At 47.4% G+C, this 71,643-nt stretch overlaps 3 protein-coding genes across 3 annotated transcripts; 1 reads left to right on the top strand and 2 right to left on the bottom strand.

Annotated features, from left to right (window-relative positions):
* Positions 1-19,321: 19,321 nt before the first annotated feature.
* On the bottom strand, positions 19,322-30,198 carry exoc5 (exocyst complex component 5). The gene is made up of 18 exons (XM_084481797.1): positions 30,015-30,198; positions 29,596-29,690; positions 27,977-28,124; positions 27,678-27,872; positions 25,174-25,238; positions 24,874-24,902; positions 24,658-24,767; positions 24,444-24,488; positions 24,179-24,319; positions 23,960-24,042; positions 23,556-23,765; positions 22,554-22,701; positions 21,933-22,041; positions 21,627-21,747; positions 21,018-21,104; positions 20,798-20,906; positions 20,304-20,519; positions 19,322-19,911 (listed from the first exon to the last, which is right to left on the bottom strand). Exons 1-18 carry the CDS (start codon positions 30,039-30,041, stop codon positions 19,723-19,725), a joined length of 2,127 nt encoding a protein of 708 aa, XP_084337923.1. The 5' UTR covers positions 30,042-30,198; the 3' UTR covers positions 19,322-19,722.
* Positions 30,199-30,278: 80 nt separating this feature from the next.
* Positions 30,279-35,316, top strand: ap5m1 (adaptor related protein complex 5 subunit mu 1). The gene is made up of 8 exons (XM_084482231.1): positions 30,279-30,473; positions 30,567-31,224; positions 31,352-31,579; positions 31,676-31,821; positions 32,150-32,235; positions 32,337-32,449; positions 32,818-32,914; positions 33,004-35,316. The coding sequence occupies exons 1-8, from the start codon at positions 30,406-30,408 to the stop codon at positions 33,084-33,086; spliced, it is 1,479 nt and encodes a 492-aa protein (XP_084338357.1). The 5' UTR covers positions 30,279-30,405; the 3' UTR covers positions 33,087-35,316.
* Positions 35,317-39,654: 4,338 nt separating this feature from the next.
* Positions 39,655-56,705, bottom strand: slc35f4 (solute carrier family 35 member F4; the record flags this gene model as incomplete). The annotated part of the gene is made up of 7 exons (XM_084482026.1): positions 39,655-39,899; positions 40,825-40,914; positions 41,326-41,518; positions 41,751-41,876; positions 41,984-42,203; positions 43,693-43,993; positions 56,471-56,705. The coding sequence occupies 7 exons, from the start codon at positions 56,703-56,705 to the stop codon at positions 39,655-39,657; spliced, it is 1,410 nt and encodes a 469-aa protein (XP_084338152.1).
* Between the last annotated feature and the right edge of the window lie 14,938 nt (positions 56,706-71,643).

Here is a 71,643-nt window from a genome sequence, read left to right as displayed (position 1 = left end):
ATTTGTAATTGGCCGTTGGTGATGTAATGCGCTTCATAATAAGCCCATTAAACACGTTCTGTGCGCTGATGGTAAAAGGCAGAGGCACAACGTGGACACCTCCGCTATTTATAACGCCCAAATCCTCATGCATATTCACACACCGGGGGGGGGGGGGGGGGGAGAGAGAGAGAGAGCGCGAGAAGCGGGAGCAGACAGACGCACTGACAAATAAGAGCCTGGATCTCATTTCTTTTGGAGCCTAAGCTATTCCAGCAAGCTGGGGGCCTCCTGCCCCCCCCCCCTCTCCCCTTTTCACCCCCCACTCTACCCCCCTTGCTCTCCCTCGCTCTCCCCCCTCTCCCCTTCTCACCCCCCACTCTCCCCCCTCCTCTCCCCTCCTCTCCCCTCCTCTCCTCTCATCTCTCCCCTATTCTCCTCCTCTCCCCCCCTCTCCCCCCTCTCCCCTCCCTGCACGCTGGGGCCCATCGCCTCATCCATTCTCCAGGCCTGGCTGCTCTCGGTCAACATGATACAGAAGAGTGCAAGAATGTGTGTGTGTGTGTGTGTGTGTATGTGTGTGTGTGTGTGTGTGTGTGTGTGTGGGGGGGGGGGGGGGGGGGTTATGCGTGCAGTTACTCTATATTACTATGACACCAATATACATGTGGTATGTGGTGTGGGTGTGTGCGTGTGTTTGTGATTGTGTTTGTGTGTGATTATGTGTGTGTGCATTTGTGTTTGTGTGTGTTTGTGTGTGTATGTGTGTGTGTATGCTTGTGATTGTGTGTCTGAGTGTGTGTGTGTGTGTGTGTGTGTGTGTGTGTGCGCGCTTGTGTGTCTGTGTGTGTGGTGTTGTTCAAGTGTGTATGTATGTCAGAGATAGAAAGAGGCAAGAGAAAGAGAAATAAAAGATGAAAGGAATAGGAAGAGAGAGCGAGGGAGAGAGAGAGAGAGAGCAAGAGCATTGACAATTCAAGCCAGAAATAAATGCTCTGTGGATCCCAGGATCTGTTGTATGTGCACTTGCTGCCGGTCTCATTCTGCACACCTTTTCAATGCACCGCTCTATAGGTGTCCTGATGGAGCAGCCTCACCTGGTGACGGCTGGTGCATCACTATCACACCGTAGAGCTATAGAGGCATTCTCTGTATCCACACGAGCCCACCTCCTCGCCCGGCGCTTACCTCCAGCACTATTAGAGTTACCTCACTTATGCGATGCAAATTGGTTGTCAGCACGGCTTATAATCTCTGCATAGCGTGGTGCTTTGTGGTCTCTAAGCGGTTATAGTGTTGCCCTGCTACAGTTGATGTCCCTGCTGCTGGGGGGGAGAGGGTCTGAACTGACCACGCTCACACACACATGCATGCACGCACGCACACATGCACACAGACACACACACACACACACACACACACACACACACACACACACACACACACACATACACACACACACACACACACACACACACACACACACACACACACACACACACACCACACACACTGTTGTCACATGAGCAGCACCCCCCCCCCCACCCACACACACACCCCCATTCACCGCACCCCTCTACCCTTTTAATCCTCCTTAATTTAAGTGCAAAGAAATCCGCATGCATCCTCTTTTGCAGAAAGCACACTGCCTCCATTTTCCTCCCTAAAGTAAAAAACACAGCTTAAGTGCTAAGCTTTATTGATCTTACACGTTGATAGTGCTATTAAAACATTGCACACTTGTAGATTACATCAGGGGCCACCGTACAAACTGTTGTTCATAAAACATGTTTTTGGCATCTGTCTCTAGTGTCAGCCTGCCGCTACAGATGCATTTTGCAGCCTGATGAGTGTTTACATGTATGCACCAAAAACAACTGGGAGAGAGAGAGAGAGAGAGAGAGAGAGAGAGAGAGAGTCAAGGACCAGTGTGATCCATGTCCTAGTAGGGCTTTTGAACATGTCCATACTGTGGGTGGGCAGACAGACAGACAGACACTGGGAGAGTGGACAGGCTGCCTGACCACCCGGTAGCAGTGTCTCTCCACCCTGAGCGGCTGGAGGTATTAGTTCAGCACCAGCTCTTTGCATCGCCCACAGTGACAAACCCACCGGCTGCAGCCGTATCTACTTTGATCATTCAGTAATTGGCTGTGACCACATGAAACATATTGGCTTCCATTAGCATTTTATTTTATTGTTGATCCTTTTTTTCTTTCTTTTTTTACAGTTTGCATCAAAGTGGTTGAAAGTTATGTGTATATGTGTGTGTATGCGGGTGTTTTTTTTTATTAAGTTAGTTTAGATTTCTTTCCCTTTATCTTGGTAACTACACAACAAATACACCCTCCCCCCAACACCGCCCCCCCCCTCCCCAAAATAAATGGTGGATACTTCAGTGTGGAACAAAAAGCTTGATATAAATACACTCACACAAGCACAAACTCAACCAATGCAACTAAGCCACTACAAAAGCCAACGCCATTTCAAAAGAGTTTTTACACACAAACACGAGCAGCCAAAGGTAACGAACAAGAGAGAGAAAATCCCCCGTCTACAATGCCCCAGTCTCATTGTTTGCTCTTCTGAATGTAGTGTCTTAGATCTCATTGGCATCTTCTTCTGACAGCCTTGCATGCACCCCCCTGTGTGTGCTTGTGTGTGTGTGTGTGTGTGTGTGTGTGTGTGTGTGTGTGTGTGTGTGTGTGTGTGTGTGTGTGTGTTTGTGTCTGTACGTGTATGTGTGTGTGTGTGTGTGTGTGTGTGTGTGTGTGTGTGTGTGTGTGTGTGTGTGTGTGTGTGTGTTAGTTTACATCTGTGTGTGTGTGTGTGTGTGTGTGTGTGTGTGTGTGTGTGTTTGTGTGTGTGTGGTAGTGTGTGTCTGTGTGTCTGTGTGTGTGTGTGTGTGTGTGTGTGTGTATGTGTGTGTCTGCGTGCAAGCTTTTTGTATTTTCATTGTGGATGGTTGTTTACTGGCTGCAGCTTGTGTGTTATTGCGCTGCCGTTCTTTCCTCAAAAACACCTACTCATTTGAGGAGCGATTCACCACCGCCTAATTCATATTCCTGAGGGATTAGAAGAGACATCTAATTTGGCGATATTTCCGTCATGCACACTTTGGATGTTGTGGGCCTATTCACAACGCGCTCCCCGACCCATCCCCCAGCCGCCATTTGCCAGAAGCAGAGAAAACACAGAAAAACAAACCTCACTGCACACGCCGTGAACGTATACCGCTAACTCCGGTCCCTGGCTCCCGGATCGCCCCCTGGAGATTTCTCCTCCAGCAGGGGAGTGGACTGGACTGAGGTACAAGGATGAATAGTATACCGCATAGTACACCATATAGTACTATATAGTACTCCATATAGTACTACATATAGTACACCATATAATACTATATAGTACTACATATAGTACACCATATAGTACTCTGTATAGTACACCGTATAGTACACCATATAGTACACCATAAAGTACTCCATATAGTACTCCATATAGTACAACAGATAGTACTATATAGTACTCCATATAATACACCACATAGTACTCCATATAGTACTCCATAGATTACTATATAGTACTCCATATATTACTATATAGTACTCCATATAGTACTCCATATAGAACTTCATATAGTACTTCATATAGAACTTCATATTGAACTTCATATAGTACACCATATTGCCATGAGCAGATTAGGCTTCAAAACACAATTAGGAAGTTTACAAAAAGAAAAAGCAAACTGCTGTATACTTGAATATTTCCAAAAATGGATCACAATGGAATGTGATCCATTTTTCCCCATTTCCGTTGCGTTCCCACACAACATTGTGCATTGTTGGATCGAGATAAGACTAAAATAAAAGCTGGTCAAAAAAGTCCTGGACACGTCCCAAGAGCGGGAATCAAACAGCGCTGACTCAAGTTGCCATTGTCCCAGCATTAAGTCTGGAACCTCTCAGAGCACAGCAGCACCAAAGGCTACATCTTCTCTTCTTCTCTCCTCACACTGCCAAGAGCGATCCGTTCAGATGCTATCAGAGGAAAATCAGTCCAAGGCAGCAGAATTGGGACTGTGACAAAAAAGAACAGACAAACTACTATAGGACAGTTATTGTGTTTGTATACATCCTACTAAATAAAACCACATAAAGGTGATAAAACTCCTAATAATCAATGCAACTGATTATTGGGAGTTTAATGATGACAACAGCATCACAACGTATAAGTCTTATTCCTAGGCCCCTCCTCCATCATCTCTATTCTCCTTCTCTTTTTCATACTAGTTCTTGAAGGCCCCCATCCTGGTCCCTCCAGTCCACAGACCGTAGGGGCCCCGGTCCACATGCCATGCAGCAGTGCACCGTCCCGGCTCCTGGAGGGGGGGGGGGCGGCACCGCTGACGTGACAGTGATGGATGGCTGTGAGCCGGGTCCCAATAAGGCCCTCTGAGTGGTCTTTCTAAATTAAATCCTCCAGAAGTCTGGCAGTACGCTGTGCCTCTCTCCCCTGGCTGCCCCGCGCCTGTCCCCGCAGGCTCGCCGCCTTCCAGCCCCGCCACACTTTGCTCTCTCCAAGCAAAGGTTGTTTTTTTTTTCTTCCTCTTTTTTTCCCTTCTTAATTAATTCAACAGAAAAGTAATTACACCTTTTTTGCTTTTTCGCCGACAGGGCTGGTCTGCCCCGGCCCTTACGTGGCACAAAGAACAAGGTGGAGGTAGGAGGGAGGGGGGCGCGGAATTAAGAACACTCTGTGCCAAATGACTGTCGGAAGCAAAACAATATTAGCCCCGTGAGGCGGTGGGCCGGGGCGAGTAATAAAGGACTAACACGACCGGCCGGAGAGCGGAGTCCGGCGCTCTGCGGTGGCGCTGCAGGCTGCATTGTTTGGAATGGAGGTGAAGTCTGCGGAGGGTGGAAGGGCCCCAGTCTCAGAGCCTCAGTTTGCTGAGTGGTGGAAAGCCTCAGGGGGGGCAGCGGTGTTTGACACAGAGGGGCAATAATGTACTTGGCAACATGTCTGCTTGTCGTTCAGCCTGTGATGGCAGAAACTAGGAAAATTTTCCTGGCGTGGACGTCGAAAGGACTGCTGAGCACTGTTTGTGTTGTTTGAGACCACGGTACAACAGGTTTGGGCTGGTGTACATGTGAATACAATGACCGCTGTTGAAGTAATGTCCACAGGTCTGCTTGTTCCTGGCTATCTACTTCCCTATGAACCTACGAGTGTCTGTGCTTTAACAGTTATGCTGCCAAATCAGTTAGTAAGTCAAACAGTAAGGCCAAGCTTCCTGGAACAAATATGTTAATGTATTTAACATAATCATGATGAGTGATTATGGAATACCCTGTCAACCATTATCAGTTCAAATGTCTGAATCATTTGAGAAAACTAGCTTCAGTGGAGGAACTACCTTCATATAATTCCAATTCAAGTTAATCAATCAATAGTACACGCATGTCTGTACCACTGGCTCATTTCAGTTTGACTGCATTGTCCTCAAAATCTGAGCACCCCTCATGAGATGTGAACCCTCAAGCCAGCGGACCTGATCTCAAGTGAAGACCTCGTCCGGGGAGGGGAGGGACGCCGGTCTGCGGACATTTTGACGGTGTGTCAAGTAAAGAGAAGAGTTGCTTAAGCTTGTGTCTTTGAACTGTGGTGTCGGGTCAGACAGCCAAGGCAGATATTTGCACAGCAAATATTTTAATCCCCAACTAATCACTTGGTGGGTCTGGTGGGTGGAGGTCCGTGGGGACATGAGGGGTGGGAGCGACGGTGGTGTGGGTGGTGAGGCGTCGGGAGGGAGGGGGGAGGTGGGTGGTCCGTAGACGTTGGTGGGCTGACACATTCTTTCTGTCAGCGACGCCCTGTGTTGCATTTTTGACGGGGGGATTGTGGGGGGAGTCAGAGAGGATGACCTCCAGGGCTGAACCACTGGGTGCCAGGAGCCCAACCCTTCACTGTCCCCGCCCCACTCCCCCCCACCTAAGGATAGGGGGGCACGTGGGTATCCTGATGCGTGTGGCACCCACAGCTAGGCTAACGTTGGTACCGCTAAGAACCTCCACAGACCCCCGCGGCTCCACACGGGCGGGCTTCAGAGTTCAGAGCTCACGAAAAACACGTGATTCAATGCGCCCTAACTGTGGTGTGGTACAACACAGACCCCAGTTAAGATTAAGATGATAAAGTTATTTACTCCAGTAAGGTAAAATCACATTGTCAGCCTAGCATGAGAGCATGATTACCTCAGTCGTATTTTACGGTTCATCTTGTATTAAGTCAAATAGATGACTAAGGCAGATAGTGTTTATGTAAAGTCCATATTTCAAAAAAGTGAACTTCACTGTTGTTTGTTTCACGTCCAATCTCAACCAGTTCATGTATGTCCGTGGGTCTTGTTGTATTTGTCTGTCCCTGAATCCTTGTAAATTTGTGAAACATAATCTATGGCTTAATACTGAGCCAAGAATGCTTGAAATGCCCTCAATGGTTCCATCCATTTTATTCACTGTAACAGCGTCTACTTCGACTGACATCAGTAGGCCTATGCATCTGCATGCGTAGCGAAGCCCTCTAAGAAATGCAGTTCAATACGATGATGCCATCACAACACCCTATTACAGTGATACAGTGACACACATTCCTCCCCCTGGACGAGCAACCTCGGCAGGACAAATGAGGAGCAGAAGGCCTCTCAGTGGGACAGAGCATCACGGTTTCCATGGCGTGAACCTGGCCCGATAACAACAATGCAATTAAATGGTCGAAGGCTTAACAACGAATAGATACTTTTTATTTGGTTTAATTGATTCTGGCCATCGACTCTAGAGGTGAGTTGTATATTAGCAGGATGAGCTTACTATGAAATTAAATGTTGAGTATTATTGAGATGTTTCTGTCAGCCGGACAGAAAGACACTTTGACACTTGAACCTTTAACTTAATTACAGGACAGCTTTTGTCACCAAGGATCAGTGGAAGAACAACAGATCAGCCTCAGAAACATCAGTGTAAACAACAAACTGCTCTTCTCAAAGAAGTCAGGTACTGGTTCTGAACACAACACACTTCTCCGCAGCTGGTGTTCATTTGCAGTCCTCTTCAAAAGCAGCTTCTCCTACTACAATGAGCTGGCTTAGGCAGCTAAACACAATGAACTCTGGGAAAGCGAGTTCTGTCTGGTCGCCAGTGGGAATGCTATGTTGTCATCCTCCACCACCTGTCCCCTTATCATTTCACAGTACCTCCTCTGAACCTCTCACACATTCACCATGGTCTCGCAGTGAGCATCGCACGCCATGGCAACCTTCTGTTTGCACTGCAACACTGGTGAAACCATCGCTGTTTGCTGACTCTTGGCGTTTGCTTATTTCCAGAATATTCTTAATCATAGCGGGGAGAGACACAGTGCCAGTGGAGTGAGTGAGCCGAGAGAGACGTGTCAAAACATCTCCAACCGTAAAGGACCAGACAGCAAGTGTGATAGGCTAATTAGTCAGAGGCGATGCCTCAATGGAGGGTACGGGAAGAGCAGGAGAGATAGGGAATGTGTGTGTGTGAGAGAGAGTGAGATAGAGATAGAGAGAGGGAAAGAGGGTGAGATAGAGAGAGAGTGAGAGAGAGAGACAGAGAGAGAGAGAGAGAGAGAGAGAGAGAGAGAGATAGGGAAAGAGGGTGAGATAGAGAGAGAGAGAGAGACAGAGAGAGAGAGAGAGAGAGAGAGAGAGAGAGAGAGAGAGAGGGGGGGGGGGAGGGAGTGAGGGAGAGAAATAGGAACTAGGGAACAGAAAATAGGAAATAAAAAAAGGAGAGAAAGAAAATGGAGCCCTCTCCGTTTTCACCATTCAACGATGTGCCTTCTATTCCGGAAGCATTTCGCCAGATCACAACCCACTAACTGATAGAGAAATAAATTAAGGAAAAGCTGCTCAAATAGATATGATTCTAAAGGAGATTTAAGGAGTGGAACCGATTGTGCATGTCTGATTCCCTGCGCTTTCCGAGTCCTCCGCCCGAGGGCTTGGCTTTCAAAGCTGAGATACTTGTGTGCAGAGAAAACACTCCATTAACAAACTTCAGCTCTCCCCCGAGCCCCCCACAGCACACCCCCCTGCTCCGGCACCACCACCCCAACAGCCCTCGCCCAGAAAGAACCTTTTTACGTCAAAACTTCAGGTATGTTCTCCCCAGCGTTTGTCTTCCCTGGACAACGCTCCCTCATCCCATTCTGAACATCGCATGTCATCACTCACTCAGTGACAGCGGTGATGGATGGGGGGCTGTCCAGAGACAGCAGGTTTGTAGTCTCGACGCTGACTTAAGTTAAGCAAGTGGAATCCCCCGAGAACCAGAGATGCCAAGAAATGATGAGAGCCTGGGAAAGTATTTTCTTGTTCTGCAATTGGTCTGTACCAATTTGAATAGATAGATGGATGGATGGATGGATGGATGGACAAAAGAAAGATGTGAGTAAGAGTTTATAGGCTTCCCTTCTGTAGCTGCCCGGGGTTCTCCATCCACACAGAGCGAGGGGGGTTATAAAGGGGTTAACATGGCCAGGGGCGCTACACTCCCAGTCAGGGGAGCCTGGAGCCCAGGGCGGGCAGTAGCTTGGGTCTCTGAGTCCCAGGATTAGAGTCATGGGACTGGGCAGAGGGAGGGCCATTACCCCTGAGTGATAAGCTGAACCCAGTGACTCCCGCTCCAATCAGATGGACAGCAAGAAAAATGACTAACTAATAGAGAGAGTGTGAGCGAGTGAGCGAGAGCGCGCGCGTGAGCGAGAGAGACAAAGAGAGAGAGAGAGAGGAAGGTGTATGTGTGCGAGCACAAATGAGAGAACGAGCGAGGCAGTGGCTCAATAGGGATGGAAGTCGGAGGGGGATAGGATGGAGAGTGTGGAGTGAGGGAAGATGCATTCTTTACGGACTATAGGAGGTTCCTCATCTCTTTGACATGGCGTGTCAATAGCCTCTGAGAGGCTCCTGCTGCTGAGTGCGCTGCCGCTAATAGAGGTGGTTTTCTGGTTGAGCGAGCTGAACGGGCCACCGTGACTCTGACCCTGGGAGTCTGTGAGGAGCAACGGGGATATGAGCAACCACACAGCCCCTCATAATAAAAAGAAAAACACCTGGTACTGTATACCTGGTACCCCCCCCCCCCCCACCACCCCCCCTTACTGTCCCCGTCCTGTTGACCCTTCACCTTTCACTTGTCACCTGGAAGTGGAGGCAGGCGAGTTATTATTCATAAGAATACATCCCTTTCTCGCATGGGTGGGTGGGCGAGGAGCTAGGTGCGCGGGGATAATTGAACGGCGTGTAGGCATGGAACCCGGAGATAAGTGAAAGAGTCAGTGTGTGTGTGTGTGTGTGTGAGTGTGTGTGTGTGTGTGTGTGTGTGTGAGTGTGTGTGTGAGTGTGTGTGTGTGTGTGTGTGTGTGTGTGTGTGTATGTGTGTGCGTGCCGGGGCCCCATTTTATTAGATGGGGGGGGGGGGGGGGGGGAAGAAAAGGAAGAAAGAAGGAGGAGAGGAAGGTTGAGGTGGTGAAGTGAAGGAGAGGCTGGCTCTGAGAGAGTGAGATAGACGGCACCGGAGCGAAGGGACCCGGCGCAGGAGAGAGATATGGATGGCAGGCACCAATTACCAAGCTGAGGCTCAATGTGCACACAGCCAAATCTGTGTCTGTGTGTGTGTGTGTGTGTGTGTGTGTGTGTGTGTGTGTGTGTGTGTGTGTGTGTGTGTGTGCGTGCGTGCGTGCGTGCGTGCATGTGTGTGCATGTGTGTGCGTGTGTGTGTGTGTGTGTGTGTGTGTGTGTGTGTGTGTGTGTGTGTGAGTTTGTGTGTGTGTGTGTGTGTGTATGTAAGAGAGAGAGAGAGAGAGTGAGAGAGAGACAGACAGGGAGAGAGTGAGTGAGGGGGATGTGGCAGAGGGAGGATTGAGATCTTTGCCTGCCTGGGCCCCTGCTGACTCTCATACAGGCAGATCACAGGCTCATCATGTCAGCTCTGTTTGTGGAAATCCTCCCTCATCAAATGACAAATTTGCTACACGTTTACCTTTATCAGATCTGGGGAGAGAGGGGAGCGAGGCCGCTGCGCCGAGACATGAGAGGGAGAGGGGAGAGGAAGGGAGGGAGGGAGGAGGGGATGGCAGAGGGTGCGAGAGTGGCTCTGCTACCGTCGAGGGGCCAATTACCCGCTCCTCCGAGAGCAGCGTTACCACCGCCGCACCGCTGTCCCTGGCCTTTCATTCTTCCTCCTCCTCCTCGCCTCCACGTGGAAACATCTGCGGGTGAATAAGCAATGAGCCTGTCAAAGAGAACACATCCACGTCCCCTGGATGGAGCTAATATTTACAGACGGCCAAACCTGTCTCTCATGTTTCTAGTGTCATGCGTACAGCTGAAACAAGGCCCCCTCCCCTCCTCATCACCACCCACACCCTTACCTTGTTTTGCTGAACCTATCCCACCTTCTCCCCTCACCAACACCATTCCTGAGATGTCTGGTCCCAGGTACTTTGCTGCCCAGCCACGCTCCTGGCTCATCGTCCCTTTGTGGCCTTGTTTCCCTGATGGAGGCTCCATGAAATGCTCCTTTCTGCTCATTGGTTTGCTGTGTCTCCTAGAAAACCGTTCCTCTTCAATACTGAGCAGAGGTTTATCTTTTAATTCAGACGGGCTTATTACATTATTTCATGCCTTCAACCTGTATTTGAACCGATCTTAATTCCCTATCATACAGTAAATTCATATTCAATTTATTCCTGGGGTTTGGAGGACTATTTACATTAGGTTGAGGAGAAGTTGAATCCGAAGATCCATAAAGGTAAGGGGGGGATTTGGTAACGTCTGGAAGTCTGGAAGAAAAGACCCAGAGAAGACAGAGAGAGAAAGAGAGACATAGACAGAGACAGAGACAGAGACGAGAGAGAGACGAGAGAGAGAGAGAGAGAGAAAGAGAGAGAGAGACAGAGACAGAGACAGAGACAGAGACGGAGAGAGAGAGAGACGGAGAGAGACGGAGAGAGAGACAGAGACGGAGAGAGACGGAGAGAGAGACAGAGACGGAGAGAGATGAGACAGAGACAGAGACAGAGACAGAGACAGAGATGGAGAGAGACGAGAGCGAGCGAGAGAGAGAGAGAGAGAGAGATAGAGGGAGAGAGGGATAGAAATAGAGAGACAGAAAGAGACAGAGCTAGATAGAGAGAGAGTTTGTAACAAGTATCATAACCTTGGTTTATGAAATGAAGTGAAACTCTCGCCTCCTCCTTCCTTTCTATAATTTGGTTGTGGAGATTTTGGGAATGTAATCAACACTTCATGAATGAGGAACTGAATAAAAGATGAAAGAAATGACGCGAGGCAGAGAGAGAGAGAGGGAGACGAAGAGAGGGCAGGAGAGCGAGGGAGGAATAGAGGGAGAGAGGGGAAGAGAAGAAAGAGGAAGAGAGAGAGGACGAGAGCTTTTTTGACAGGAGACAGTGCTCTCTGTCTCTGCTGACTGATAAAGATTAAAGAGAGGCAGAGATTATAGTGGAGCAGAGATTGACTGCAAGAGAAGAGTGGGAGAGGGTAGAGAGAGAGAGAGAGCGAAAGAGAGAGAGAGAGAGAGAGAGAGAGAGAGAGAGAGAGAGAGAGAGAGAGAGAGAGAGAGAGGGAGTAAGACTGGCAGGGGGTGACAATGTAAAAACGTAAGATAGCAAAATATAGAGAAAGAAAGAGGCATGAGAGAGGGAGAGAGAGAGAGAGAGAGAGAGAGAGAGAGAGAGAAAGAGTGGGAGAGAGAGCGAGCATTTGCATAATGTCCTCCACCACAGTCAGTCCCTGAGGCTAACCATGCTGGATAACAGAAGACCAATACTCTTAATTCAATCTCTTTATTTTTCTAATACTTGGGAAATTAATAATTCAGCCCCAATCCACCCCCAAAACTCTCTCTCCCTCTCTCTCCGTCTCTCTATCTCTCTCTCTCTCTCTCTCTCTCTTTTTCTCACTCTCTCGCCCATGAACCACCATGAGCGCTGAGCTGAGCCTCCTAAGTTTGTAACTTTAACCCAAGAAATTGATGTGAGCAGGCCTTCAGGCAGACCAGCTAATGAATGGATAGAGAAAGAAAGAAGAAAGTTAAAAGATGGTCTTTTATAAAGTAATTTAAGAAAATCCTGTTAGCTGGATCAAGTACAAGAGTATAATTTCTCAAAATGAAAAAAAAAATAGGAGCTTCATTGCCTCTCTCGCTCTACACTTAATAACAAAATTAGGGAAGTAAAGAGATAAAGAGTGGGAATCAATTAGGGCAGGCCTGGTAAACACCACTAATTGCAGAGGGGGTGGGACAACCCATGGAGGTGGGACAATGATGGTGCGTGTGTGTGTGTGTGTGTGTGTGTGTGTGTGTGTGTGTGTGTGTGTGTGTGTGTGTGTGTGTGTGTGTGTGGATGCTAAAGTACACACCACCCACACCCATAGGCTGGCTAATCCCACTACTCCCAGTGACGTGTCAGGGCAGGTCTAGGTTGAGACTGATTCCTTCCCTGGAAGGAAGGAGGGAAGCAAGGAAGTGAGAAGGAGGAAGGGAAGAAGTGTGGATGGTTGGTTCATGGGGGCAAGGACTTGGGTACTATGGATGGTTTTCCCATAGCAACCATGGTCACATGACTGTCTCTATTATCATGGAGGCCTTATTTATTCAAAACAGACCATCCTGTATATATAAAATCAAACATCATCTTTGCAAAGAGATCGGAGCACCGTTTGGGCGTTCTCTCTCCTGGCTCTGTCCACCATCCTGGGTGTGGAGACCCATCAGGCCGGCTGCCTGTTAACCAGGCGCTAAGCACACTGCAGATAAGAGCAGATTATCAGGCTGTTAATGTTCCAGTGGAGGGAGGCGGTGTCTGGGTGCAGTCACTCAGGGACGGAACCGGGTGTGGTGCTTACTTAGAGAGACGACACCTCACCATTGTAAGTACTCGGTTCCGTTGATGACTTAGCCTGGGGGGATTCGGCCCAAGATACACACAGCATGACAGCATTTCTGTCTGAAAAGGATATAGATATATGTATGGAATGAAGTATGATGATGTGTGAGTAAATGGCGGCAGTATCGGTGGTTTGGATGTCTGTGTTTAAAGAAGGTAATTGTGTGATGTAGCATCACACCTTGCGATGAGGCTATGATGTCATCCCACTCCTTTTTTTTCCCCATGCATACATTTTTTCCACTAATAAATATGTGCAAATAAATTCTTCAATAAAAAAAAGTATTATAAAAGTCAAACGTTTATTATTCCTACACTCAAATAGTTGTATAATTCAATGTTCAATGGGAATTCTCATCGCCCCAATGTTCCTAACGAATAATAATTAACTGTAATCTTCTATCTATAAATTAGCGGGTAAAATAAATAAATAATAATATTCTAATTTAATTCGATTTTTTTTTACATCTCTACTTCCTCCTCCGCCGTGACCCGCACCGACCTTTCATTCCAGCGTGCATCACTTCCTCCCCGCAGCCCCGGCAGACGTAAACAAGGAAGCAGGGTCTCGCAGGACGCAGCAAACACTGAGCATTATATTTGATTCACAGTCCCCTGGGCCTAATGACGGGGATATAATTGTACGTATTTGTATTTGTTTCTTTTTTACTCTGGTGCGCTCTGGGTAACGTTTAATACATTCTAGAGATTATGCTGTAACTCCCAAACTCCCATGATTATAATTAAGCCCGACTTGGTTATAAAATTTGCAAATACCAATTTAGTTTTGCAACGTGTGAGGGAGCGTCTTTCCCTCCGCAACCTCCCTCGCTTCCGTCTCCCTACATGTCGACATATTCTAATGTTCTGCTGTGTTTACTACTCATCTCTGCAGTGCTAGAATGCAATTATTTATATGTGTGTGTATATATATATATATATATGTGTGTGTATATATACATATATAGCCTACATATATATGTATATATATGTGTGTGTATATATATATATAGCCTACATATATATGTATATATATATATGTGTGTGTGTATATATATATATATATATATATATAACACAAAAATATATATATATATATATTAATATTATTTTTTTGTGTGTGTACACACACACACACACACACACACACACACACACACACACACACACACACACACACACACACACACACACACACACACACACACACACACACACCTGTTCGTGCTACCCATGGCAGGTGTTTTGGCCTACTAGTGTGTGTGTGTGTGTGTGTGTGTGTGTGTGTACACACACACACACACACACACACACACACACACACACACACACACACACACACACACACACACACACACACACACACACACACACACACACACACACACACGTGGAAGGCGACATGAAGACTGTCATAAAAAAAAACATCCGTTCTTCTCCTGCTCCTTATTCTCTATCTTGCACTCGCTCTCTTCGCTTTCCCCCCGTCGCTGTCTTTCTGTATCACTTACAAAGGCAGCCGTTTCTTCCAAAATGAGGCCACGCATGGAAGGTATGCAAATGAAATCATTGCTCGTGGATTAGAATGGGACACCATATACCCTAAATCATGATTGTCAATCATGGCTGGGGATTAAGGGATATGGGCTCACAGACCTAAAAGAGCAACATTTCCCCCCCTCAGGCAGATCCCCACTGCGAGGAGCCGTGAGGAAGAGCGGTGCTCCGCGAAGGGAGGCAGAGCAACTCTGGAGCACTAGTGCCCCCTAGCTGCGCGCCATGACTACTGCATGCTGGCACCATCCAACGCCAGGCCAGACAATCCCCGTCTGATGCGAAAATAGAGGCTGGCAACACTCAAGCTCTTTTCATTTAGATCCAGTGCGCCCCGAGGCAATAGCTTGATTAGACAAACGCACACGCTTTGCTGCTGCTGTGTTTCATCTTCAGTGGAGGGGAGAGAAGGCCGTACTTCTCCCCTCCTGACAAGCGTAGCGGGGCTTGGTTCAACATCACTGGTTTGGGAGGACCATCGCGGAGCCTGCAGTTGTAACAGATGTTTGTTTGCCCAGTGAGCGCATGTGTTTAGCACTGTAGTTCAACCGTTTAACCTGTTTCAATCTGCTGCCCCTCCCCTGTTGTTTAGCTGCTCCCTCCTTACCTTGCACCCTCGAAAGGGTGATTAAAAACGTCTGCTGTAGTGTATTCAATGTCTGTAGGGTGTATGATACCAATTTCCATGGAGTACCACCAAGTGTAAACACTACAAGTGTATGTGTGTGTGTGTGTGTGTGTGTGTGTGTGTGTGTGTGTGTGTGTCTGTCTGTTTGCGTGCATACACTATTCCTCATCTGGGGGACGGTTTGTTTACTAAAACATGTGATCCTTAAAAAACCCACCGATGCTCATCCATGCAAAGCGACGCTGATACCTTTTTGCTCCTTGTGAGAGAGAGCGAGCGAGAGTGGGCCCCTCACACAGAGATGTGTTTAGTGGATGCTATGTGCAGACCATGGAGCCCTCTGCTAGAGTGCCAGTCTGTTCCCGCGGAGCAGTCAAACACGCGAGCCGAGCCAAGAGCAAGCGAGCGAGCGAGCGAGGCAGGCAGGCGCAGGCACGGCGGGCGCGGCGCCAGCAGCCGGCATCAGAAAACGTTCCCACAATGGGTGGAGTATTAAGAGAGAGGGAGAGAGTTTCTTTTTTCTATGGGCGAGGCGGAGGGATGGGGTGCAGGAACAAAGAGGCAGGCATTGATTCAGCAGCATCAAACGCGGGCCTGGTTGTGGGTGATTATAGGGAAAGCTCAGTTTTAGCCCCAGCGAAATGGCAAAGGCAAAGCCAGCCCTGGTGTCGGAGAGACAGCGAGCAGAGTATTAGTGGAGGAGAGAAAGGAGCTGGCACGGCTCAAAGCCGGCACACCGGTGCAGTTCCGGGATGCCCGGGGACGAAAGGTGGGCCGGGCACTTTTGCCGGGGCCAGGCCCAGGCGTGGTGTGGGCAAGAGGTCAAGGCCAGGCCGACATCTGTACGCCATTAGGAAGCCTGGTGGTGTGTTTCCTAGCCCATTAGCCTCTTCTCTCCCGTAGAGCCGTGACCCCGAGAACAGCTCAGACAGAAGATCGCGATGGAGAGTTCTGCTCTGTTTATGGATCCGTAGAGTGTGGCGCTCACCCTTAGAGTGAAAACATGATAATCAGCGTTATGCGAGTGGCTCATCATGATCAAAACACATCTGTCTGCATCGCAGCCAGTACGCCTTCATCTTCCTGTCTGCACCATCGTGTGTGTGTGTGTGTGTATGAGATATTATCTCTATTTGAATGAGGAGAGGGGAACCTGTTTAGGTCTACACACACACAACACGAGAGCCTTCCTCCTGATGTGGGGCGAAACACGGGCCGGCAGTGGCCCAAAGAGCAAGTGCTAATCATTATGCATCATTAGGTGAAGATTTAGCTTAAACGTGTTTAGCTGGAATTAAGCAAAGCTGTTGTTGACATGGATTGACTGCTGTAATGCTTTATTGTCAGGGCTCCAGAGGCAGAGGGAGGGACGGCTACCAGGCGGATGGATGCGCCGAGAGCCGGGATTTGTGGTCACGTTCGAGGACCGCCGCTGTGCGTAGAGTGAACAGACAGGAAGTAGAGGCTGGGTAATATGGTTCAGGACAAACAGGAAGTAGAGGCTGGGTACTCTGGCAGAGGACAGACAGGAAGTAGAGGCTGGGTACCCTGGCAGAGGATAAACAGGAAATAGAGGCTGGGTACTCTGGCAGAGGACAGACAGGAAGTAGAGGCTGGCTAATGAAGTTGAGTGGTTATTCAAGGCGATGGATACCAGATATGTGTTGATGCGTATCCTAGTTAAAATATCTTACCCTAACCTGAGTGTAAAAACATAAGGGGGAGGCAAAGTGTAGGCTACATCTTATTAAAAGGTAAGGTTACAAATCAAATGCTTACCATGGTGTTACCATGGTGATACAAAGTAATATATTCACAGCCTCTTAAAACATGGTGACGCAATCTGGGACTTTTGGCTGAAAATATGATGTCACTTTAAGCAGTTATGCAACAATTTGGATAGCCTGCTGTTCTTAATCCATATTTTAGGATAGCGGTTAATCTTTCCTGAACACATCACACCATCTAAGAAAGGAATTTCCTAACTTAGTATGAAGGAGTTTGAACATACATTTCATGTAATTTGTTTTTTTTATTATTCAGGAATCATTATTGTCTACCTTAATGTCATCTTCTAGCTGAACTATATGAACAGACATTAAGAGTTGGAATAGTTTTACACCTCAGAAGTCATTCGACCATTACTTCTAGTTTGGTTCTCCTGTCCGCAGACCCAGGATTGTTGAAGCCTCAGGGCCGGCTCTAGACATTTTGGTGCCCTAGGCGAGATTAGGATTTGGTGCCCCCCACCCCCAGGGGCATAGGTAGTATTAACAGTTATCAGGAGCCCAGTCCCAATGGGTGTCCAACCTATGTGCTTTTTAAAACAAGTCAAGTAACTTTCAAAACAAAAGTTCAACGGTACAAAAAAAGTTTCAGGACCCTTTTGGTTCTTGAAGGTTTGAGGTTATGTATCACAGATAGATATCATTACGTTTTAAACTTACATTATGGTTTAATGGAAACAAACATCAGCAGGAATTGAACCCGGTCATGAGATTACAATGTATACTGAGTATTTCTTTGTCTTTACTTGTTTTTTGTCTTACTTTCATTTGTTACCTCAAGAAAGAAATGAGGATGGGCGCACAGCAAATTTTAATTTTAATTCTTTATTTATAAATATTTTCCTTTGAGGGTGACCAGCGCCCACCAGAAGGGCCCCAGGCCACAGCCTTCAGCGGCCCTGATGTGTATGTTAACGTCTGCGCATCTTACGCGTATGAATATGTGCTCCAACTGACGAGCAAGAGAGGACAGTCTTATCCAGCGCTCCAGTGTTGACAGTATTACTAATCCCCTCCACCTGCTCAAACACCCTCCCCACCCCCCCTGAAAGACCAGCATCCTCCCCCTTTTCCATCTGCCTCAGCTGGGAATCCCTGGGGCCAGCCTGCGCCTCCACCAGTTATCACTGCCCTCCCCCTCCCAGACCCATTCCCAGTATAATCGCCACGGAAAAACAAATAGTTTTTCAAATGTTTGGAACAGGCGCACTGTTTGCGTCGGAGCCTAACACAATAATTCTTACAAGCTATACAGTTGTGATTAGGCACGGAGCGAATTGAATTTTTTTTTTCCAACGTGGCATTTGATCATATTAATATTAGCCTAATTAATTATGTTGTTTGACTTTGCACAGTGCCGTGTGTACCTTCCACACAACAGCAGCCAGCCGCAGCTGGAACTGAGCTGTGAGCCTGTGCGCCTCTATCTTTGTGGCCGTCCCCAGCCCGTGACTAGCGCACACATTTCATCAAGTCACACGCATCTAATCCCCCCGCGCATCCTCCATGTTCCGCTCACTTCCTGAAGTCAAAGAAAGAACTTTACTCTCGGGGGCCACAATCCCTATGAATACTTGATTACTCCCCCCCCCCCGAAAAAGACGACTTTTATAATCTTCGCCTTTTTTTCCTGTGACATTTGCCATGGGTCAAAATTTCAATTTACTGCTCCTGGTTTTCGGCAACATACATTAACAAGCGAGACAATGACGAATCACCGAGATCGTTTGTTTTGTTTAATAAGTCATTGATTAAAAGGTAAGCAGCAGTATACTGGGAACAGCTTAGCCTAGCTAAACAATTTCAGGGATCAGGCGGGATGATGCACAAGACTGTTGACATTGACCCCCCCGGTAAGCCCTGTGTGAAGAAGTCCACTTAACATGGTGTTCCCCTCATCAGCGCAGGGCGACCTCGGCGCTGTGCCCTGACCCAGAATCCTCGCTGATCCCGTCCATACCCGGCGCAGCGCTGCTGGACAAGCAGGTGTTGATCTGCGCAATTACATTGACACGTACCCCCCCGCCCCCCCCCCTTTGTTGACCCCGTGACCCCTGAGGTCCCATGCTGAGGTGGGTTCCACCCGGTTCTCCCAGGAGGTTCCCACAGACCTGCCCAGCACCCTCCACCCCAGCCAAAATCACACTTCTCTCTGATGACCTCCTGACCTGTGTCTCTGCGAGGGGGATCAGGGGTCAAGGTTTAGGGAGGGCGGTCATGTGTCTCTCGTGTGCTTTGGGGTGGAGGGGGCAGGTGTGTGTGTGTGTGTGTGTGTGTGTGTGTGTGTGTGTGTGTGTGTGTGTGTGTGTGTGTGTGTGTGTGTGTGTGTGTGTGTGTGTGTGTGTGTGTGTGTGTGTGTGTGTGTGTGTTCTTTCTTCACAAGGTGCTGGTGGTTCCCAGTGCAGCACTCTGCTGGAGTCTAGCCTTCCCTTTTGTACGAGAGCAGCCACACGGTCCTTTAAGTGAGTGCAGCCACAGAACTATATTTGGCACAATTATAACAAAACAAAATTGCCACAGTTTTGTTTAGAATTGAATTAGTATCTAAAAACAAAGGAAAGCTCAGTCAAATGACAGTTGAAACGTATTCAGGGTGGCGGGAGAGGCTGAAATGCACATATCCCAGATCCAAGAGGTGAAGGTCTTGAATGCCGGTCTGAAGGTAGGGGCGAGGGGGGAGGGGGCTGGCGTGTGGAAGAAGGAGAGGGGGGAGTGGGAGGGGGTGGGGCTTAATGCGATTGACGGAAGTCTCGGTGGCGACGCGCTGGAGCTCGGCCACTAGCTAAAGTGGCGGCCCAGGCGCGAGGGCCGGTAGTCCACCCGGAGCTGAACGAAGGCGTGCAGGAGGTTCCGGTCCAGGTTGGTCAGCTGCTCGCCGGAGCACACCTGCTTCAGGTTGTCGGGGGCGACCACCAGCAGGTTGCACAGGGCGTGGAGTGTGTCGAAGAGCTGCAGCACCAGGGGCACCTGCGGGACGGCCCGGGAGGAGAGGGGAACAGGGTTTACTGTCTCGTGACTGGGATGTGTTCGACCAGCGTTATCAAGGCCCTTCTTTTGTAACGTAATGCCGTTTTTGTAGATACTCCCTTTCTAGATGATTTTTAATTATCGACCCTCTTTCAATTCTTCTCCCCTTTATCTATTGATTACTATATTTTTTTAACTTCATAACTTCTAGCTACAGTCAAATTAGAGACAGGACAAATAAAGAAATAAAAACTCCACATGAGAAACAGCTTACACGTGATTTAGCGTTGAAGTCGAGTAAACCGCACACTGACACAAGTCTGATTTTCTTTTTCCCTGCTCCGATGCCAACCACCTCCACCTCCTCTACTATCACCAACACCTCCACTCACCCTGAAGTCCTTGGCGCAGCGCCGGTACTCGGCCACGTCGCAGATGGCCAGCATGCCCCCCATGGAGCTGTAGCCGTACTGCTGCAGGTGCTCGTGGATGAGGCGGTGGAAGCGCACGCCCAGCTCCATCAGCACCGTGTCCACGTTCTTGCCGTCCATCGACTTGCGCACGCGGTCCACCTGCCGGCTCACGTACGCACACACCTTGGAGCACGCCTGGTGGTGCGCGGGAAGGAATGATGGCATGTGAGGGAAATTACCTGATCAGCTGGTACATTGTCAATAGATCGAAATATATAATCAATATTTCTTGATTATTGGAGGAAAATTACTGAATGTAGACTGACAATGACAATGGTTATATTTCAGAAAGCATCTCTGAAATAAACTGTATTTCAGAAGTGAAAACCTTTAGTCTGAGCGAAGCCAAAAACGGACTGGAACAAACCTAACTAGCCTGAGATTGATCAGCCAACGCGTTTAAGTTCTCTTACAGTGGTGTACTGGATCATGACGTTGTTTTCGTCCTCCGGCCTGAAGTCTGTCTTCTTCTGCTCCGTGGCCAGGATGTGCTTCATCTGGCCCCCCATGCAGTTCAGCGTCCTGGGGAGAAGTGGGAACAATAAAGGGTTGATGCGGGAAACTGAGTGAATGAACGGACAACTGAAGGCTGTTTGTAGTTTGCTCAGGTCTCGGTGAAGCGTACACACTGACCTGTCGATTCCTGTGTCCAGTTTGACTTCCATTTGTTCTATCACCTCTTTCTTCTTATGCAGACATTCTGTCAGCTTAGGAGAAGAGCTGGAGACACACATGTTAAAATAGATTTAGAAAACATTCCATGGACAATGTCCAAGTTAATTGCTAATAATGGCAGAAATAGGAAATTCCAAGTGAATATGGAATTGGTCCGATACAGATTAGAGCAACGACTAACAATTATTTTCCTATTGATTGATTGATTAATGTGCCTGGATGCATGGTTGTAGTGCTGCTGTATTATGACATTTTGCAAAGCAAACAAAAGTACATTTTGCCATTTTAAAGTATTCCCATGCTTTTGAATCTCTGGGTCTGGGGGAATCTTTACATGCAACCTGTTTGGTAGCAGACTGCTGCAGCTGCAATGTCTTTTGGAAATCTGAGGGTGTTGACAGGAGCCAAAAGCGAATGACGTGAAAGCAGCAATTACATAGTGAAATTGAAGTAACACATTTGTATAACAGAAATACAATTAAAAATATTGACGTTGACGCATTATCCGCGATGACGAGGATTCATCTTGGCAGCCCTAATGTGGATCCAACGCGGTCCACTACTGACCTGATGAGAGGCATGAGGTGGTCGTTGAACTGCTTGTCAAACAGGTGGAAGATGGTGTTTGCCTGCTGCACCACGTCCAGGAAGTACAGGTTGGCATTCTTGGCATCGGCTGAGGGGATCGCTGTGAGGGTTGGAGAGATCATCAGTAACAGCAGATCCCCATCACTGGGATACACATCCAAGCATTCAGTCCCAATCAGGACCGGTGGAATCAGGTTCCGATGTTCACATATTTATCAGATTTTGTCAGAGCCAGAAATAGTGAATGGCGTCGTGCTTCTTGGGGCAGAGAGGAGCTGGACTCACCCGACAGGCCGATCTCCAGAGCGTAGTCGATGTGATCCACACATAGGTGCTCCACCAGCAGCAGGAAGATGGAGAAGGCGTTCTTAGGCAGGTCAGAGGGATCTGACAGCTAGGACACAGAAACAGCACATTCATACAATTCATTCATTGAAATGAGATGCTCTTATCCTAGCTATCTTTGTTGTTTACGGGGAATGGGTTAACCTAGCGATTGTGACAATCGCTAGGTTGATTCTTCTGACAAATGTACTTATTGTGAGTCGCTTTGTATAAAAGCGTAAATGCAGTTGTCGACATTAGGGATCAACCTATATGAAATTTTTAGGGCCGATGCCGATAGTTTTTTTTTTTTTTCATCAGCCTTAGCCGATGACCGATACTGCTTTTGCTCCCTCAAATTACATCATAAAAATGACACGATGATAAAAAATGTTACAAGTCTCAATTTAAAAAAGGAACATTTATTGAACTGTCTGTAAATCATGCCGGGGAAAAAAAAAAATCGCCATCGACCGACACACGTAAAATACACAAATATCGGCCGATATTTCGGTCGATCACTAGTCGACATCTCGACTCAAGCTTCCTTTGCGGCTGAACATGGTGGCGGTGTCCCCTCACCCGGTTGCACCGCTCGAAGGCATGCCGCGTCTCCTGCAGCAGGTTGACCACCACCTCCTGGGAGAGGAAAGTCTCCCCGTGGGTGTCGATGCTAGGGCCCAGGGGCAGGTTGGTGCGCTGCCGGATCCGCTCCTTCAGCTCCTGGATGCTGCAGAGAGAGAGGAGCCACAAACACACAACGTAAGGCTTGTGCGTCGGGACATCACATTGCGCAACCGCTGCCACTTTGGAAGCATAGCTTGGATTGGGTTGCTAGTTATTGTGTTGGTGGTTATGTTTTTCGGTCATTTTTTAGTTATCAATCGTTGTCATTATTGGAAGACATTGTTTTGTTTGAAACATGTCATGCGAGACCTGGATAAACAACGTTTATTACATTAGCTTAGGTTAGTGTATATTTACGTTGATTTAGGATTTACAGTACTACGACACTCTTGAGTCCTCTCAAAATGTGAGTATGAGTACTGCCAACAAAAAATCCCATGATGCATTCTGATGCACAAGCCAAATTAAAAATCAGTGCAGCTTGAAGCGCAGGCTCCATAGCCAAGGTTTGGCTCCTGTGCACCTGGTCAGCCCGCGCCAGCAAGAGATATCAGCGGCGACCCAGCCTCTGAGCAAGGTCTTCGGAGCCAGGTCGTCGGCCAAGCTCAAGCCCCCCTTCACACCCCCCTCCCCCACCCGCTAGTAGGCCTGAGCACCTGCTGTCCTACGGGGCTGACTTCTAGACATAAACCTGTCACCCCTCATGGGCAGGGCAGGAGCCTAACACTTTGCTCTTGGAAGCTTCTTCACATCCCATAATATTAATCCTTCACTGAGAGTGAAAATGTCCCTCCTCACAAATGGATGAGTTTGGTGTTTATTCTTTAGTGCTACTCATGAATATAAGCTGTTAGTCATTAGCCTTTAGCAGTTAGCGGTGTCTTCCATCAGTCATTGTTCTACTCTTACTAACAGTGATCTTTTTGTGTCTGATCACAGGGGGCACCGGGGCCTGACCTGCCGCTGCCGATGGGCCGTTTCTGGTGGTTCTTGGAATCGTAGTAGCGCTGGAGGATCATGGCGCTGCGGTTGCGGAGGTAGTCCTTCTCCATGTCGATGTAGCTCTCCAGGTAGCAGGAGAAGATGTTTTTGATCAGCTTGGACAGGAACGTGTGCTTGTCTGAGCCCAGGTTGAACTCAGTCAGCTTGGCTGCCAATGCAGTTGTTCTGCAAGTACAAATACAGACGGTTGAGATCTGGCTAAGGTTTGGTTAAGAAGGAGGGAACCTAGTTTTAAATCTACTACCTAGCTTAACTTAATACTACAGCCTCTTAAAAGGTACTTCACAAGCACTTGACCATTAACACAAGGCTAGTTGGTGGAACACCCAGGAAGTGCTCAGGGTTCAAAGGTCAACTACCTGCTGTAAAGGTCATAGAGGTTCTTCAGGTACTGCTCCGCGTCCGAGTGTCTGGTCCCGTCCAGCTTCTCCTTCACGTGGGCCTGGAGACACAAACAAAACAACCACAACTGTCAGAGGACCACAAAACGAGTTTGGAGATGGCCAGCGGGGGGCCGAAGGATTAGGATTTGCTGGATGACAGGCAGGTGGAAGCGGAGGCACCAATGCACCACCTACCTGTAATTTGTTCTCAAAGATGTTCTGGATGAGTTTGGCCATGACGGCCTCCGGGCTGCTGAACACCTCCCCGACCTGCTTGTTGACTCTCTGGCAGAGGGTCCCAGTGTCCTCAAACACATCGTTCCTCAGGTAGGCTCCCTGGGGCGGAACACATGATGACTGGGCTTAGTGACCAGGCCCTGTGGACCGTGCTGGTGTAGCCAGTGTGAAACGCTGAGAGCTTGTCTGTCTGTCTGTCTGTGTGTATATAAGACCCACTCACCTCCTGGCATTGCTTGATGTACACGTCCACGCAGTGTGCATATCCCTTTTCACGAGAAAGTGACAAAACATTCCATGTTAAATAGAGTCGTCAATGTTTTAAATAGAGTCAATTTTGTTTGGACGAATTCTGCCAAAGCAAAGGGAGACTTTTGGGACCAATACTGTCACTGAAGTCATGGAGAGACTCGTGTGTTCTAAAAACTGTGGTTCACCTTGAAATGTAGCAGGACCGCTGCCACCTCACGCATGCGTCCGATCTCCCCCCTCCTCTGAGCCGCCGTGAACTCCTGGATCAACTGGCGCTCCAGGTCATGGTATTTACCTGGAACACACACACACACTTTACAGCCAACTGTGTGTGCCAATTTCTATGGAATATTTAATGTCTATCATATGAGCGGAAATCAACTAAGTCTGAGGTCACTCACTTGCGATCTTTGCCTTGACATCTGCAAATCTGTTGGAGGCGGAACATATAAATGTAATAATAATATACTCTGGAAAATCATGAATGAATATCAGCATCAAATGTCACCTATATTGGCCTCAGACAAAAGTTTCTTAATTATTCAATGTGTGTTTGTCTTTAGTGATGAAAACCTCCATTTGGAAACCTTTAGATGTGGTTCTGCCGGTGGGGGATGGACACCGTAGTGTGGGGAGCAGGATGGACTCTCCTTATCTGGAGGTGATATTGTGTAAAGCTGCCTGCAGGATGCCTGACTCACCTGTCAAACGGCAGCTCCTGGGCAATGAGGTGCAGCTTCTGAATGATATCAGCCGCCTCCTTAATCTGGAGCAGGAGGAGGAGGAGGAGGAGGAGCAAGTATGAGAGAGAGAGAGCGAGAGAGCAGGTGAGAACCATATGGGATGGACCACCAGAGGGGGGGGGGGGGGGGGGGGGGGGGGGGGGGGGGGGGGCGAGGAGGATGGGAGAGCAGGTGGACCGCCCGCAGTGCCTCCTCCTGGGGAGTCATCATCCTAAGCGGAGCCCCCCTGCCCCTTTCCCATGTCGGCCGCTGGGCAGATAACAAGCAGCCGCTGCCCACCTGGCCGTCGGCAGCGGCCGCCGCCACCGTGTTGACTTAGCAGCAGCATATCCAGCTCTTTATGGCCGTGCCTCTGCTCAATGGGACTGTAATCCCACAGGAGGCTAAATCGCCTTCAATAATCTGTCCGGCCAGGGATATCTGTGTAGAAAAGATGGGGGGAGGCCGGGCCCCCCCCCCCCTCCCAGCCCACTCCCCCTGACATGCACACCGGCTGGAAAGAGAGAAAGGACAGCGCCAGACCCGTGGAAAAGGCCCGCCGTCCGCAACTCCTCTGTTCCCGTAGACGCCTGCCTCAGCTAACATCATTAGCCCGTTCCCGCGAGGAGGATCCAGCCTTTCTGCTCGGCGAAGGTTTTCTAAGTATCTGTCCCCCAGCTAAGATTAGCTAAATCCCATGTAAGTAATGTAGCCGTCTCCCTGCAGTCAGGGTTTAGCAGCACTTGTCTCCATGCTGGCGGCCCAGCCCTCCCTTTCAGAAGGATTAGCAGAGCCATCCCCCTACAGCTATTCACTCGCAGCTTTCCTCATTTTTCCCCCCTCGCTCTTGTCTGGAAGTATGCTCAGGAAGAGGAAACTGGCCAGAGATTCCCCCGTGTTGACTCTCCACAAACCCAGCCCCGTCTGTGGGATTGACCCCCTCCAGGCTCCCTGCTCCCGTTCCAATAACGATGGAGCGGGGGAAGAGGAAGCTCACCTGGAGTCTCCATCTCTCCTCTCGCTATAAACTACGTTCCCCCATGCAGCTTTGCCGTGGATCATCAGGGAGGTCACTTGTGCTGTGTCAAGTTGGCTGGTGTTTCAACGACAACCGCAACTCCTGGAAGTTTCCTACGCTACCCATAACTTATTTGTCCTACCAGGCCTCCTCTGCTTTAATAGGACAGTGAGGAGGATGAACATCATCTTGTCTAATCAGACACCCTTCAATTAAAGCAATTAGGCTTGACATGAGCACTTTGACAGCCATGCAAGTCGATCAGTCAACTGTTGTTTAGCAAGTGTACGACACCCTGATTAATCCAAATTAGCCGAGGGCCCTCAACTAAAAAGGGATGAATTTAGAGATTTAACGTGCATGATTTAACTATATAATCCCGCTCCCCTCACACCTTACATCTAGCATTACCACTGCAGGGGCGGAGCCATTGATTCACTGCTGGAGTGACGGGCGAATACATTCACACCACACATATTCTGTAATACATACACAACTTACCACACACACACACAAGAAGATGCACACTACACACTAGGAATGCACTGATACCACTTTTTTACAAACCGATACGATACTGATACTTTTTTGTGTACTTGCCGATACCGAGTACCGATATTTTCTAGATTTGGTCTCTATGAGCTTTTGAAAGGCATTTCAACTCCACCAACTATACGCAATACCCGAAGATGACGATCATCAAAGGGTAAGTTATTTAAAAACGCAGTTATTTATGCACGGTAAATGTGCATAACATTTCATGTAATGCTGTGCACGCTGTATCATGACAGCGCACACACAGCAGCGACAGACTTCAGAACCATGGACAGTGAGAAACCGCAGCGACTGTGTGTGTGTCCGGTGTGGCTGGAGTCCACGGACCCGCTCCTGAGGGGGACACGGATCGGCGTTTCGCCGTGTGTGTCGCTCCTTTCCCGGGGCTAGAGTTAGGCTGCGTGTGGTTGTGCATGTCCGGTGTGGTTGTGTGTGTCCGGCATGGCTGGAATCCACGGACCCGCTCCCGAGGGGGACACGGATCAGCGTTTCGCTGTTTCGTTTTTGTGTCGTTCTTTTCCCAGGGCTCGAGTTTCGCCTCGATCAATGTTACAGTATGACAACAATAGACGTGCACTCATTGCACTTTTTATTTTATTTTATTTCCCATCAAACCTTTCCCTGGAATCAGGAAATAGTCTTGATTAGATTCAGATTACTGACATAGTGGTATCGGTGAGTGGTATCGGCAATTAAAAAACTATTATGAGTACGAGTAATTTAATGAAGTTTCGGCCCGATACCCGATATTGGTATCGGTGCATCCCTAATACACACCTCTATATATCCACAACATACACACACACACACACACACACACACACACACACACACACACACACACACACACACACACACACACACACACACACACACACACACACACACACACACACACACACACACACACCTTCTCTGGGTTGTGGAAGACGTCACTGCGCAGCTCTCCGTCCAGAAACTCGTTGAAGTAGGTCATAAGGCGCTGTGCCTCCACCGCTCGCTGCCGGGGGGTGTTCACCCCCTCCAGTTGGTCGCCAAGGTGACACACCTTGGTGGCCACGTAGCTGATGTGCTCGTCCAGCTCCTGGAAGTGCTGGAAGGCCACCTGAGGAGACGGGGAGGGCGGGAAGAGCGGAGGCATTGGGACCCGGTTGGTGAGTGACTGGGGGTTTGTGATGTGTGCGTCACGAGACGGAGGAACACACTGACCTGGTTGCTCCGCTGCAGGTCCTGGACTTTGTGTGCAAACTCTTTGGCCTCGCGGTGGCACTGGTGCTCCAGCTTCTCCACGCGCCGCTGGATCTTCTCGTCCAGCTGCTTCAGCTCCTCGATGTGGTTCTCAAACTCCTCCAGCAGCCTATCAGACGGCGGGAGGAAACGGCGGGATTGAAGATTCCCAGGAAAAGGAATCCCATTGATTTAAAAAAAAATCACAGGGAACCATAATAACAGTCACACAGTCACACACACACACACACACACACACACACACTCTAATTCCACAACAGTAATTGGAAAAGGAAAGGGTTAAACCTGTCCCACTGACCCAACACTTTGGAGTTATTAGTTACAAAACGAGGCTGGGTGCTTAATTCCCGGCTGCCCGGACTTAAGAAGCTCTGACACCTAGTAGCTTCGTCAGCTGCATTTTAAGTGCCACCAGGAACGGCAGAGCAAATGTTCTAAGTCAGCATCGTATTTTCACAGACTAGGAAACATCCCAAAACGATGAGTATATAATCTCTTAACTAATTCCCTCAGCAGTCGCTACAGCTTTAGAAAGAGACATCTCCCATCCTCTCCCCCCCGTACACACCCGCTGCCTGGCTGGTGACTCACAGCGTAGGGTGGCCTCCATAGATACCTTGTCTCTGACTCTTCACTACTGTTAAATAGTTTCTGAGGAGGCTGCTGTAGCAATAGTTTCGGGGGAGACGCAGATAAGGCTGGCTTGGATCTATGGGATATTTAGTGGGGCTCTTACTGCTGCTGCTGCTGCTGCATGTGGTATTTGTGCTTACCAGAAATAAGTTGGCCACTATATGTTTACGTAAGACCAAGCAATATCAGGAAAATACAATATCAAATGAAGCCACGTTTTTTTCTCGCTCGCAAGGAATGTTGGATTATTATGACACATTGTCCAGTTTGATTAAGAAATATACGGAGAAGTAGGAATGTTCTAAATATTGGACTTAACACATTTTGTAGATCCAACTTTAGTCATGAATAAATGTAAGTAGAAATAGAAATGGAAAATGCACTTGTTCTTAGCACTGCAAAAAGAGCATATACATTCTGGTACATTTGTGTTTTGGCTCATAGGGTTTCATGATGCTTATTGTTGATAATTGATTAATTAATTTATTTCTAATTGCATCTTGGGTTCTGAAGGAATTAAGGGATGCATTCAATGTCAGACTACTTATGAAGCCTTCAAGTTTAAAAATGTCCTCCTACAAACCCCAGTAACAACATTGCTATGGACTGGGTATATAATTAAAACATAGATTAAATTAAAACAACATAGATCTAGATAGGTCTCATATACCTTGATATCTCGCAATAAGAATAAGAATTCAATGTTGACAAGTGAGCGCTGAGGGTGACTACATCCTGCTGTGGCTGTAGATGATAACATCTAAAGATAACAGGTCTGCATACAATGTTGTTTTTAGCTTGACGTTCAAATGTGTGCATATAAAGACATTATGCAATAATCATAAACTCTTTATGTAGAACAGCTCATTCAGGCATTTTGTCAAGAGAAAAACACAAGGATGATCTGGCGGTAGAGAACACAACATGAAGGTCAACAACAGGCGCACCTTTTGGGGTCAAACGCCTCCGCCCCGCCCTTTGACCCTCCGCCAGGCGTTCTCCAGGCCAGCCTCTCTATGTATTCGTCTGCATCAAACGGCTCCTACGTGCAACCGACAAAACAGCACAACACTGTGACCACTAACAAAACATTTTCCTCCAGAAGAGACGCATTTGAGTAATATGCAAAAACATCCGAATTTACCCACCAGCTCGTTTAGCTTCGTTTAACCCTGCTGACGAGATAACTACACATGCAACACATTAAATCATCGTGGCAGCTAAAACTCCATGCATATTCTGATTAACCACATCGGGCCAATAAGCTGCTCAACCATCTTTATAAATCTGCTGCTTTCTTGCATGCAGTGAACAAGTGGGCCAGTGCTGGTTAGCTTCTGGCTAGCTGGCTCAGCAGGAGTCTTACCTCGAACAGCTGAGCGGTCGTCGCCATGATCGCACTCGGCCGAGCGGTGCGGACAAATGCGAGTTAGACCGATGACCCACAGCCTGCAACGGCGCAGACTTTTTCCCAGGAATTGTGTGATTCTGACAGTTGTGCCCTTTGTTGACAGCTAGGTAGGGAGGAATCCAGCTTCCTGTATGGGAGAAAAGGGTGGGGATAGCGGCTGACAAATACGCATGCGCAGAAGTCAGCTGATAGTAGTGAATGTCACGTGAAACAGTAGGAAGTGGTGGCGTTGTTTGTTATCGTTCATTATCAGGATGCATAACTAAATACATCAGATGTGAAAGGTTTAAATGTTCCGACCACATGAGTTAAAAGTCATTGGAGTGCGTTCGGTGTTGTCGGTAAAATGAGTTTACGCGCCTTATGGATTATTACGCACGAGAAGGGAGAACATGTGTCTGTGCGGTTTTCAAGGTTTGTAACACAAATATGTCTATTCCTGGAACCGTTGTGTAACGGTTAGGAACCTTATGTATCAGCTCATGTGCATGCTGTTATTTTTCACAGGAGGTTCCCTACCGTTGAATATCGGGCAAATTCTCTGGCGGGTTCTTCATATCAAGCAGTGCCAGAGGACAGCGCGGTGCTTCAACTGCTCCTCACTGAACTAGGGCTGGCCGACCCTGGCAAACCATACGTTGCTCCTAGAGACGACTGTCTGAATCAACAGAGGACACCAGCGCTGGAGCTACATGTGGATAGTTCAGCAAAGGGAATTCTATGGCCGGTGTTGGCCATCTCTCGTGGGCCGCTGATCTTGGCTTGCCTGCCTCTGGTGGAAGCGGGTGAACCACGACCGCCGTTATCCAGCCTACTGTCTGTGTCTCAGGGCCTCACTCTATTGGAAGGACTGCAAAGCTTCCTCGGCGGGTCTGGCATCAAGACTGATGGCGATGGGTTGGCGTCTCGCCTGGCGCTGATGCCCTCAGTCCTGCAGCAGGTGTGTCCACTGGGCACGCCCCTGGACGTGCCCCAGGGCGGGGCACCTTCCACGGCGGGGGTGCCTCCCGCCGCTGGGAGCCCAAGGCAGCCCGTCTGGAGGACGGGGCAGCACCGCGGGCGGGCCACGGTCAACGTGGCGCTGACGGAGACTGTGCGCTGCATGCAGTACGGCGACCCCAGCAAACAAGACCTCTGGGATGTCTACGGCACCGTGACATGCAAAGTAAGCAGGGGTCATACGATGGGAAGTTTTGATTCTTGGCCGAATACATTTTTCCCTCTAACGTATCTAATTTCTCTCCCTTCTCCCACAATGCACTCTGTTCCTCCTCACCGGCTGTCTCCCTCAGTGTGAGGTGGAAGGGGTGCTCCCCAACGTGACCGTGACTCTGACGCTGCCCCCCAACGGCTCCCCCCTGCAGGACATCCTGGCCCATCCGTGCGTCACGTCGCTGGACTCCAACATCCTAAACGCCAGCAGTGTCGACGACGGGGACGGCTCGGCCTTCTCCGGGCCCTACAAGTTCCCCTTCTGCCCCCCGCAGGAGCCCTTTAAACTATGCAGCTACACATCTCAGGTACAAGGATCATAAAACATGCCTGTCAAAGTGTAATGAAATGTTATTGATGATGATTAAGGTGACATTTTCGTTTATTTCTTTGTATTTCTTCAGGTGCCGGTGCCTCCTATCCTGGGGTCCTTCCAGCTGAAGCAGCAGGAGGAGGAGAACCATCTGCGTGTGTGTGTGAACCTCAAATTGCATGAGAGTGTGAAGAACACTTTTGAATTCTGTGAAGCACGCCTGCCCTTCTTCAACAGGTAAGCAAGTTGTATGAATATACAGTATATGAACAGGTTTTACTTTCCTCTTATGTTTTGCTGTACGGTGACCAAAAAAATCGAAATCTCTTAATTGTACTGCGGTCATAGTGGACTTGATGGTGGTTCATTAGGGCGTTTGACTCGTGAAGTGTCCAGGGTCCATCTGTAGTATGCATCCCGGACCAAGATGCCTAACCACAAGATGGATGGATGGATGGATAGATACATAGATAGATATATGGATGATTATTCCTGTGGATCTGAATTCAGTTTGACTAAAACATGTCTTGAATGACTAAACATGATTTTTGTTTGGGATGTGCAGGGTTCAGATGAGCACTGTGGATGTGAAGGTGAGCTCCGGCCACCTGGATGTCAACAAAGAGAAGAACCTCCTGGTTTGGGTCCTTGGTACGTCTCTACCTTCTGCAGCAGGATAAAGGCTTGAAATAGCTGTATCGTTTGAAAACAAACCCTCACTGAAAATATCTTCACTGACCCCTGTGACCTAGGCCAAAAGTTCCCCAAGTCCAGGGAGGTCACCATGGAAGGTGGGATCCGCTTTTCAGGTCAGCTGCCGGGACCGGCGGACCCCCTCTGTACAGACCTCACAGCCTACATCAAAGTAAGAGTCACATCCCTTTCCTCATTCAAATTTTCAAATTTGAATGACCCTATCCCCTAACCCTATTTCACTTTCTAAAATACCCCAACTTCAGGAGGAGCACAACATATGGTTGTCAAAATACCTTTTTGCCTTTACTGAATGCAGCGTTATTATTTCTGTATTAGTCATTCCTCTCAAAGAACCTATCCATAGAGAGAAGACACACACACACACACACACACACACACACACACACACACACACACACACACACACACACACACACACACACACACACACACACACACACACACACACACACACACACACACACACACATTCCCTCGTGTGCCTGATCTAAATGCACCATACTGCTTGTATTTCAGTTGTATTTCAAAGTACCTGACCTGACTCTCTCTGGGTGCTCCGTGGACCAGCATTCAGTGCAGGTTTATTCCTGTGCCAAGCCAAAGATCCTCACATGTGAGTTTCACTTTCACACCTTTTGGCAACGTACCTTCCTCTGTGGCTGCACACATCCAGATCTCCAACCCTGTGGTCATATTCTGCAGGTCGGGAGCTTCAGTCCAAAGAGTACTTCATCTGGAACTCCACAGGTCCTGCTCCCGTGTCTTCTGGGCAGATGATGCTGTAGGCTGGACAGGAAGCTCCATCAGCAAATTGTTGATAAATGTGTGATGGATACAGGATGAAGAATGTCATGGGAGACGTCCAATTTCTTTCTTTCTAATGTTACTAGGATCACAATAATTACAGGTGTGTGTGTGTGTGTGAAGACCATAACAGTGGTGAAATAATTAAGAAAAAGTTTGCTACACTGCTTAAAGTGCTGTCCATTGCAGAATATGCTGGCACTTGAAGATATTGGCACTTTAGGAGGATTTTATACCATCTTACATTATGGTGTGCAAATGATCAGGTGTTTCCAATGTGATATTTTGCAAAAAGCGACATTTTGTGATTACCTGCCACTTTGCAGCAGCTTCTTTCATCCTGTCATCCTGCCCCTTAACCCTGTCACACATGAGGGCCGCCCTTCTCTCTGACAGTCTCACTTCACCGGCCCTCCATCACCCACATAATTAGCAGCTGGGGCCCTTTTTATTTTTCTGTCAGCTGTTGGGGCCCTCGAGGAGTGGGGGGACTGCGAGGGGCCCTGGGCGGACTGACCCGGGTGTCTCGGTGCCACAAAAGGGGCTCCTCTTGAGATCTGGCAGGAGTCGGCACTCCCTCAGTCCCCTCACCCTCACCCACCCTTTGACCCCACCCAGGCTCCCAGAGACTGGCTGAAGCACACAGCCCCTCCAGCCAGACGACTGAGATCTGACCCTTGGGCTGTCAAAAGCAGCCTCTCCCATTCAGCTAGTAATGCCAGGCTAATTAGAGAGAATACAGTAATAGGGGGAGGGGTGCACTTTGGTGCCTCCGGCGATTGCCGTAGTTTGTAACTGTTGCAAATCGTAAAAAGGTATCTTCAGATTTCGGTTAAAGAGTCATTCAGATGTTTCAGTCAGTTCTACAATTCTCACTCATGAACATGTATGTATGTTGCTATAGCTCCAAATCTCTCTCTCTCTCACACACACACACACACACACACACACACACACACACACACACACACACACACACACACACACACACACACACACACACACACACGAGAAAGCTTGCATTTCACTAGGCATATCTTCGAGAAGCAGCAGAGGAAGGGTTAAATCACAGGGGCTTATGTCCCCTCTCTTACTGCAGCCAGACTTCTCTTGAGGGGCCTATTGTCCACTGCTGGCCCCTCGTGCCCCCTCGCTGGTCCGAGCGCTACATTCTCACGTGGATTTCCACTCAGAAAGCTGACCGTGACCAATCCTCTATCAATTGGAACCAATTGCTCACACGGCATCCTTCACCTTCCTTTATGTAGTCGTATGAAGTGGCAGACACCGGCCTGCCCGCGTTCCCCGCGACTCCTCATTGATTTTGCTTTCAGGCCTAGTGTGTATGGCTGGTGGACTGGAAAACACAGAGGGGGGAGAAATAGGTTCTTTTTGAAGAGCTGCTTTAAAGCCCGGCAGTATCTTTAGTCCTGGGGTCAGCCTGGCTCCTTGAGTCTGCCATCTCGGGACCCCTGACTGGGCGACTTTGCTTTGTTGATTAAATGGTTTGCTAAGTAGATGGGTGGGTTTAATGCGGCCGTCTGAACGGTCGGGTGTGCCTGAGGTTATTCATGTTTTACTCCTTTGGTCGTTGTTTGGTAAACGACAGAGTAATCTGTTGGAGTCAAAGCAGAGGGAGGACTTGTAGTGTAGTGGTCGTTGCAAAAGGGTTTATTGTTATTAAGGGTCTGCATTATTTAATAAGTCTTTCACTAATCACCACTATTACTACTACCAACTAATCTGTGGAGATTTAAGCCACAGACAAGCCCAATAAGGACACCCAGCGGTAGAGTTTGGTTCATTCCATTAACCTTCAATAACACGTAATAATAAATTCAGCCCTGTATTCCACCATGTGCTGGCATCATTAATTCCCATTGGCAGTATATGGTGTTTCTTATCAGCTTGTAACAATTTAAGACAAGAACAACATTCAGTGCGATCTGAGGAGCATGTTGGCGACTGTGGCCCCTCAGAGGCCCCAGGTGTGGCAGTGGCTCCAGGTGTTTAATTTCAAGCCATGCGATATCTCAGTCCCCTCAAGCCTAAGAGCCAGGCTTAAGAGCTTGAGAAGTAGAGTGGCAATGAGCCAGAAGATACCTCATTCTGTAACATCGGTGATGGGTTACTTCAACCCCCACAGCAAGTGTGTATATGCCCTAGATACAAACTATCCTTTCTTTGTATGAAATAAAATCGTATTCTCAATTGTAAACTATAGTCACCATCAATATAGTGTGTTTGAAATGTGAATTAAGTCCACTGGCTGAATTCTGGCTTTGCTTTTCTGTCACCTCTAGATGGTGCCATATCCTATTTCTAAAAGTAACTCCAATTTCATCCACAGGGACAAATTGTCCTATATACATGGACTATAGTACTGACAAATACAATATATTTTACATACTACATAGTAAGCTATAATTTCACTTGAAAAGTATGGAATTGATTCACAGCCAGGATTATTATAATTATCGTAATAGAAGTGGTTTGGTTACATGGTTGCATTGGTCATTGGTTTATCTCATCTCAGATTCCAAAGCCTCTGTAATCCAGATTAACAAACACAACCTTTGCACTTGATCATGATTAGTGCCCAAAATCCTTCTTGCACAATAATAATGTACACCTTTTATTCTCTCTCTCTCTCTCTCTCTCTCTCTCTCTCTCTCTCTCTCTCTCTCTCTCTCTCTCTCTCTCTCTCTCTCTCTCTCTCTCTCTCTCTCCACGACTTTACTCATATATTCTGTGTTGTCAGTTTTTAGAACCTGTGCACACTGACGTGCAACAGGTGTGCTGCCTCACCCAGCCCCAGAGTCCAATCATTCTGACTCGGGCCAGGTACAGTCCTTATTGTCCAGAGGGTCACGAGGGGGTGTCAGCCCGGTCAAGTTGCATCCCTTCTCCCTAAAGGGGGCAGGGGGCTTGGTTGCAGCAGGAGCTCCCTGACATCCACCCTCTCTCCTCCGCTGTACTCCCCCCAGAAGAGGTCCCTCTCTGTGGGGCGTCTCACCAGCGGACCTCCCTCTCTGCCCGGACCTCCTGCTGGAGGAGGAAGGGGCGGTCACACAAACCATGAGGGAAGGTTAGAGAAGAGCTGCCCCAGAAGATATGATAACATGTTCCTACACACCGTTAGAGGGGTGGGCGGTCTTCTGGTTCCTCCTGTGTTCCCTGGCCTGCCGGTGGAGGGCCCGTCTGTGCTGATAGGCCTGCTGACGGAGAGCCCCCTGGGCCCTCAGGAACCCCTCCTGGGGGGCCACAAAAAATAAGATTTCAAGTATGGGGAATCTGATCTGGATGAATGAAATATAAGATGACATCATATATATATTGTGAGTGTGTGTCTTGTGTGAGTGTTTGTGTTTGAGTGTGTGTGTCTGGGAGCATGTATATAACAACAGGGTATTTCCTGTACCCTGTTCCCCCAAAAGTGGTTCCTATTGAGGGCCAGTCTTAGGCTGCCCCCCACCCCCAACACTTACCACTCCCAACGGTACTTTAATCAGACCCACTGGATTGCCACTCTCAGTTCACCAGATGTCTCTCTCTCTCTCTTTCGTGCTCTCTCCATCTCTCTCTCACTCTTATTTTATCTCAAGCATTCCTTTCCACAAGTAGGTTGTTGTTGAACATCTGGCCACGTGATAGAAAGACTATCAAGACATTTTCTAGGCTGAGGCCTACCTGCGTGTGACTGATGGATCCATGGTGCTCTTCCTCTCTGGGTGTAGAATACCGCGGGATAACCCCACTTCTGCCCCCACTCAACTGCAAGAGAGAACAACCCAGAAATACCCCCGTTATCCATTGATTTATTTAGTTCAGTCAGTGGATGACAAAACAAAATGGATGGCTATGTGTTTGTTGGTTTTGGTTTACCATGGCATTTGCTGTGCCAGTGTTTGTGTGACCAATAGGAAACACCAGTGGTTGCAGTATCTATGGAGAGGCAATGGATGCATTGGATCACAACCTAAAACAACCACAACAGCGTAACGCAAGCAGTCACAAACAACCTGAAAGTACAATACATGGAAAAGATGAATAACGTTTTTATGATGCATTCTAACCTGCAGTCTCTTGGGAGGATGAGAGTGAATGATGCTCCGATTGTTACTTTCAACAGATTTAAGGTTCCCTGTGAAGCAAGACTTGTAACAATGCACATGCACAAACAAAGTCTCCATTTACAGACGTGATTGAGAGTGAGGAGCGGAACTGACCTGAGAGTGTGGACAGGGTTGTCTCTGCTTGTTTCAGCGGCGGCAGCCTGGTCCTCTGCTCCGCTGGGACGGGCAGAGCGGGGAGTGTCCATCGGGGTCCAGGCTCTCCAGGCTTCTGGGCCTCTGAGTCCTGGTCCTGGCTGTGAACCGGGACCACCTGGCTCAACCTGGGCTTGGACTCCCTGGAGCCCATTGGCGGTAGACCACTATGTTAAGCAGTTTACTTTAACTCACTTCACTCCTCCACAACTTTGGACTTTGACATATAGTCCGAAATGCCCTGGAATCTTCTTCCAGCTACGTATTTTTTCTATGGGCATTGGTCAAATGATACAATGCAGAGCATGATCAAATCCTGCTGAACATCCATGGCCCGTGTTAAAGAAACTCCTGAGCCTTTGACCTCTCAGCCAGTCAGACAGGTGTGAACTCTGACGTCCTCTGACTGTGTAGATGGTCCTTGACCTCTGCATGCCCAACCGAAGTAGTAAGGTCTCTCACACCACCTCTGTGAAGCTTTGCGTCCAGACACCCCTCTGTGTAGATCCAATAAGCCAGAGGAGAAACACTACCAGCTGTACTTGTGGCAGTGCTGTAGGTGTGTGCTCTTTCCCTTTCCTTCATGCTTGACTTTCTTATGATAATGAGCTAGGAAGTTTCTATGGCAACTCTCCCCACAGGTTACTTTGTAACTCATAAGTAAATGCTTGAAAGCGCCTGTTATTCTTTATTTATTTAGGAAAAGAAAGTGCAGACAGGGGTAAAGGGCTCCCAGGGACCTCTAGAGTTGACAGATTATTCTCCAGAAAAAAAGAGGTTCTTCAGTGAACTTTGCATATTAGGCACTAGAAATTGACTAAATCTGTTCTCCTATTTTATTGATGTTATTATTTTATCTCTGATGTAGCAGCCATTTATATTCTCTATTCTTATTTTAATGTTCCACTCATAACTGCTCGCTATCATCCCAGTGAAGGCTTTCTAAGGCACCAGTGACCGCGAGATGACTTCATGTGTGAAACAGCATCCATTGAGTAGAACTGACACTCTGCCAATCTCATCCTACTCCCAGTGGGACCATGTTAATGTTCTAGGTCATGTTCAATTTACTACTACTTTGACTACTTCAGCTTACTTCTACTATGCTGAACATCGACTTGACGTTTGCAGATTTATTGTCTTGGTCTGTAAGCCAGACTGAATCGCTTCTAGTTCTGGGCCGTTGTTATAAGAAGGAGGCATGCTCTCTCTAACCAAGTGTGCGTATTACTGATAGATATTACGGGAAAGAACCCTGATGCATTTCATAACAATACAAAGTTGTGCATAGTCATCATAGCTACTAAATAAATCGAATCGCTTCACAATTGACTGGGATTGGATGAAGCCCATTAGCCCGGTCTGCCAACAAGGCTTGAAGCCGGGCCAGCAGGTCTCAGACATGAACAGGGCCTAGCCATGGCGGTTCTATAAAGAGCCGTTTATCAGGACACTTGTTCAGTCCAAGGTTACTGTAGGTGATGCTTATATGGGATTTGACATGAGGTCTTGGGTGACTTTTAAATCTTGAGCCATACTAAGATCTATTTTCTTTTAAGCTGACTGATTTGACTATCGCATCATTGCAATGTAATTCCCCTCAAAAACAATAACACAAATACGATATAGTGTGTCTTCAGTCTTTTATTAGAAAACAAAAAGATCCTGTACATTTGCAATGTTATAATTCCCATTCTGATATAATACTATGTAATTACACGCACATTTTAAATACTCTTATACCTCCTAGTCAATTCAATAAATACAGATAAAATTGAGCCAAACAGGCCCTGCCAATATTGATATTCACAGAATACAGTCTGAGAAGCTGCGTCACGGCCAATCAGGTCTGTGTGTTTCCGGTACGTGCGGGAGTTCAAGAAAGTAAAAAAAAGATACTTTCCACCCTTTTTAATCTAGCATTAACATTCATTTTTTTAAATGTATTTCTCCCTCTCCTGGAGGGAGGGGCGTGCCAGGGATACAGACGCCGGACCGCCCCCTCCCCCGACAACAACAAGGTTTCTCATTAACCAATCACAGTTAAAGGTTCAGTACTTTCGTCTCAGCCGTCTTTCTGCGGATGACTTCTTGTCTCTCGTGGGCGCGTGTGCGCGCGCCCTGCCATATAACTTCACGCCTCTCTCTCTCTCTCTCTCTCTACGTGTGTGTGTGGCCATGGAGAAGCAAGACAGGGGCTTTTTCATTCAAAGATTTCAGACAGAGCTTCAATGCAAGGCAAAGTGGGCGATTAACAGTAGCAGGAGCGCAGGCTCCGCCCTCACGCCAGCGGTATGGAGACGGCGCCGTTGGCCCGGCTGCGGCTGCGCGTGTGCACGCTGGACTCGGTGAGCTCCTCGCCGTGGTCCTGGTCCGACTTCTTCTCGGCGATGTTGGCCAGGAAGCGCAGCGTGACCGAGTCCCACTCCTCGGGGAGCAGCAGCAGCAGGAAGCCCAGGCAGATGATGCAGGTGGCGGCCAGGCGCACCACGCTGAAGATCACCTCGTGCTTCAGCACGTCCACCGCTATCAGGGTGAGGGGGGGAGAGAGAGAGGGAAGGGTGAAGGAGGGAGAGAGAGAGGGAAGGGAGAGGCGTGAACGGTGGGGGAGAGAGAGGGTGGGAGAGGGAAGTGTGAGGTGGGGAAGGTAAGGGAGAGAGAGGCAAGGAGAGAGGGAAGGGGAAGGTGGGGGAGAGAGAGGGAGGGTGAGGGAAAGAGGGAGAGAGGGATGAGTCAGGGAGGGAGAGAGATGAGATGATGAGAGGTCGGGTGAGGTAAGGAGGTTTCGGTGGAACGAAAAACAAATTGAGATTAATTACTTTGGAGCGAGCCAAGAGGGCAGCGACGGGCAGGGCGTCGGTGGGGCTGTAGGTGGGTGTGTGGGGGTGGAGGGTGTGGTGGGGGGGATGAGCGTAGCTTAGTGCGCGGGCGGGCGGCTTAACAATCAGCATGAGTAGGGCTGCTCTGTGTGTGTGTGTGTGTCCCTCTCCTGGCTGTCCTCTGTGGTCGGGGGGGGGTTCGCTCTGACACACTGACCTTCGTATGCATGTATGGTTCATTATGGTTAACGAAAAGAACGATGTCTGCAGGCATTTAACGTCGCCCCGGGCAACCCGATCCTCCCTGGGTGAGGGGATAGTTGCAGCGTCTGGAGAGGCACACCATGCTTGGGTTTCCGGGGCGGGAGAGCGAGATCCGCTGTGTCATCGCTTTGCTACGGTGGTCTGAAGTGCTGACCTCGGCCGTAGGTTATCACACTGACATGGAGCGGGAGTTTTACTCTTACGCTCATTGTGAAATGTATGACAAGTGCGGGTTGTGTTTGTGTCATATCAAAATCGCTTTTTTGACACGAGCTGATAGAACTGTATGTTTGCGATTCGTGATCTACTTGTCTGTTTTGTGTATGAATGTTCGACAGCCTTATTACTATGATTGATGTGACACCAACCTGCGTTTCCTGGAACGCTGAGCAGGGTTCCAATGGAGATGAGGATGGGGTAGGTCAGGACCACGCCCACATTCACCAAGATGTTGAAGACTACAAGACATGTTGTTGTTGTCAAAATATGCTAGAGGTATTCTAATTAAGAAGGCAATACAGAAGTATTTCTGGGCCTGTTTTATGCAGATAGGAAAAGACATTGTGTTGAGCACACACTCACACTTTTTTTGTGTGGGTATGTGTGTTTATATATCTGTGTGAGTGTGTGTGCATGCATTCATTTGTGCGTGTGTCTGTCTGTGTGTGTGTGTGTGTGTGTTTATGTTTATGTGTGTGGGTGTGTGAGCATGCATGCGTGTATGTATTTGAGTGTGGTGTGTGTGTGTGTGTGTGTGTGTGTGTGTGTGTGTGTGTGTGTGTGTGCTTGCGTGCTTGTGTGCGTCCATCCATCCGTGTGTGTGTGTGTGCTTTAATCAAGTGAGTGTGTGTGTGTTTCCATACTCTCACCTAGCCACAGCCCGGCCAGGCCACAGAGGTACCCCCAGGGCAGGGAGGAGAAGGACCCCCAGTGCTCCACCTTGGTGAAGTACAGGATGAGGGGCACGCAGGAGATGAAGATTAGGTTGAAGAAGCCCATGGTGGACAGGAAATGAGCCACCTCTCCAAGATTGGCACTGCCCAGGAACATCTTAAACAGCACCTGGGGACAGCGGGAGAGACAAGCCTCTGGGTAATGATATCCAGCTGGACCAGGGGCCTCAACACTGCAGAAGATATGTGTTGATAGGTCTGGTAGTGGGCCGGAACCAAAAACACAAGGGGCGATCTTAATCTAAACTCTGATTGGTTAGAGTAAGCAGCTAATAAATCAACACATACCACATCACCATCGATCACACGATGCACAGCAAAACACTCCCTGAGAGGCTAACCTTGTAGAGAGCCGACGTGGAGGCGGAGCCCACAGCTAAGGCCACTCCCACAAAGGAATCACCATGGAAACCATCGGCATAGGCCATCATGACAATGCCTGTGATGGCCATTATCGCTGCCACAATCTGCAGCATGGATAGAGGAAGATATTATCACACATCACTCATACATTAACATGAACTTCACCACGGCAGCTGAATCAGCGATGGTGGAGCGGGTTTCCGGTACTGACCCGGACGCCCATGAAGCGGTCTTTGAGGACGATCCAGGACAGCAGGAAGACGAAGGCCTTGTGGCAGCAGTAGAGGGCGGAGACGTCGGTGGCGGTGAGCTTCCTCAGTGCCAGCAGGTACAGGTAGTTGGTCAGGGTCCAGAGGATGGAGAAGGGCGCGGTCCTCTTCAGGAAGATCTTCAGGGTCATCCCGTCCTCTCCAAATAGCCGGCTGCACTCCCTGTAGGACCAGCGGCACAATGTTTAATCATCCGGCTAGAGATGTTCTGATACTGATACCATCACATGACTAGCTCATTTACTACACAGGCAAAGAACATCACAAACACTGGGAATGGGAAATGCTCCATCTCTTACCTACGTGTGTTCAAGCTACCAAGTTGGAAAAACATCGATGCATGGACGCCTAACTACAAGAATACAAATGTATATAAATGTATTGTATAATTTTAGATTATAAATGTAAATTATCTAGTTCTGAAAAAGAAATTGTCGACAGTAAGTGAACCGACTATACATTGCTGTCATCGTCAAGAGAAGCCTTCAATAAGAACAAGTGCTATTAACAATAGCACTTCTTAACAATGCTAGATGCTGTATCGGTATATACGCAGTATCGGCCAGGTACTGATTCCTAAATTTTAGGAACATCTCTACAACCCGCCTCCCTTAGATTTCAGATCGGGTGTCGCAGTGGCCGGAGCCCGGAGGTGTGTGGGTTCAGTGTCAGAACCGGCTTGCTCTGCTACACAGGCTACACTATCTGTCCACTGTGGGTTGGTAAATAGAAACAACATAATCAACAGACAAACCCCTGGCGCTGCTGCTACACTCTCCCAGAGACATTTGAAGCACCACCGACTGCTAGGGACTTCATTGCAATTATCTTCATCTCCAGCTGAATACGTTCTGTCCCGAAGACAACACTTAATAAATTGCCAGAGATAAACGGTTCTGCAGGACTGCAGATCTCTCCTGATAAGGACGCAGCCGGCGGCAAACTGGAACTGGGATTCCGCCTCGTCGATGCAGAATGAACCGTTTAATAGACCGTTGGATGGCTACAGTAATTATTCATACTGAACGAGCGTTATGTACAACTCATTGCATTCCCCTCGAAGTACATCAACCTAAAGGGGGTTCCAGGAAATATGAATGAACCGGATATATTCAGTATTCACACACTAGACACAATCCCAGAATACTGCCTCTAGTACAGTCAGTTTGAACTCATTCAAAGATAACTGCACAGGAGCAAGGAACCAAGCCCGTAGCCAGCTATGGGGTTACCAAATTAATTTTCTAGAAAGAAAAACAACAATTTGAAACTAAATACAACTGATCAAAAACATCTGCTGTTGGGAGCTTCTCCGAGATGAGTAAATGCTTAAATTCATAATTCATAATTCTTAATTCAGAGACTTGTCACTTTGTGCCGTGTGTGACACCCCCCACCCTCCCTCCTCCCCCCTCCTCCTCCCCCCTCCTCCTAACAAAACTGAACCCCCGCAGTAAAGCCACACCCCCCCCCACCCCCTCCTAACAAAACTGAACCCTTGCAACTGAAGCCGCACCCCCCCCTCCCTCCCTCCCCCATCCCTCCCTCCTACCTCCCCCCCCCCCCCCCCCCCCCCCCCCGCTCCGTTTGACAAAACTGAACCCCAAAGACGCATCCCCCTTCCCCCCGGACCGCACTAAGTTGAAGGTACCTGAACTTCTGGATGGGGCTCTGCTTCTCCCGGGTGGTCACCATGGTGGTGGAGTAGTAGATGGGGAAGAAGAGGATGTTCCAGTTGCTGCTGAACCAGGAGACGAAGAAGGGGCAGGAGAAGGACTGGAAGGTGAGCTTCACCACCTGCGTGGTGCCCACCCAGGAGGAGGAGATGCACAGCACCACCAGCAGACCCCCCAGAACCTTCAGGATGGTGCTGGCGCATGTCTGGTAGGCCTTGCTCTCCACGCTGGCCTCGCTGCCCGGGGTCTCGGCGTGAGAGTCGGACCCTTCCTCTCCTGGGGACGAGAAGACGATGGAGGAGGGAGAATGTCAGTTATGTATAGCGTGTATATTTTCCATGAATGGGCTTTTATACTAAAAGCCTTACACCCTTACAATACCGTCAGTGCTGCATATGACTAAATTATTCAGTTTTTATGGGCAAAAGGAAGACGACAAAAGCTTGCAATATAGAATATCACAGGCCGATGCATTTTAACCATTGATCCATTGACCTAAGAGTACTGGTAATATTAATATGGAACCACTGTTTCGGCCAATGTGGCCATATTATCCCCTCTGTGAGACGGTGGGTAAGCAGATATTGATCAGTAGGGCTTAGTAAAGCTTTCCTATGCTTGCTTCTCTGTATAGACAACAGGGAACAAGGCTTTGATAGCGTTAGCGCGGTTTCTGAGAACAGATGCTAGCGCTGCTCCCCCACCGGTTCGTGATGCGCTGCGTTTCACAAGCCACAGCGGGCCGCGACATTAGCATGTGAGTGGAAACCCGATGCTAAACAAAAGGAAAGTGTCAGCTCCCCCTTGTGACTTAGCGCAGGGAAGTCATGTCAACCTCTGGCTCACACCGCAGAAAATGGGCTGACTGCATGATGAGGAGGCTTTAATTCACTTATTTGATGTATTCTTGGAATGATTTTTGGAGTGATTTGGAGTGATTTCATGTGACCTACCTACTTAAAAGAGATATTATCTCCAAATAGATCATAGGGCTGATAGATAAGTCGATAGATGCATTAGAGGTGTTTTGGCTCCAGACTGATGATGACCATACTGTTTGTCCACCAAGAGAAAATGTAATGGAGTTATCGTTTGCAATATTATTCATGGAAAACCAATTTTGCTATACTAGCATAACTACACATGCCGCAGTGCCATAGTAGATCATCAGACCATGACTGTTTGTGTGTGTGTGTGTGTGTGTGCTAGTGTTTGTGTGTGTGTGTTCACGCGCACCTGTGTTTTGTGCGTGTGTGTTAGTGTGTGTGTGTGTGTGTGTGTGTGTGTGTGTGTGTGTTAGTGTGAGTGTGTGTGTGTGTGTGTGTGTGTGTGTGTGTGTGTGTGTGTGTGTGTGTGTGTGTGTGTGTGTGTGTGTGTGTGTGATTGTGTTTCTGTGTGTTTTTTTTGGGAAGTTCTCCAAGAGGAAGCATCTCAACCCGTTGAGCGTGTGAGTGAGATCAGTTTACACCGAGGAAGGGATAAAAGATGACCTGCTAGCTGTTAGCCGCTAGTGTTGTTTTTGCAGCCTCAGCACCACTAGCATCCCGGCTAGTTCCACCACCATTTAAGATGCTAATGCTAGCGTTAAAGCGCTTTCCACACATTTCCCCAGAGTTTAGGCCATTATGACTTTGATTACACGTTATTGCCCACTGAGGTCCTGAGCGCAGTATCATCACAGAGAAATTCCCCAGGTCCTACAACATGATGTTGACAGTAAATGTCTTCACCATATCCTATGTTTGGTACAGACATAGGACTCATGCAGATCCTTAGGAACATTAAAACATCAGTGTCATGCAAAGGCACTCGCACACCAAGCATGAATTCAGTTGAAGAATTGAACCTAACTTCATAACTTCATAACATCAAAGAAAAATTTAATAATCTGGTGTCCGACACTCAGTTGGGAAATGCTGTGAAGTTCGAAGCTATCCAACATAAAGTTATCTAGGTTAAGTTAAGTTAAGCACTGAGCCAGACATAAGAAGACATAATTAATCCCTTTCTGTACTACTTGCGAGAGAACTTATCAGCACAAAATACAGATTGAGAGAATTAGTAAAAATGCCATTGTAGCCCTGAAAACTGCAAAAGTGCATCTAAAAGTGTAAAACAAGATGCTGACGCTCTCTGGTTGCATATTAAGGTGTGTATGTAAGTTTGGGAATCCAAACCCCCTTTCGGCTGATATTGTTCTCAGCATTTCAGACTCAGAGGTCAGCACATTTTCCACTATTTTATGTACAAGGATCCTAGTTGAAATCAGATCTGCCATCGGCCCGCCAGTGAAGGCTTACAGTTTCAGACTAACCAGGGCTCATCCAAAGATTTGGTCTAATCTGATTCTCGCACAGCAAGGGCTTGCAATAAGGCTAATGGCATGGTTGGCCAAAGTAAACAGTACATTTCAATTTTCCTTTTTTGCCGAATACAAACAGCATTTTTTACACCTTTCAATAACAAGCTGTTCCATGTTTCCATGTGTGATGAGAGCCAAAGAATAGATTGGACATCATCATCAAAATTCATTAATATTTGCTTAACAGTTGATTACTATTAACTTAAGGTTCTCCTTTATGACATGCTCATTGCAGCACTGGTATGATGAAGAAGACACTCATATAGCACATCTTTAGAAATGAATGCTCTTGCCTTTGGGTATACTTGTTTATTAAATTGATCTGCCTTCTAAGTTTATTTTTATTCCCTCAAAATCAACATAAAACTATCCTTTTCATGTTGATATTCTCACTGTTGCAGCTGACTGTTGCTTCTGAAATATCTTCAGTTTCATACTGCGACACCTGAACACAAACCAGTTTAGGGATCACTTTGCTGTGTTCCAGCGGAGAGTCTGAATGCTCTACTTACTCTGAGCAGTTTTAAACCTGTCCCCTGAGGCGGTCAACTATATTAAGTTGAACTAACACAGAGTATATCAAAAGCACCTCTGTGTATGCGATTAAAATGTCAAAAGCATTTGAGTAACTTTAAATGTGTAGCTTTCAGCGACCCAGTTTACAAAAAAAGAGGACATGCTGGCCTTCTTAAGAAATACACTGAGTTATCATCAAGTCACACAAACAAAGCCTAGAAGCCTAGAAGCCTAGAAATAAGCAGCACAAAACACTCCATAACTAGCATCCACTTCACCATTGCCTACACTAAAGACCCTACTTCAGACATTACTCCATATACATTACCTAAAGATAGTCATATTCAATCTGAATTGAAGATGATTTATTTACATAAATGCATCAGGCAAGGAGGTCAATAAAGCGACTCGGAGTACTAGTAGTGTGTGCAGTGTTCCCATCAGAGTGTGGCATGCTGCCATACACTATTGGCATTTCCATTAACCCTGCCTATTCGTTTGGATGGTGACGCAGTCCTCAACGCTCCAGTGTTTTATCCCTGCGTGTCAGTGCTGCTGACACTGATGGATGAGACCCCCCTTTGCTGAATCCACCACGAAGCCGGGGCTGACAACACAGGTCTCTTCCCCTTAAGTCTCTCCTACTGTAAGGACTCAACACAACACCCATCTCAACAACCCTATTGGCTCTTCTAGGACTCAGGAGGATAGATTGAGGTATGGGGGAGTGAAGTTTGGCGTTTGAAATGAGATGTGGGAGCAGCTGACCCCAGACTGTTGGGTTGTGTTGACATCATTCGTTGACGATGGTACAATGCTTCCTGTCAACACACCCAGTAGCCTCTTCTGACAGGAAGTAGGCTTCCTTTCCTTAGGCTAAACTTTAAATTCCCCCAATATCTCTCTCTCTCTCTCTCTCTCTCTCTCTCTCTCTCTCTCTCTTTGTCTCTCTCTCTCTCTCTCTCTCTCTCTAAGGATGAGTGTGTTTTGGCAATGTTTGGCATCCCATCTTGAGGCGCCATGATGAATAAACCAATTTAAAGTAAGTTCCTTGTGACATATACAAATCCTGTTGTCATGCATTCGACAAGGGAAACTAGCTCTCAACAGACAGAACCGAATACCTCAGGACCACTCATACCAGCAACATGGCGTGGCACAGCACCAATCAGCACACTCCTTTACCTCAACCACAACCCCGAAGCATTCAATTAATAAAACAAATTTTCCGCCCTCTCTCAATCTTTCTCTGTCTCTCTCCTCTTTCCTCTCTTTCAGTTTCCTTCCCGCATACATAAAGACAAATACACCACACACACACACACACACATATAGAGACACAGAGAAGTTCCAGAGCTGGACGAGCATGCCCCCCTCCCTGGTTTACCTTCTGAGATGGGGCAAGTCAGGACCTGGGAGCTGTAGGAGCTGAGCGGAGCCACGCGGGCCGAGTGCTTCTTCATGGTCCTGCTGCAGGAGAGCGGCCCGGTGTGATGGACGTGACGCGTGTGAGATGTTTGTGTGTCTGCTGTCGGCGTGCCTCGGCTGGCTGCAAGCTCAGCACCTCCTCATGCTCGCCTGGTGCATCCTCAGACCCTCCGGAATCCTCTCTAGCGTCTCTAAGCTCTCCCAAGTCAACTCTTCCTCTTCTTCTTACCAGCGCTGTCACACCTCTCTGTCTCCTTCTGTGCCCCAAAACTAGCTCCCTCCCAGTGGATGATGCTCTCTTCTCCGTCTCGCTCTCTCTCTCTCTCTCTGTCTCTCTCTCTCTCTCTTTCTTGCTCTGTTGCTCTTCTGGGTCTCTCTGCCAGTCTGGATACCGGGCACAGAGAGGAGCTGGAGTGGATGTGTGTGGTGGAGTGGAGACCCTGCCGTTACGCAGCTGTCATGCCCTGAACCACCGCTGCCACAGTCTCCCTGGGAGACTGAACTTCAAGTGTGCGTGGCACGGTGCAATCACTCCTCTCATCTCTCTCTCCGTTACCTCCTCCACCACCTCTCTCTCTCTTTCTCTCTTTCTCTCCCTCTCTCCCTCTCTCTATCTCTATGTGTACCTCTCTCTCTTTTAGTTATCTCTACATTTGTCACTCACTCTCTCTCTCTTTCTTCGTCCCTCCCTCTGCCTCTCTCTCCCTCTATCTCTCCCCCTCTTCCTCTCCTGTTTCTCCCCTCCTCCTTCTTTTGCTCCACAAATCAGCAGCTTTGTTTTGAAGGTAACCAAGCAGCCAGGGCTAATTATGCTGTGTCGGCTCCCCAACCCCTTTTTCCCCTTCTCTCTCCCCATCCTCCCTCTCTTCCTCTTTCTCTCCCCCCATCCTCCCTCTCTTTCTCCCCCCATCCTCCCTCTCTGCCTCTCTCTCTCCCCATCCTCTCTCTTCCTCTCTCTCTCCCCATCCTCCCTCTCTTCCTCTCGCTCTCTCCCCATCCTCCCTCTCTTCCTCTCTCTCCCCAGCCTTCCTCTCTCCCTCTCTCTCCCCATCCTCCCTCTCTTCCTCCATCCTCCCTCTCTTCCTCTCTCTGTCTCTTTCTGTCTTGCTCTGTGTTTCACTCTGTGTATCTCTCTCTGTCTCTCTCTGTGTGTCTTTCTTTTTCTGTCTCTCTCTCTTTCTCACTCTCACTCTCACACACTCTCTTTCTCTCTCTCTTGGCTGCATATCCTCTGTGTCTGAACTCCTTGAGACTTTGGTTAATGTAAGATGTAATGTAATGTAAGAGCCCCCCCCCACACACACACACACACAAACATAAACACACACACTTGAGACTAATGAATCGAATGGTGAAGGGACACACTTCTCAGGATGAAGATCACCAATGTCCGATGAAGCTATTCACAAACATTTGTACGCTGTATAGTGGTACATCCTCACTCTCCTGCTGCAAGACACTCACATGGACTTGCGTTTGTGATAATAATGATGTTCACAGTGCAGTATTGAACCACAGAGTGGAGAGCAGTGTGTGCATCAGGGCCTGTACTGTGGCACACAGAAGACAGCTTTGTAATGGAGCCCATAGAATCAAAAGGTTATCTTCATGGTCTGTTGCAGTGGCAAGGACACCCACCTACTCAAGGGCAGCCATTATGGATCAGACAAGGGGTTGGTGGGGGGGGGGGGGGGGTGGTGAATCCCGGTCAAGCCATCCCTTCCGGTCTTTGTGGTTTTGGAGTTTTCCATTTCAAGGAGTTCCCTGGACTATCCCATCTCTCAGTCTGTGTTTTATTGTGTTTGGTTCTAATGATGAAGGGTTTGATGCACTCTAAGATGGCTGCGGCCAGGAGGCCTGAGGGTATCACTATCTACCGCAAGCGCCCTGACAGGGGAGAGGTTTCACCCTGTAACACAAGCAGCCCGGTGGCCCGTCTGCCCTGCACGGCCACTCAGCGCTTTGGATCGATACTCAGCGGCCCCAGGGTGTGTGTGAGCCCAAAGCCTGAATCAAACACACGGGGGGAGGGCGGGGGATGTAAAAGACATGAATGAAGCCAGGAACGACAAGAAACGTCCCTTCTCGTCCCAGATTGGTTCCCTGAAGATCACGTGACGTTGAGACCTGAGGTCAGGTGGTAGACCTAGGGGGGCGGACGTTACCAGTCCAGAGCTGACCGCTGTGTGGATGCGTCGTGTCAGGCTGAGCCACTGCTCTCCCCTCTGAAGCGGATCCCAGCCCGTCTGCTGTGGGTCCCTCCGTCTTGCATTGAGAGAAAACACAGTGCACCTCGCTCTTGCACTAAGTGGCCATTTACACACAGAGCGAGAGAGAGACAGAGAGAGAGAGAGACACACACACACACACACACAGAGGGAGACTGGTGCCTCTTGTCTGATCTGCATAGTGGCCATTCATTGGTTTAAATATAGTGTCCCATAGTGGGATGCACGCTGGAGGGCCAGTGAGGATGTACAGAGACCGGGAGCTCGGAGGACGCCAGCGTCCGGTGCCCCCCCCCGGTTTCCTTGGTCCCTCGGTGTGACCCACTAAACAAGGTGGTGATGGAGCAGCAGGAGATGTGAAGAGGAGAGGCGGGGCCACGTGCGTGCGTACTCGTACACGTCCAGCCCATAGCGCGGCCGGAGCGAGGGCTTGTTAAATTGTAGAGTATGTAAAGGCTTACGTTTAAGGACATCCAGAGACGAGAGGGGGAGAGATAAATATAGCCCTGATGATGGAGCCAACCGCTAGACAGGGGAGAGGGAGGGAGAGAGGGAGAGAGAGAGAGAGTGAGAGAGATGGCGAGAGAGAGAGAGAGAGAGAGAGAGAGAGAGAGAGAGAAGGCTAGTCAGCCGATCTGGGCCCAGAATGCTAATCGCTATCAGCTTGAGACAGGCAGGTAGCATAGGCATTATTCATGGGCCGCGGTTCAACCTGAAGCACTACATCAAAGACTGAAAGATTGCAGGAGCAGAGAGGATGAATGCAGTGACGCAGGAAGACGAGCGTCCATACATGCGGCCCTATTGAAGTACACACACTCACAAACACACATTTACAAATACACGCAGACACACACAAACACAAACAAATACACAAAGACACTCACACAAACACAAACAAATACAAGGACACACACACACCCAAACACAGCCATACACACATCTCCCATGTTTGTCCAAGCTATTATCAATAGGGCTAATCCACCTATAAGGCTGAGATAGACCACTGAGTTGAGAGCTAGACAGTGTGATGTTAATTTGAGGTACATTCATTTAGAGGGTATCCCTAACCTCTGGCTCGTATTGTTGTTGTTTGCTCGCAGGACAAGATTAGGACCAATCGGTCGCTTTAGCCAACGGCGCTGTTCTACACATGGTGCCGGTTCGTCTCACATCTGGGGACATAATATTAAATAATGCTCCCTTCACCTCCATAGCAACAACGGATTCTCCCATCCACTCCGGTACTGACGCAATAAGCCCCATTCAGGCCCTTTGTGATTCAGATCAGCCAGTATTCCTCAGCCTTTGGTATGGGCCCTTTGTCTTTATACACCTCTATGTTAATCATCGCGTTTCTCAGGGGACCAGTCGCACAGCCCCTGATAGAGAGACACAGCGCGGGACACAGAGAAATTGCTGATATCATGGATTGGGCAGTTTCTAGATGTAAAAGTAAAGGTGAACGTGAAAGCGGCTTCAAGTGAATTGAACGTACAGAAAGGTTAGGTTCAGGTGCTTCTGCCGAGGTTGTAACGTCACGTGATTAGGCCTGCTCGATTAGATGGAACACTGAGGTGATGAGGACCCCTAGTGGTACCTCGGAATAACTGCAGTATACACACATGTGATTGCTCTTTAGATTAATTCTCCTGCGAGGGACTGACCCTTTAGTCCAGTAGTCGGTGGCTCCTCCTACAAAAGGGGATACTAAAGTCTTTCTCTGTATGAATTATGAGGCAGGCCAGATCTGTACAAGTGTTTTAAGGTTATACCCAAGCACTTAAGTGCCACACATTGATTGCCTCTTGCGAAACAGATTGAAAAGCTTTTTTTTTTTTTTTTAAAGGAGAGCAGTATTATGCTAAATAAATATATTATATTTATATATATATATTACCATTTCTAGTAATAATGCATATTCTGGGCACTCAGTTAGACCTTGGTTTGTGTGTGTGTGTGTGTGTGTGTGTGTGTGTGTGTGTGTGTGTGTGTGTGTGTGTGTGTGTGTGTGTGTGTGTGTGTGTGTGTGTGTGTGTGTGTGAACCAGAGCAAGTATAGAAACTCCCCCCCCCCCCCCCCCCCCTCCTATCTATCTCTCTCCCTCTCCCCCTTTCTGCAGGTTTACACAGTAGTAATTAGGCTAAGTACTCCGTCGTAAGACATCCTGTGACAGTTATAAAGGAACTCATCATGTCACAATAGAGCACGGACTACATTATTCACAATGTATTCACCACAGGAGGGCGCTGTTAGGTAGTGGACAGAACAGGGGCATCTGATACGTAAAGCAATCGAGGTAAGACCCAACGATACACATGACCATGAGATGAAGTGTATTTTTAGAGTACAATGAGGTATGCATTTATTTAATTATTTATGAAATAATAACGTATTTCAGACCGACAACCTTTTCTGGTTTAAGCGATCGAGAGAGAGAGAGAGAGAGAGAGAGAGAGAGAGAGAGAGAGAGAGAGAGAGAGAGAGCATACCTCACCTTCTTGCTACCCTGTTACATGGTATGGGTCTGGTTGTTTTCGGTTGCAATGCACCCATTAGTGGAGGAGTGTATTTGCATCGTGTCCCCAGAGAGCGCCGGGCTCACGGCTCCCGGGCCCGGGTTCAGGCAAAACGCTCATGTCCTATTCAAGGCAGCCGGGTTATTAATAGCAGCAAGGCAGCAGGCCTGGAAACGGACCGGGCCAGAACAAGTCTGTGCACACTGAGGGGGTAAACACGGATATAACAACATCTCGATGAAACAGGTGATGTCATCGACACGGAAAGTTACATCTCAGAAAAAATGGCGTTATTGCAGTTTTCTGTGATGTAATTGGGGCAAAACGTTGAACCTCAGTGTGCCTGTACGAGTGCCTGTCGTCTCCTCTCCATCAGGAGCGAGTTACCCAGTGGGGAACCTTTCCTCTTGCAGTTCTCGAAGAGAGCCACAAACACGGGGGGACACAGCGGTGATACAGCGCCCCGTCTCCTGGAAGATGCTGAGCAGGCACTTACTGGCATTGTTGTATTGTTGCGTGGCCGGTTGTGTACATCGAAAGGCCAAACAGTGTGTGGTTGCGTTACTGCCTCTGGATGCAAATTGCAGATTCAAAACTGGGTACAGTAAAACACGTTGTTCATATCCTTGTAGTTCTTTTTCTTGAGTTGTAGCTAGATATTGATGTGAATGACAATGTGCCGTCCTCTACGGTTGGAGTTTCCATTTACTAAACCAGACCCATATAATACCACGATGGCCGTCAACAAATGTATTCCACAATTGCCCTTCAAGGCGTTCTGTAATACAACACAGATGGCCATGACAATAATAGGAAATTGGCAAACAAATCTTGCTAAATATATCATTACCCCAAAAGCTTGGCACAACCTTCACTGTTCTATATACTGCGACGTGTGCATTATTCAGAAAATAGTATGCCATAGCTTCAGGCTAGACTTCTGGTTCCCCGCTCATGGTGTAGAATAGCATAAACAAAAGGCAGAGGGGACTAATGCAAGACTCCCTGTCATCTCAGGAGCAGTGTCTTCACATTCCCAGGGAGAGAGTGCCTGCACCGTTATGCAAGCATGTTTAATTGCTTTAAAACACAGATGCTGGGCAGGATGCAGCATCTGTGGGGTCTGAAGGGGCTTTGGTTTCAGTGGAGGGTGGAGAGTGTGAATGAAAGCATGTATCCAGGCTCTGCCTCCTTTTCTTATCAGTGCGCCGAATTGGTTTGTTATATTAGGAAGGCGGCGAGGCGTGAGGCCGTGGCGGCGTTCATGAGGCTGTTGTTCTGCCTGTTATCTGGCACACCTGCTCCTCATGCCGGCTGAGCTCCGTCTCCACAGAGGACATCGGGATTCCTCCATTCACACAACACACTGAGAGGAGCAGGGGGAGCTGGATACGCGCATGCACACACACTTACATACTCGCACACGCACACACATGCACATACACAGACAAACGCACACACACACACACACACACATGCACACACACACACACACACACATATAATTACAACCATGCACACACACAAACACACGCACACACTCAGACTTATACATACCTGCACATACACAAAACCACACCAGTCACACACACACACCGACACACACAGCATACCGATTTGGCATATGCTCTATGCTAATTACGCTTCGTTAGATTCACATTTCTGGGGAGGTCATTTTGAGTTTACACTAGACCAATTAACATAAGACAACATGGTAAAACATTAGGGAATGTTGTTGTACTAGCACTGACAGCATAGCCCATATGTCTCCAAACATGTAGCAGGTAGAAGGTATCAACAGAGTGACTCAAACTGGCCCCAGACCAGCTAGATGATATAAAGAATCAGGTTAATTTCACTGCTTAGCATGACATCTTTCTCCCAAATGAAAAGTCCCTTGCCAAACATCATACTCAAACCGTATAATTAAGTATAATCAGAATGGCTTCATTGTTTAACCATCAGAATGAATGAATGTGCATTCATTCATGCATGCATTCATTCCTGCATTCATTCATGCATGCATTCATTCCTGCATTCATTCCTGCATTCATTCATGTATTTATCTTATCTCTTGTTTCCAGTTTTAATTTCTACTTTCTTTTTTACAGACAAAACATGACATTATATCTCAACCAAACGTGTATCATGACCCATCACAGAGAATCAACTCGATGTTGAGTAATAGGGCTTGTTGATGGAGGCCACACTTGATTTATTTTCCTGAACTTCAATCTAAAAATCGATTAAAGTGTTCACCGCCTAATGACAGAGGCCGGGCCGAAGCCAAAGGGGACTAACCAAGAGATCTGTCTTCATTAATGCATTGTCCCTGAGTTTGGGGGGAGGAAAGTTTTTTCCTGAATTGTTTTGGATGCAGTCAGAGATGTGCGTGCTTCCCCGAATGCAAGCATATGTTTTCCTATCTCTCGCTGTCTCGGCTCATAATTGGTTTAGCAAAGGCTTTGGCGGACCGGAGACGGGGACAATTCATTTTAGGGGGGACCACAATCACATAAGGGCCCTCAAGGGCCCGCTGATGAATGACCAGGTCAATATTAGATCCTATTAGGAGAGTGCAATCGTTTCCAATCAATTAGAACCAAGAAAACTGAAAGCAGGCTGCAACCATGGCCTGTTTAATTATAAACATGCAGAGTAGCATCCACAGTGCATGATGAAACGTGTCTTGTCAGTAGTTGCCCATTGTTGGCGTGTTAATAGAAGAGGAAGGTGGGCTAAACAAGGAAGAGCCGGAGCTAAGTGCTTGGTTAGCTCAGTCGTAGCATGGATCCATTCTCCATCATTTCCCCCTACAGTCGGCACAAACTGCTGGGCCACTCGATCAAAAAGCCCTCTGACAGAGAGGTTGTCATGCAGCCATATCTTCAAGCTACCACTGACAGAGAGCTGCCATTGTGCGAATGCATCAGAGAGAGAGACAGAGAGAGCGAGAGAGAGAGTGAGAGCGATAGAGAGCGACAGAGAGATAGAGAGCGACAGAGAGACAGAGAGACAGAGAGACAGAGAGAGAGAGAGAGAGAGAGAGAGAGAGAAAGAGAGAGAGAGAGCTGCAAGGGCTGCATGATTGGACAGCCAGCCAGAGGAAATTGATTGTATTAATTCAATGCAAACATGCACAATACACAATTCAATATGACACCGAGATGTAATTGGTTCTGTGTTGGTCAAAGCAGAACGCCTATTTGATTTAGCAGTATTAGACGGCAGTTTAAATAATTAACTCACATCCAAAGTGCCATCAAAGTCTTGGTGCTGTCAACTGGTGGTAATTGCATTTATGGAATGGAAGTTATTCTCTGTCTGTCTGTCTGTCTGTCTGTCTGCCTGTCTGTCTCTCACACTCTCTCACACTCTATTTTACGTTTAGTCTAACAACAGTTTGACAAAAAATACTTTTTACCCGACGGGGTAAACCAGCACAACAGACATGTAATACTGACGAACTATGGTGGATTGAAGTGAGCAGAGTAAATCAATCAATACAAAAATAAGAATTTGCATGTTTTCCAATAACTCACGACATCAGGAGTCACGACTATTCCACGAGTCCGGTCTAATATTATATAATATAAACAATAATTAACGAAATATATTAATAGACGATGCTGATCACCTCACCAAAAATAAAAAATAAAACTCCGACACAGATCTAATGTTCTTTGAACGTGTTACTTACTTCTATGACTAGAGTATCCTGGGTAATACCCATAGTAACCAGTGATCCTCAGAATCCTATCTTCAATATCATGCACACCGTTAGCAGTCACTTTAGGGTTGATATCCCCGAAGAGAGAGTGGCCGCTGCCCGACGACGTTGGCTTGCCTGGTAAGTGTGTATTCTTCACGGGTTCCAGCAGACCACTGGGCTGGGGGTCTCCACCGCCCTCAGCAACACTTTCCCTGCTTATCATTGTAGGTCCAAGCGGACGGAGAATCAGGAAGGCTTTTGAAACTGCGGTACGATCACCATGCGAGGAGGACCTGTATCAACAGTGATCGTCTCGATGAGGACATTCACATTCCATCACTGATGCTATCGGACGCACTGCGAGTTTATCGAACCCGTGGAGCAGTGGCTCGGGGATTGACCACTAGGGGGCGTTTTATTACTATCATGGAGAGACTCTGGAGCCTCTAGCCCTCTTAAAATATCCATGCTCTGTCCCAAAGTGTCATTTCAACAGTCTATGGACAAAGTATAATACTTCGATTATTATTATTTTTATTACTAAGTTATTTTGTCACTGCACATGATTCTGTCATCATAATAAGGAATATGTATTGGAAATTCTGTTATTATTCTGCCTATCTAGAATATGTTTTTAGTTTTGAAGTGAACATGTATATTCATGCAATTCTGGCAGCCTGGATATTTGTTCTCTATGCAGTGTTTAATTATTTTATATAAAATAATGGATTCATCATTATTTTTAAATGCATGTGGAATATGCCTGCATAACTGTGGATGAAACTGCGTATATAAATTATAATGTAGGCCTATACCCATCATTTTCGGCCAGAGGACTAGATAGCTGCAATTGTATTTTCCATATTTCAGCCAAAGGACTGAGCATTAAAATTAATTTGCACCCTGCCTACGATCCATGCGCTTTGCATTTGCGCTATCCAACAAGTTGCGACATAAAGTATCGTACATAAAGCGTTCCATCCCCAAAAACAATCTCATCTACACAGCTGGCCGGTGGTTCGAGAGCTGATCACGTGACGACCGCCCCCCGCCACGCCACCAAAACCAGCTCACGGATTCGGTCCCGAAACCGCTGACTGCTGGGCTCCAAATCCAATGAACGGGGACTCCAGCGCCTCTCCCGATACGCCTTCGTCCAAGTCCTCCGCTTTTTGTGTGAAATTGATTTCCAGTGCGTGGAGAATTTGGGCACCCCTGTTGGCATTGTGCTGCGTGTACACACACACACACACACACACACACACACACACACACACACACACACACACACACACTCGGTCTTATGACGCCCTTGGACGCCAGCACCCCCTCCCCCTGCACCTCATGTTCCTTTGTTGCAGTTTGTTGTTGTTGTTCTCCTCTTTTCTTCCTTTCTCCAGAGCACTTATCTCTGCATACAATTCAGGCTCAGCTTTATGCTTCCAACAATGAAAGCATCCCATGCCCAGAAAGTTTCTCCAAGCCTTTTGTGAATCACTGGGCTATTTTCTTATTACTTTTTTTGTTTTTTGAGTTTTGTTTGTTTTTATCACTTCTTCTATGTTTAGTTTTTTTTTTTTAAGAAACGGGTTTAAGGAATATAGGCTATACAATATAAGTAATTTCCAGCCGTAGGCCTACAACAAAATAAACCTTCACATGATAAGATGATTATTATCGTGGCTGGTTTATTTGAGATGCCTACTCTGTTCTTCGGAGATCCTCCCGTTCTACTGCGACGCAAGCAATGAGAAATCATTTCGCTCAGGGGGGGGATTGATTGTACTTTAATGGTACCCGGCTGACTCCAACTCCCTCACTCTATGCATGAGCGGAGACAGGGTCTGCTCTGCTTCTCGTTCTCCCGCCTCCCAGTCGCTGAACGCCTGCTGCTAAATGAACCGTTTTATGGTAACGAAGAACGAGCCATCAGAAGTGAACAACAGGGTTTTGTGAAGCAGAAAAACGCAGAAAAACCATCCTTTTCCAATTATACCTTGGTAATGAGGTTAAACTCGGCCTTCTGTCTCCCCGGCGTTATACGAGGATCAGTTGAGGAGCTCTGTGATGCAAGCCTCTCCCCTGTGGCCCTTAAGTTCATGTTAGGGTTTTCTAATTTCCATTTTCTTAGTCTGTTCCCTCCCTTGCGTGTTCCAACCTTGACATTGTCCTCAGCGCGACTTCCATCAGAACCGCCAAGAATCCGTAACTCTCCTCTCCGTTCCACCACTAGATGTTTTAGAGCACTAACCCTCTCTGTTCCTCCTCTATTCTCTAGAGCACTCTCCTCTCTGTTCCACAACTAGATGTTCTCCTGTCAGAACCACAGAGGCTCCATCTCTCTCCTCTCTGTTCCGCCTCTATTTTCTCCCTCCTCTCTGTTCCATCCAGTGGCGGAGCCAGACTTTTTTTCAAGGGGTGGCAAGAGGGTGGCCGAGGCTTTATAAGGGGGTCCATGTTGAATTGTTGACGGGGGGGGGGGGGGGGGGGGTGGGGGGGACGGACGGATGGACGGACGGACGGGATTGTTGAGGGGGGGGATTGCTTCGCGCGTTAACAGGGAGACCGAGACGAGAGTGAGAGAGCATGAATCGCGCTTTCAACAAAACATACAGTGAACTGTCAATCAACTAGGGTGGCACCTGGGGTGGCCAATCAGGTTCCAGGGGTGGCCAGTGCCACCCCGGCCCCCCCTCTGGCTCCGCCCCTGGTTCCATCTCTAGATGTTCTAGAGCACTCTCCTCTCTGTTCCACCAGATGTTCCCCCTATCAGAACAGGAGGCTCATGCTGGTGTTACCTACGGCCCGTGGACCAGGTATCCAAACAGTAAAGGCCCCCATTGGAATAACTCAAAGGAAGCAAAGGAGGGGCTGATTTAAATCCCATTCATTCCAATCCAGCAGTGTTATGGTTGGTCATGATGGGTTAACCAGGCGATCGGATGAGCCACACACTCAATCAAACGGCCGTGTCGCTCCGCTCTGACTCTGCGGTGGGCCAGGGGGGGAGGGAGATAGCAGAATGTTTCAGCAGCGTTAAATACAATCCCTTTCTCTAACCGGCGTGGAAGGACACTTTGAGGAGACAGTGCGTCACATGTGACTTTATCCCCAAGCCAATGGCTGCACACCAGCACCCCCTACAGAGTCACCTTAGAGATCAGTGACCGACTTTTGGCTGTATAAATATTCAATGGGGACTAAAGATAACCCTGCCCGTGCCATCAAGAGAGGGAGAGAGAGGTAGAGAGAGAGAGAGGGAGAAAGAGAGACAAAGAGAGAGGAGAGAGAGAGGAGAAAGATGGAGAGAGATGAGAGAGAGAGGGAGAGGGAGAAGGAGAGAGGGAGAAGGAGAGAGGGGAGAGAGAGGGAGAGCGAGGGAGAGAGAGAGGGGGAGGGAGCGTGGGGGAGAGAGTGAGAGAAAAAGAGAGAGAGAGAGGGGGGGGGAAAGAGAGAGGGAGCGAGAGGAAGAGAGGCAGAGAGCGAGGTGGAGAGAGGTAGAGAGAGAAGAGAAGAAGAGGGAGAGGGAGAGAGAGAGCGAAGAAGAGTGGGTTGTCATTTGAATATGGACGCTCAATCATAGCCTCATCCCTTGTTGGTCTGCAAAGGTCACAATTTAAAGGCAGTGTAAATATTTAATACCTTTGATCTCCAGGTTGCTGTCATGTTGGGTGACTTTAATCAGAGAAAGTCTTGGATTGGGAATGGGACGAGCATGGTCAACAAAATATAATCAGTCTGAGCCATAGCTTTGTCCAAGACATATTCTTCATTAAAAATGCAACCCAGAATAAAATGCCAGTTAATAAAAACTAGGATTATTGGCGACATAGCAAATTGTTCCCATCTCCCTATTGTGACTTTGATAATAGAGCTCCCAAATTGTAAGTAGATAGGAAAAAAATCCAATCAGAATGCAATTGTTTTCTTTAGTAATTTATGATTTGATGCCTGATGATGTTATGCTGCTAACAGCGAGCCGATTGAATAATCAAGCATGAAGTCCGAAGTTGTTTTTAGGGTAAAAATAAAATGCCTCCTCTGCCTTAGGCACTCTGGTCTGAATGGATAAATAAAAGATATGGTGACCTGACAAGACTATTTTAAAAACAGACAGAGGTGCTTCGCTTACACACCGACATGCATAGTCATTCCCTCCCTGCCAGCATGCACATACTTTTAGAGGAAGACGGTTTAACACGCACTGTAGTACACACCAGGGTGATGTCGCGAGCAGTGTTAGGGTTCCTATGTTCTCGACTCAGCCTCAAGGCTGAATCTCACTTCTATATCTGTTGACAAGAAAGCATTTACAACAGGTGTTTCCACATGAAAAATACTCAACATCCACTCATCTGTCGAACTATCGCTGTAAAAGCCATGCAAGGTAAACATGTCCAATCAGTGCGATGCATCCCTCTTTGTCAAACGGAAATCCCAGTCTCATGCTTGTGAGACACGCACTCACCTGGTGATGTTGACAATCATAGTTCTACGTGACAAATACATGATATCCATTCATTAGTTTACTGTCTATCGTTTTATTTCTTCTTTATTCAAGAGACTACAATCTTATTGTGGAAGGGGGGAATCTATTGAGGTCTTGTTTTTTGAGGGGAGTCACATTATGACTACTGACATATAAAGGCCCTCCTATCTGGAGGACAGACAACGGCTATGATTGTATTGAAATCCCTAGGGATGCGAAGATGCTAGGCTACTGTGCACAGGAAGTGTCTTTATCCTATTGGCTGACAGTTGCCCATCCATCAGTACAGCGCACTGTGAAAGTGAGCTGATTCGCTGCTTCATTTTTTGTAAATGTACTGAACGTGATTAGGTAGGGGCCAGTGTATTCCTACTGCCAGCTTCCATCAGGCCACGGGACAGTAGCTAGCATGCAGTGTTTAACCTGCTCTTCCCCGAGGGGGACGATGGTAGATTTGGTAGATTTACGACCTCTATTGGGCTAATAAAGTTAGGGCTCTAAACCCGTGTAGCTTCCCCTGCACACTCCGGCCCTTTCCTCCCTGTCGCCACGGTGATGGATGAGGCCCGCGAGGGAGAGGGTGGAGGATGAGGAATGGAGGAGCGATGGGATGTTTAGGCGGGATGAAGGAGGGGGGGGAAACTGACAAGGCGTGGGCTGGATGCGATGCGACTAAGAGTCATGACCACACGCAGACACTGGTCTGAGAGTCGTGTCCACAAGCAGACACTGGCCTGAGACTGACAGGCTTGTCCACATGTAGACACTGGCCTGACAGTCATGTCCACATGCAGACACTGGTCTGAGTCATGTCCACATACAGACATTGGCCTGGGAGTTATGGCCTGGGGCAGTCTTCCTCGCGGGATAGACAAACGACGAGTCTTCAAATATGATTCTGGATTTGTATTGTAATCTGAGCAATGCTGCAATGATCCACTATTGCAGATAGAATTTGATTGGATTTAATTGAATATATACGTATAGTATATCTATATATATGTTGCTCCTTGATGGATTGAAATATCCCCATGGGTACTGCATGCACAGATAAGGGGATTCATTCATTTTATTGTAGGAGTTAATTGATAGATCAAATGTGTGGTGGTTCCTCAACCACAATATATGCTTAATGGACATGAGGAATCAACCTACGATAAATGCAATTTGATCCAAAACTATTCTGTGCAAAAAGTGCATAGAAAAGTGTGATGATCAACATTTCCAAATGTGTGTATATATAAATATGTATATATACAGTATATAGGCCCTATAAAGGCCCTATAAAATATATATATATAAATATACATTGTTAAAATTGAACCGTGCAAAGTGGTTGGTTGTTTTCAATCACACTTTACATGATTGGACGACTTACAACCCGACTTTAACGACTTACAACCCTTTAACATGGATGACTTACAACCCTTTAACATCGAACTCATCGTTTCAGGTAATAAAACCTGCATCAAAGAACCAAGCAGTCAACAATTTGCTCATTTAGTGGCCCTATCTCTCCTTTATATTCCAGCTGTCATACTCTGGTCCAGCAGTACACCCACTACAGTGAGGGAACGAACACTCATTCTGAACACCAGATCTAAACCCACTCTCCTCACAGCTCATTGGGTTCACTGGCATTGAAGGAAATCAATACTCAGAGGCCAGCTCATCGTGTACAACAAGCCGCTAGCTCTCGCCCTGAAGGGTTTCTAAGGTGGGAGTGGCAATCGACTAGGGGGGGAAACTATCAAGCATCCTGCACCTGGCCCTCAATGCCAGGCATCGCTAGCCACTGTGACGTGTTGGAGCTGCTGCCTCCTGTGGTTCCTGTCCTCCAGTGGAAGGGGTAGGAGCAGGGCCCATACATTAACGAGGGTGGGGAGGCGTCTTGGTTTATCGACTCCTCTGGATCTGTTACTCATGGCCGTGCTCCACCCTCAGTACAGGAGCCCTCAGGGTCCTATAGGCCCCTCAGATGACCTCCATGTCCAGTGGATGACTGTCTCCTCCAGTCTATTGACGTGATGTTGTACCTGGGTAAAGGGGAGGCACGTTGGTTATTGTCAATCATATCACCATATAGAAATGATCAATAATTCTGTGTATATTTAAATATTTTATGTAAAGTATAACAATGTATGTTGTAAAGAGTATAAATTATTCCCATATAGGCTTATATGTATATATATTCCTTCAAATATTTATCCTGAAATGTGAGACCATTTATATATAGGCCTATATATATATATATATATATATATATATATATATATATATATATATATATATATATATATAAAATGTACCCAACCTTTAAAGCGAAAACAAAACTAAACAGGGTAACAGAATAGCTTCAGTTTAAAAATGGTCTCACATTTCGGGATAAATATTAATATAATGGGATGAATGGGATTTAATATACAAGAAATTCTCAAATTCAGACATAAAATCTGGGTTTGATTGCAGCCCGGAAACCAAAACCTTTTCCCAGTATTGAGTTGCAGCTCGAGACCAATTGGCATTTTGGTGATGATACACATTTCATCATCCTACTCCGATGATTGCCTTCATTAAAACCATTTGTTCACGGTGCCTTTGAAAAGACAGGTACTTTAGCGAACAACGCCTCACCTCACTGAATATCTGTCTTCCAGATAAATAACGCAGTAAGGACCTATATAAAACATTTGGTCTGCAGGGAACAAACCAGCTTTTATTGACAGATCATTGGCTCGGCTAACGCGCCCTGAACAAAATTCCATTAACAAGGACAATGTGCTAGGTGCAGGGAGGTAAGGGCAGAGTCCATTACACCACAACCCTCCTGCGGTCTTTTCTTTTGGAAATATAGATTCCTAAGGGTCAGCCACAAATATGCTCCAATTTCACATGGAGGTATAACTATTTTTGGTAGTACACTCAAGGGATGACATTGATTGGTATTGCTCCGTTCACTCTCATGTGTTGGCTGAGGGCTCTATAAAAGGAGTCACACGGTAGAATATGATATCCCAGTTGTTACTTGATTGCCACCCTCTGGAGAAAATCGGTGTTGCAGAAACTCTATCAAATGGCCGAGCAGACGAGTAGACATACTCAACTGCAATCCTGCAAGTGACCACAGGTGTGCAGCCTCACCCAGAGTCCAATCAGTCTGACTCGGGCCAGGTGAGGCTGCTTAGACCAGCCACCATCCTGACACACTCCCACAGGTATGTTTGGTTTGTTCCTCCATCTTGCAGGAGAACCCTCATATATGGGGAACATGGGACACATGAAAGGTGCTTTTTACAATGAATCACAGATTATGTTTCATAACAAGGTGTTTTCCGGGCACCAGGGATCTGACCCGCAGACTCCAGACCCTCTGGTTCAAACCAAGTATAGCTAAGATGAATTCATGTTGGGTTTCATCTTTTAAGGGGCATTATTGTCTGGTAATAAAAAGATTTCAGCAGTTATACAACTGCTGAACTGCTGACTAAAATATGTTTTTTATATTATTTTAATTCATCGATTATTTACACAAGTCCAGTACAGTCAATCCTTTCAGGTCTAGCTTTCATCCTACTTCCATGTAGGATGTGATTTGAGAAGGGAATAAATGTTTTGATTAGATCTACATATATTTTTTATATTATACATTTGAGTTTTCTTTATAGCTTGTGATGGGTGAGACTTTGTATTCACAATCATTTTACAAATAAGAGTTCAGCTGCCTGCCTCTCTGAGCCAGATGGCAAACGTTTCGAGGGTATTTCGGGTGTTAAACAATTTCACTGTAAGTCCTTTGAAAAATTCCCTTCTAATCTTACAAGAAAACTTTCTAAACTGAAACATGTGTTTTGTCTCATACAGTATCCAATCCATATGAAATAATGAACAGTTTGGCCAGTTAATTGGGGATAGTTGATATTTCCAGACTTTGCATTATTGGGTTATTATTTGTAATTATCTAATGAGCAATGCATTCTAATTAACATTGAACTCTATTGGTTGTCCATTTTGATTAGATCGAGGAACATCAACCTCCATTTTCATTTTGTCCAATTGTGTGTGTGTGTGTGTGTGTGTGTGTGTGTGTGTGTGTGTGTGTGTGTGTGTGTGTGTGTGTGTGTGTGTGTGTGTGGGGTGGGGGTGGGGGGGGGGGGGGTTCATATTGGGTTGATTTCCACCCTATGGACAACCTTTAACACAATTGCATATCATGTAAACCATAATCAAATCTGAATGACTATAGGGTCTCCCACTCCATTACCAGAAAGCATTGCTCAATCATTTCCTCGGAAATTGAGAATACAAGTTATTTCAGACTCATAACTGTTGCCAGGTCTCTCAGTCATGCCGCCAAAGGCCTGGATCTGAAAACAGATTGGATTGAGCTGAAGTTCCCCCAGTGAACCCTATAAACATGAACCAGCCCAGAGAGACATGATCGCTTCAGATCGAGACAAATGATGTCTGGAACAGTGCATACCGTCAAAGCAAGTTCATGTAAATCACACTATTGTTCACAGTTGGAGAAAAATGCTCACTTATTTCATAGGGGAGTGAGTTTGATCCAAATCATAATGGTCAATATTCACTAAAGCTCTCTAATCGAATTGGGTGAATTTAGTTTGTACGTAAATGAAACGACGACATGGACCTTGAATGGTGTCGTTCTGCCTGTCTAGATTAGTCATGGTTTGGGCCAAATAAAAATCAATTGAGGGACTTGATAACCACTGTGACATAACATACATACAAAGGTAAACATAATTACCTTTGTATGTTAACATAATTTAAAGGTGCAGTGTGTACAGTTTTTGTACACTTGGCCAAAATTGAATGCAAGTATATTTGAAGTATAATCTCAAGAAAGAAATAATTGGTGTGTTTTTTTCATTACCTTTGATGAACCCTGTAGCGAGCGGGTCCTCTTCCTGTACCATTAGAACCTAATCAGAAACTTTAGAACCTACATCAGTAGGCCTAGGCCTCAAGACTCTCAAGTCTGTCTCTGAACAGACTGAGTGTGGCTGGCAGTGTTAACTGGCCTTTAAACGCCCCATTCCTGATGTCCCGTTGTTGCTGTTTGTAATCCAACAAGCATTCGCTCTTTCTCAAGTGCCCTGTGCATTTACTTCAAATGAGCTTGCAATATGGCCTCTGCTGCTGGCCTTCAGTGTTAACCGTTGAGCTCTGTCAGGGCCTAGTTTATAGGCTTCCCAGCAATACTGGTGCCAAGTTGCTTTTCTTCAAGGATGTCAGAGTAAGCAATTTCTGGCGCACTAAAACTGAAGGCAAAATCAGTTTATTTGTATTATCCCTCTGATCACGTTCAGTTTGTATTGGTGGTGTTAATAATAAATGACAGCGCATTCCGTGTGATACTGTATTACTCCTTAGTCCAATATAAAAATCAATAGGAAAATATTGATTGGCCTACAAGATGCTGAGGACAGATTTTCTCTAGTTTATTTCACCCAAGTTTGAAACCATCCTTGATTAATTTACAGATACAGAAGGTATCTTTTTGTATATCGAAAAATGTTATGATAATGTACACAATTGTAACGCACATATGCACACTAACACACACACCACATACCATAAACACCATGCACACAGACATACAAAAAAAAATAGGAGTAGAGTTTTTAAACTCCTAAAACAAGTAAATTCTATATTTTATGAAGACAGTGGTACAACTGAAAGAATGCATAACAAATCCAATTAATTCTAATTATTTCTCTAATCCCAAATTGTTAGCTATTCTTTTGGATGACTAATGACCGTGGGATAAACAAGCCTCCATAATATAGAGTTGGAACGAGTCGTTTAGTACAAACTACAGCACATAACCTTCTACAGTTGATCTTTTGTTCATTTTTGTGACATTTATGATGTTAATTTGTCAAATCCAGCAGAGAGAACTGGACCCTAATTACATAACATGGTTCCATGGGAATGACCATTACATCCTAATGTGACTTGTTCATCTCGACTTCCTATTTCTCCAGAGACCTGCTGTTGGCTTCCATGCACCATATCCTCTCCGTTACCATCTGTCGTTGGACATGACAATGAATGCTGGTAGTATGCTGGTTACTATCTGTCTGCATCTTTCCAGTCACAAAGTGCCCTTGTCTCTCTCCCCGGTGCAGTCTGCTGACTTTTTTATGCACTGGAATAGTCCATTATCATGATTAGTAAATTAATTTACAATACGATCATTTGAAATAAATGCATAACAGTAAGTGTAGTCAAAGTGAACAATGGTTAGTACAGAACATGTATAAATTGTACAAAAGATTTCCATTAGAATCTGTGCTGCACAGAACATGATTCGAGGTGATCTAACGGATGAACGGCATAGTCCTACTGGCACTCACCAAACACTGGGTCCTGCAGAGCGCACACATGTAAACCATGTGCCTATATATTTAGTGCACGCCACATTTCCCAGGGTGTTGTTTTTTGATGTATCACAGCTGCTCAACATCTGCAGATGTGTTTCCTGCCCAGAGTAAAACAGGGTCTACCCGTTCCTGTGCACATTTCCCATGATTGCGTGCTGAGCGGGATCCTGTTGCCTGTATTCTATGCTCCCCCCCCCTCCCCCCATACACCCAGTAATCTAATCTGGGATCCCCTCACACTGGAAGACACAGAGCCACGAGGCATTCTGCCTTAATGCTTACGAGAGACATCCATTAGTAAATCCCTGGCCACTGTGTGGTCACAACAAGACAAGCAGCAGTGCAGTGCAGCCTCCTCTGATTAACGGGCCATTTCCTCCAGCATCTTCTTCAACATTGATAAGAGCTCCCACCCCCCCCCCCCCCCCTCCCTGACTCAAGAGACACACAACAGCACTGCAGACGAGTGTTTAGATTTCCCCTACCACAATAATCTGGTGCACACAATCCCCCCTTACTGTCACGTGGGCCAACACAGGCCCTGGCAGAACTCTCCCCTTATCTGTTAGCTGGTGGAAGGCTGGTGATGAACGGTGGGTCCCATTGGCCCTTGGATGCCAAGCCCCCTGCCCCCCCCTCCCTCCCCCCCACACACACCCCTCCCCCCACCTACTTGCCCCTGCAGAACCTAAAGAGTCTGTTGGTCCTCTCTGCAGAGAGAAGTGGTTTAACTCAGGGCTGCAGATCTCCCTCAGGTCCACGTTTCACAATATGACTTATTGTTTCATACCAGGGACAATAAGGAGAAAATAAACTAGGCAAGGAGAAATGAAAAGAGGAAGGAGGTGATGGAAACCCCATCGCATGCAATCCTTTAGCAATTAAACATGGCAAACATAAAGACCCCAGCTCTCCGACCCAGTGTTCCCCTACTCGACCTCCATTACGGGTGACTCCTGCCCTCTGGACTGAGTAACGGCCATCTTAGCTCTCTTCCACTTCCTGTTCAGCGGTCCGGGCGCGTCCCACATGTCGGCGTGTTATGACCACGCTTGACAACGTCTCACATAAATCACCCAGCCTTTCATCTCCTCCGTCCTGTGATGGATCTCTCCATCTGGGTGGTGGGGATGGGGGTGGTGGTGGTCTTTCTTTACATGCCCCAGTGCGTGTGAGGCGCGGGGGGGGGGCTGGGGTGTCTGTGGGGTCCGGGGTGGCCCCTGGGAGCTGGGGCAGAGCAGACCATGGAACATTAGAGAAGTGTGGCGATTGTTCCCTGGCAAAATATGTCACGATGATAGATGGTTCCCTTAACAAGGGAACACTCGTGTTTTGCTTTTTCCTCTCCTCAAGCGGTAACACAAGACTGAGGGTATTTGTGTTTCGCAGAGTTGAGGATACGCACGGTTCAGGTCCAGATCCCTTAGACACCTCGATCGTTTTGCGTTATTGGAAAAACTTCATTGTTCGGGGGTGAAAAAGCTTTATCTCAGATCACATTTCAGGGTTTGTTTCAGTTAAGGTGAAAAACTCCACAGGCTTGAATTGCTTTTCCTATGGTTGGATCCCAATAATGCTTTGACGTAATGAGAACAAGAACCTCCAGGTCCTGTAACTTTGTTCTCACCATTCAAGCTGTATTTACCATCCCAGGTCGATTTGGCAGTAAAGTTAAACTATTTTATGTATTGTTTGATATAAAAAATACTAAACATCTAAAATGTCACCTGAAGAGTGTGTGTGTGTGTGTGTGTGTGTGTGTGTGTGTGTGTGTGTGTGTGTGTGTGTGTGTGTGTGTGTGTGTGTGTGTGTGTGTGTGTGTGTGTGTATACATTTTGTGAAGTGTGAAGCTGGTCTTAGATTATTCAACCTTGTTAGTTTGTGTGCGTGCGTGTGTTTGTGTGTCTGTGTACTTTCTAAATACCTCCAGAGGTCTTTAGTCCCAACCTTCTGACTCATGTTGACACAGAAGCAGCAGAATGTAAACAAAGGGAAATCCTCAGGTTTAATCTTTGACTTTTCAAACTGCCTTTATTTTTTTTCTCACTTCTTTGCTTTTTAATTAACCTCCCTCCCCGAATGCGTGCCAGCCCTCACACTTTTTAACATGCATCACGTGGTCTTGTTGCAGACACATTCAGGCCGTTATGCAGAAGACACACATCTGTATTACTGTGTATAACCAAGCACCCTGAATAACCCATCCTTCACCATCGTTCAGCTGCCATTAAGAACTGGATGGCTCAAAATGTTGTCCAGATGTCAGAAGATGTCATTTTCTGTCCGCTAACCCTGACAAAAATCTGACGTCCATGTGATAGGCCCTGATCTCTTGTCCAGCGAGGCCTGTCAGGGTAGTGGTCCCCTGGCTACTAACCTCCTCCTCAAAGAGTCCTGCTCATGGTTTTGACCAGCACTGGAACCCCTCATCACCAAGCTTGATCAGTCAAGCTTTTCCAGTTGTGAAACATTGCAAAAACTTGCCTTAATATTCTCACGTTAAGACTACTGTGACTCCCTTCTCTCCTGCCTTAATCCATCTGCTCTGTCTCGCCTTCAATCAGTACAAAATGTGGCTGCCATGCTATGAACCAAAACAAGACCTAGTTTATATACTATACTACATTTGTCCATATTAACTATAGTCTGGTCTCCCTCCATTGGCTTCCAGTGCGATACAAGTGGACTTCCAAATAGTTCTCATCACTTACAAGGCTAGCTCCAGCTTGCTTTTATTTAAATATGTTTAATTTGTCTCAACTTACTTTTGTTCGTACTCTCTGCCAATTTCTGTCATGGGAAGCACTTTATAACGGTTTGTTTTAAAAATAAATCTTTAATTACTTACTTGCTTACTTACATTCAGTCAAGTCATTAATTCTTCTAGTAATTGCTTGTATGTTCCAAATAGAAACTACACTACCCAGCCCTCGCCTGCTCTCACGCTGATGTCCTGTGTTGATATGGTAGGTTGATGCTCCTCGACTTTTTCCACAAAGAAAGACAAATAGTGTTTGGATTCCGCCTAACGCACTTTCCCTTCCCCAAAGGCCCTAACACTCTGCTTACTCTGTAAAAAATCGAGTGCAGCAATTGGATCTAGAAATTAATCATTCCCTTTATAATTTATAACTTTATAACTTTCTGCAAACCCGTAGAGAAAGGAAACGTCTCTTGCTGAGATCTTATGGTATCTGTGGCTAACAAGACACTAAAAAGTCTGAAATGCAGAGTCTCCTATCGAGTCGTCTTGCTGTGTTCCCCAGGGAGACGTGGCTCCCACTGTGCTGCCAAACCACAGCGCTGCTCCCTTGTTCTGTGTGTTGAGCTGCGGGCCAGAGTGGTGAGCATCATCTCTCAGAGTCAGAGAGTTGGCAGGGTCCCCGGGGCCTCCCCAGCGGCCAGGTACAGAGAGGGTTCCGGGCACCAGAGGTGCGTTAAAATTAGCCAACAAAGACAAACGTGACACTGGTGAGTAGGGGGGGGGGGGGTGACACTATGGTCCCAGTGAGGGGGCGGGAGGGTTCCGGGCACCAGGTGAGGGGGGGATGACACTATGGTCCCAGTGAGGGGGTGGGAGGGTTCCGGACACCAGGTGAGGGGGGGATGACACTATGGTCCCAGTGAGGGAGCGGGGGGGTTCCGGACACCAGGTGAGGGGGGGATGACACTATGGTCCCAGTGAGGGAGCGGGGGGGTTCCGGACACCAGGAGAGTGGGGGGGCGGGGGGGGGGGGGGGTGACACTATGGTCCCAGTGAGGGGGCGGGATTGTTCCGGGCACCAGGTGAGGGGGGGATGACACTATGGTCCCATTGAGGGGGGGGGGGGGGGGGGGGGGGGGACGCCGCAGGACGCAGACCGTACTGCGGTCCACGTTTGACCCACGGTCATGAAGATGACGTGGGCTCGAGTCGCTCCATGAGAAAGCCGGGGGCCCTTGGACGCGGTCCACAGCCACCTAGAGGCGGGGCCTCCCACAGAAAGGTTCCTACGTCAGCATGGGGACAGCTCGCCTTCCCATGGTGCTCATGTTCCTCCCCCTCGTCCCCGGGGGGGGGGGGGAGAGACGGGGGAGCACCAGCTTTTACAGACTAGAACTGGGAGGGAGAGAGAGCTAGAGGGAGAGAGGGAGGGAGAAAGAGAGACAGACAGACAGAGGGAGAGAGAGAGAGAGAGGGGGAGATAAAGAGGGAGATAGAGGAGGGGGGAGGAGAGGACATAGAATGAGGGAGAGAGCTAGAGCAAGGGGATAAGGGAGAGAGA

The sequence above is a fragment of the Micromesistius poutassou genome (assembly GCF_964030765.1).
Source record: "Micromesistius poutassou genome assembly, chromosome: 17".
NCBI lineage: Eukaryota > Metazoa > Chordata > Actinopteri > Gadiformes > Gadidae > Micromesistius > Micromesistius poutassou.
The sequence above is the reverse complement of the archived record's forward strand: the minus strand, read 5'-3'. Positions and strand labels throughout refer to the sequence as shown.

Bases quoted from the DNA above. Each gene is read 5' to 3' on its own strand.
- exoc5 (XM_084481797.1), bottom strand. From the start codon at position 30,041: ATGGCGACGACCGCTCAGCTGTTCGAG. The intron at 24,489-24,657 runs GTGAACCACAGT...TCTCGTGAAAAG, and splicing joins CGGTCCTGCTACATTTCAAG to GGATATGCACACTGCGTGGA. The intron at 21,748-21,932 runs GTGAGTCCAGCT...CAACCCTCACAG, and splicing joins TCTGGAGATCGGCCTGTCGG to CGATCCCCTCAGCCGATGCC.
- ap5m1 (XM_084482231.1), top strand. From the start codon at position 30,406: ATGAGTTTACGCGCCTTATGGATTATTACGCACGAGAAGGGAGAACAT. The intron at 31,822-32,149 runs GTAAGCAAGTTG...TGGGATGTGCAG, and splicing joins CGCCTGCCCTTCTTCAACAG to GGTTCAGATGAGCACTGTGG. The intron at 32,450-32,817 runs GTAAGAGTCACA...CTTGTATTTCAG, and splicing joins ACCTCACAGCCTACATCAAA to TTGTATTTCAAAGTACCTGA.